The sequence below is a fragment of the Peromyscus californicus genome, unplaced genomic scaffold (genome assembly GCF_007827085.1).
Source record: "Peromyscus californicus insignis strain IS unplaced genomic scaffold, ASM782708v3 Scaffold_7__1_contigs__length_154581171, whole genome shotgun sequence".
Classification (NCBI taxonomy): domain Eukaryota; kingdom Metazoa; phylum Chordata; class Mammalia; order Rodentia; family Cricetidae; genus Peromyscus; species Peromyscus californicus.
In genome coordinates this window covers 3,921,390-3,975,537 of record NW_026294595.1, presented here as the reverse complement: position 1 = coordinate 3,975,537, position 54,148 = coordinate 3,921,390, and the positions used below count along the sequence as shown (strand labels likewise).

General features: G+C 43.2%; 1 protein-coding gene across 1 annotated transcript; it reads right to left on the bottom strand.

Moving 5' to 3' along the window:
• Positions 1 to 4,743: 4,743 nt before the first annotated feature.
• On the bottom strand, positions 4,744 to 27,023 carry Rab14 (RAB14, member RAS oncogene family). The gene is made up of 8 exons (XM_052723775.1): positions 26,756 to 27,023; positions 18,023 to 18,081; positions 16,936 to 16,989; positions 15,268 to 15,445; positions 11,959 to 12,025; positions 8,438 to 8,525; positions 7,900 to 7,930; positions 4,744 to 6,960 (listed from the first exon to the last, which is right to left on the bottom strand). The coding sequence occupies exons 2-8, from the start codon at positions 18,072 to 18,074 to the stop codon at positions 6,783 to 6,785; spliced, it is 648 nt and encodes a 215-aa protein (XP_052579735.1). The 5' UTR covers positions 18,075 to 18,081; positions 26,756 to 27,023; the 3' UTR covers positions 4,744 to 6,782.
• Positions 27,024 to 54,148: the final 27,125 nt, after the last annotated feature.

Sequence of the window (54,148 nt, the reverse complement as noted above, 5' to 3'; positions counted from 1 at the left end):
AAATCAAAGCGATACCACTAAAATCAGGAACAAGACAAGGCTGTCCACTGTCCCCATATTTATTCAATATAGTACTAGAAGTTCTAGCCAGAGCAATGAGACAACAAAAGGAGATCAAAGAGATACAAATTGGAAAGGAAGAAGTCAAACTTTCACTATTTGCAGATGATATGATAGTATACATAAGTGACCCAAAAAATTCTACCAGGGAACTCCTACAGCTGATAAACTCCTTCAGTAAAGTGGCAGGATACAAGATCAACTCAAAAAAATCAGTAGCCTTCCTATACACAAATGATAAAAGGGCTAAGAAAGAAGTCAGAGAAACATCACCCTTTTACAATAGCCACAAATAATATAAAATACCTTGGGATAACACTAACTAAACAAGTGAAGGACCTTTTTGATAAGAACTTTAAATCTCTAAAGAAAAATTGAAGATGATATCAGAAAATGGAAGGATCTCCATGCTCATGGATAGGTAGGATTAACATAGTAAAAATGACAATCTTACCAAAAGCAATCTACAGATTCAATGCAGTCCCCATCAAAATCCCAACACAATTCTTCACAGACTTGGAAAGAAAAATACTCAAGTTCATATGGAAAAACAAAAGACCCAGGATAGCTAAAAGAATCCTGTATGATGAAACAACCTCTGGAGGCATCACCATCCCTGACCTCAAGCTCTACTATAAAGCTATAGTAACAAAAACAGCTTTGTACTGGTATAGAAACCGACATACAGACCAATGGAATTGAATTGAAGACCCTGACATTAATCCACGCACATATGAACACCTAATTTTTGACAAAGAAGCCAAAACTATACAATGGAAAAAAAAGTATCTTCAACAAATGGTGCTGGCATAACTGGATGTCAATATGTAAAAGATTACAAATAGATCCATATCTGTCAGCATGCACAAAACTCAAGTCCAAGTGGATCAAAGACCTCAACATAAATCCAGTTACACTAAACTTAATAGAAGAGAAAGTAGGAAGTACTCTTGAACGCATTGGCACAGGAGACCACTTCCTAAATATAACACCAGCAGCACAGACCCTGAGCACAACAATTAATAAATGGGACCTCTTGAAACTGTGAAGCTTTTGCAGGGCAAAAAACACAGTCAACAAGACAAAAAGACAGCCTATAGAATGGGAAAAGATCTTCACCAACCCCACATCTGACAGAGGACTGATCTCCAAAGTATATAAAGAACTCAAGAAACTAGACATCAAAATACTAAACAATCCAATTAAAAAATGGGCTAAAGAGCTAAACAGAGAATTCTCAAAAGAATCACAAATGGCTGAAAGACAGTTAAAGAAATGCTCAACATCCTTAGTCATGAGAGAAATGCAAATCAAAACGACTCTGAGATACCATTTTACACCTGTCAGAATGGCTATGATCAAAAACACTAATGACAGTTAATGTTGGAGAGGATGTGGAGCAAAGGGAACACTTCTCCACTATTGGTGGGAATGCAAGCTTGTACAACCACTGTGGAAATCAGTGTGGCGGTTTCTCAGAAAATTGGGAATCGAACTACCTCAAGACCCAGCCATACTGCTCTTGGGCATATACCCAAGGAATGCTCAATCATACCACAAAGATACATGCTCAACTATGTTCATAGCAGCACTATTTGTAATAGCCAGAAGCTGGAAACAGCCTAGATGCCCTTCAACTGAAGAATGGATTAAGAAAAAGTGGTACATATACACAATGGAGTACTACTCAGCAGAGAAAAACAATGACAGCATGAAATTTGGAGGCAAATGGATGGAACTAGAAAAAATCATCCTGAGGAGGTAACCCAAACTCAGAAGGACAAACATGGTATGTACTCACTCATAGGTGGATTCTAGATATAAAATAAAGAACAATCAGACTACAACCCACAGAACCATGGAGGCTATATATATAGCATGGAGGACCGACCCCAGGATGACAATGGCTTATAATAAGTTTTGGTTTTACTCAATTACTGAGCAAGCCTCAATGAAATATTTCACAATTAAGATGGGAATACATACTGTATCAAGCTGGTAATAGAAAGGTGGATAAATTGATTAATTTGAAAAAGTGGAAAATGAAAAAAATAAAAAATAAAAGAAAAATTTGAACTGTTTAAAAAGGAGCCAAACATTTCGCTGGAGTAAAAAAAGGGGGAACTGGGGAACTCATCATTCCTCTCCACATTCTATTCTTTCCCTTGTTTTATATATTTTAAATTTTTTATCGGTGGATTCTGCTGGAGTATCCACTGCAGATAAGCACTGGAGGGCTCATGTTGCAAATCACCCTCTGGAGCGATGGAAGGATCTTTCTACTAACACTTGGAGGAGATCCGATCTGGTGTTGGTGTGGGCCCGGGGTTCTGTTTATGTCTTTACTCAGGACAATGAGGTTCCTCTTTGGATTCTTGAGCACTGTGTGCGCCCTCTGGCTGCTGCTGAAACCCAACATGACAAAGACCTATTGGGCCTTAATGAAAAACTCTCCCCTTCTGATACCAATAGGAATGGCCAGCTTTGGCAAACATTAACATAAGCCTAGGAACTGTAGCCATGATTTTGGATTCTCCAGAAGAGCTGCCAGCCTAAGTCGTGCTGGGATCAAGAAAAATGGGCCTTGGCGGTTCGTGTTCCTGGAGTTGTATCCATGCCAGTGGATGTCCACACGCTCCAGAAGAGAATTTGACATTGCTGCTGCTGCTGTTGCTGTTATAGCAGTGGTGGACACCGCTGCTACTGTTTCTGGGATTACTATTTCATAATTGCGTTCTACAGCTAGCACAGTGGAGACCCTGGCAGCAAAAGTAGCTACCACAGTTAGTTAATCTTTCATTCTATTGGGCATGATAAATTTAATTCAATAGTTATATGTAGGAATTGTATAAGTTTGGGGTTTTTTTCTAACTAGGTTTGAGATTTTGTTTTAAAAAATTATAAAGAAAAGGAGTTATGAGTGAATTAAGGTTGAATTATGTTTGCAAAAATTATGTTTAACCTATTGATATTAATGCACCCTGGTTTTGTGGAGTTAAGGAAATATTTAAGTTTGAGAATACATCACAAGTTTTTCCTATGTTCTGTTAGCAAGAAAATTCAAATGATTTTAAGAGTTAAAGATGTAAGATTGAGAGAATTGTAACTATGGATAGCAATATTTATGTTAATAAAGGATTCTTTAAGTTTGCAATTACATTAAGAGTTTTTGGTTTAGAAAGGGCTGGATGCAGCCAAAGACTGCTGTAGTCAACCTTGTAGTCATCCAAAAGAAAAATGCCATCTTTATCTTTCTCTACTCCCATACTGGGAGGTATAACAGCTATGCAGATTGCTGTACGCTATAAATAATGAGTTATTTTTATATATATTAAGAAAGGGGGACCTGTGGGAGCCCGTTTTCAGGTTCCTCGTGGCTTTACCCAGCAGGTCCACAAAGAGAGGATGATTAGGACCACAGGCCTGAGTGCAGGTGTCTGAGATGGTCTGTACTTGGCTGTGCTGGGGAGAGGTCTTTTGCTCCACCCCTTGGCGTCTCTATAAATACCCTGGGGGCAGAGACAGGGCCCATTGGAATAGGTTCCAGGCCCTCTCGAGGCTATCCTTTATTTTCTATCTGTTCATCTCCACAATCTAAATCCTTCTAATATTTCCTGCTGCTCACACTCAAGAAAACTCTGGGGAGCTGTGGGGTTGGTGGGTAAACGCCCCACACAACACAAAACTTGTCTTTTGTATTCCAAGGGTGCTTTCACTTTACATCTTTACAAAATGCTTAAAGGCATGGACTAATACCAATTGTTGACATGGTTTGGGAACACAGTTTTCTGGGCCTGGACCAAATGAAGGTAAAGTACCCTCTCAAACTGCCACGTGAATCCTTCGTCTCTACTCCCACATAAGTAGGAATGGGAATTATCTGGGGGGTTTTGTTTATGGTGAGGGAACTTCACAACCATCTATTTCTTTTAAGGCCACATTTAAAACAGATGCAGGTTAAAAAAAAAAAAAAGTTCCCAAGCTTATTGAGTACAGAAGGTAATGAATGAATGAAACCAAACACCCGATTTCAAAAATTACCTTTCCACAGCTGGATGCTTGCCTTGTATGTGCAAAGTCCTGGGTTTGATCCACCGCACAAACCAAAAACGTGCCTCTAAAGAAACTTTGTACAACCTTTTACTAGTACAATATGACCACCGCCAACAAACTCTCCATGAGTTATTGCATCCAACACTATTACTTGAGAAAAACAGCCCACCGCTGTGCTGGAGTACTGATGCACAGTACTAGTGCATCAGTAGTACTAGATGAGTACTAGTTCCCACCAGAGCGGTTCCTCCCCAGTGAAAGAAGGGACAACATCAGAGAAGCAGACCCGCACAAGCTCTGGTGGGTTAAAAATTAACAAATCCACTCTGCCCAGTGCTAGCACACTGATGTTGCAGGAATGACAATCTGCTCCTCTAACATCAGCTTTATTACATGGCAGTTACACATGTAATTTGGCCCCACGTGCAGTAAAGGGAGAACACTATTAACCACCAATGTGCTGGCCTCAAAGATGCATTATACAGGGATGGGACTGCAGCTCAATTAGTTTTATGAGCTACACAGACCTCACCATACACTAAAGCACAATGCTGCAATAAAACCTTGACAGTTCATACCCAAATATTCATCTGAAGAAAATCTTTACAGCTCAAAAATAATGCAACTACGTTCAGTTTAATCTAGATACAGGTACTTTATTTACAAATATTTAGATAATAGCATTTTGTTACATCAAATGAAGAGTACAGCAGTCTGAATAAATCCTTCTGTCACAGAAACAATCAAGACCCACGGTAACTGAGAGTCAGGGCATTGTACCTAAAGAAGCCAAAGTCTTTAGTTTGTGATTGCTACCACCTTCTATCCCGACGGGTGATTTGTTTTGTTTTTGTAGATATATACACACACCAGCAGGTCATGGTCCCTGGGCAAATCCCTTGTGATACAACAGTTTAAGCAAATGGATCGCTCTAAGTCTTTAACAGAATATACCAATCGACTCCAGGAATCCTTGAAGTTAAACAAAGACAAAAGGTGAATCCACAAAGAAACCAAACCCTATTTTCTGCACATTCCAGTTTTGGCTTTTATTTAACATCGACTATACAAAACTCCGGAACTACCACATGTTTATAGTCCAGAAGATGTACTTTACATTAGTGTCTGGTAAAGGGATTTAAAATGTGAATGTTAAACACAGCATTGAGCTGAGAGCATTTTATGTGACTTGCTTGGGCTTCCCTGCCTGCACTTCCAATGACCTCTTGATTCCTAGCCACTTTCAACTCTGCTAGAAACCAACCAAGAGTGAAGAACTGAGTAAAGCAGATGCCGTCTAAAGGTTGGTTTCTCTTGCAAGGTGTTCTTTTTGTGGCCAGACCACCCAGTGCAGAGCACTAACTTACTTCATGTCAGCATTCCCTCTTACTAAACAGTTTCCACTAACAAGACATAAAATAGCCCCTCATCCTATGAACACAAGGGATTGTATTAAATTATTTCACCATAGTGTTAAAAATGCACAATTTAAAATCCCTTAACAGCAGACCTGTGGTTCTGGCTATCTGGTCCAGAAGTTGACCATTCCAAGATAAAGGTATAAAAGCTTAAAATGTGCAATACTAGACCCAGCCTTCTTCCTTTTTCTATACAGTAAGGCAAGAATGCAGCCTGTAACACAAAATGTTTACAAAAAGAAAAGCAGGTTAGCACATTGTTGATTACACAAGAACAGTTAAGAAAATCGGCAGGTAAGCCACAGTGCAAAGATGGAATAGAATCCGCTAGTGTTTCCGCTGATGCCAGGAGCTCCTTTCAGCATTATGTCTGTCCCCACACACTGCCAGCACCAAGGAGTGGAGCCAGTATTACTTGTGAAACTGCAGTTGTGTCTATTTCCTCGTGTGAAATGGAAGAGAGTAACATGGTCACATATAGATCACACTGTACAAACTGGTATTTTATACTGTTCCAATGCCAGTAATCAATTTATTTTCTTCATTAAAATAATATACACAGAAGGTATTGTTAGTTTAGGTTCCTTCAAATTTTATACATATTTACTTTCTGTTAAAGAGAAAAGGATAAAATGATGTGAAAAAAAGATAAAGCTATTAATTAAGCACAAGAAAAGATAAATGGGTATTTTTTTTCCCTGTGCAAGGCTAAGACAGAAGCAAACCTCATCAAGAAAAATGCCACCCCTACAACAGGGAATTTATCCAACAAAAAACAAAAGCAGTTGCAGACCCCCTTTTCTTTACCACTGGAAGTCATTTCATAGCAATGAACTTTCTGGCTACAACAGACATACTTGAACAGTTTAAAGATGCGAGGGAGAAGGCTGAAGAGATCAAATTTAAACCGTACAGTGAGTGAGACAAAGCCTCGCCAGAGGGAAGGTAAAAATCGAGTCCGCGTCAGTGCTCAGTTGAAATCCTATATTGTAACAAACCTATCACAAGGACAATCAAAGGGGGAAGTCTAGATTTACCATGCAGGAGAGATTATTACTCTACTTGCCTTTGATAACCTGATTACATCTAGTTGTTTAGCAGTTTAGTATTGTTAAACTGTTTTTACAAGAGTTGTTTTTTCTTTTTTCAATTAAACCCAGTAAGATGTACAGAAGACAAGGAGGCAGTAAAAAGTACTGCTTCCAACAGACAGATGTGAAAGGTCAATGAAGGGCCAGAGCAAAGGGGTCACTAGCAGCCACAGCCTTCTCTCTGGGGCTGGGGTTCACTGGTTAGCCGTCCTCCCTGCGGGGCTGAGGGTTTGTGTTGTACACCAGACTCGGCAGCATTCAGATCCAGGCTTCCGTCCTGAATGTTCTGATAGATTTTCTTGGCAGCCTCAAGAAAAGCATCTTCTACATTCTCTCCCCTAAGAGACAATCAACAACTTTATTCACAACCCACAGCTTTCTAGAAAACATAAGGCATTTACACTGACCTTCTGCTAACCTTTAGTGAACCGCCATGAAGTCTTCCACTTAGCCACTGTCATCTAATAAGAGATTACCAAAAACTGAGCTAAGAGAACAGTGTGGAAAATGGCTTTGGTGGTGAGCACACAACACAGTACTGAGCTATTCTAAGCTCATTTGCATATTTAGTCGTCTACTCCTGCAGTGCTATACTAGCATATTACATGACAACTGGGATGGCCACTTAAGATGAGAGCACGTTCTCACCAAACATACTGCTGACAGGATCCCAGGCTTTCCACTCTATAAACAGCCATGTGGAAACAATGCTATTTTTATCATAAAATGGACGGTGACACAGTCGTGCTTAATCATGGTCACACTTCAGTTCTCTTGGGACTGACAGCAGAGGTTAAGTAAACACAAAGAGGTTGGTCTGCCCTTCCTGGTGTGATACAGGAAGAACTATGGCAGTGCTGGGATCAATGCAGGGACTCCAAGGATGATCAGAAATGGTCTCTGGGTCTCATCAGCCACTGAGTATGTCCTTGAATCATTCCTTAAAGTGATCACAAGTGCTGGGTGAGCATGTTGGCCAACCTCAGTTGTGAAAGTCAAACACTTGTGAAATGTAAGCAGTTTCATTTATTAACCCGGGTTACCAACAGGCACAGTAAGGTACAACCCTCTAAGTAAAGAACTTCACATCCTCTCGCAATGTGAAAAACAAGCATCTGCCATCTGCTTACTGCTCTTCCTGCCATGACACTGCATACCCTCGCTGTACGGTACAATTCACATGCATGTCTACAGAGGCCATCCACTTACACAGCACATGGTTCTACTCAGAACCTGCATCTAACTGAAAACATGATCTACATTTTAGCCATACTTACGTTTTTGCACTTGCTTCAAGGAACAATAAGCCTAAAAATAAAATTCAGACTATAATTAGGACATTGCAGACTGCCAAGAGCACTCTTCAGTCACATGTGACAAGGCTCCCCCCGCAACTGTCAGTACTCCTGCCACAGTACTTAGGAAGAAGCACTCGTCTGAGGGGCAGGGGCAGACCTGTACTTGTCATTCAGTAGCTGCACTACTACTAACATGCATCATGGAAACAAACACTGATTTCCTCATTGAGAGTTCTAAACAGTCCACATTAAAAAAAAGAAAAAACGCCGGGCGGTGGTGGCGCACGCCTTTAATCCCAGCACTCGGGAGGCAGAGCCAGGCGGATCTCTGTGAGTTCGAGGCCAGCCTGGGCTACCAAGTGAGTTCCAGGAGAGGCGCAAAGCTACACAGAGAAACCCTGTCTCGAAAAACCAAAAAAAAAAAAAAAAAAAAAGAAAAAACTATCCAGTAACTTGTATGATCAAAATCACCTTTCCTTTAATACTTTCCCAAGGATGAACATTGTCTTAAACCTACCATTTTCTTCAGCAAACTGTTTGGCTTCTTCATAGGTAACATCTCTCTGTGCTTCCAAATCTGCTTTATTTCCTATGAGAATTATTACCTAGTTTGTGAACAAAAGAAAAGATAACTTAGAACAAAAATAACAATTAAAATTCTCAAATACAAAAGTCTTGACTGTAGAAAAAGGCGCCCTAAGTACCCTGGACTGCAGACCCATAAAGGTCTGCACTAGGAAGGACTCTGGCAGCAAACTAGGCCAGGGCTTGACAAACTGCTGTAAAGAGAAAAGGCATATTTTCAGGTTTGTGTTCTCCAACAGCTTTTGTTGAACATTGGTGGAGTGTTTTGTTTTGTTTTGTTTTTTGATTTTTCGAAACAAGAGTTTCTCTGTGTAACAGCCCTGGCTGTCCTGAAACTTGCTCTGTAGACCAAGCTAGCCTCAAACTCACAGAGATCCACCTGCCTCTGCCTCCTGAATACTGGGGTTAAAGGTGTGCGTCACCACCACCCAGCCTTGAATATTGTTTTTATTGTTGTTACAGATCCCTTAAAAATAGAAAAGCAAACCATTCAAAGATAAGCTATTAAGTGAATATGGCCCACAAGTCAGTTTGCTCATACCTGGTCTAGGCCAAAAAATGTTAGTAAGAATGTCCTAGAATTAATTATAAAAGTATCACAAACATGAACATTCCCTGGAGAAGGTTTGTGGCTTTCAGATTCTCAAAAGATTCTGGGACCCAGAGGAAGCTTAAAGACCACTAGTTCAATTCTTTGCAGAGAACAATAATTATCTTCCCTTAAATGCAATTATGGCAAAGAGAGTTGGCAAAAAGGGCATTAGAACCCTAAGAGAAGGCAAGCTGTAACCTAGAGACAATACTGTCCTAGCTGACACTATCCCAGGAGAGGTAGAAACTTCTAGCAACTCATCACCAATGTTTGTGTCTGTGTGTGTAAAAGCTGGGAATGGGGTACATATGCAACAGGTTAAAATGCTGGATAAAATATCACACCCTATTGTCTACTTTGGAGTCACCTATACAAGTAAAATTCTGTTAAAATTAAAGACAATAAAGGTAGCCTTGGGAAACAAAGGGTTCTGGGGTTAGGAATCAATGATTTCAACAAAAGGGGGCTTCTCAACATTTTTTTCTACATAAAATTTGTGCTTGGCTCTTTCTTCCACTTTCAAATGTCTGGGGTCCAGTGAACTAATCTTTCCTGAGTATCAATCATTTCCATACAAGTTAACTTGTACAACAAAGAACATCCTTTAAAGAGCCAGTGACTACTGAAAAGGGAAAATAATGCTCATATACAGTTCATAGTCACTGAACAATAAAAAATCAATTAAAAAAAAAATCAAGCCTCGTATAGGGCCATTATAAGACAGGTACCTGGAGTGTGGGCAGAGCACTGACCTAGAAGGCACAGAGCTCTGGCTCTAATCCCCAGCACTCCACCCCACCAGCACCCTCCTCAAGAAGAAGTGTGTTTTCTTCTTTCCTCTTTCCCAACTACATGTCAACCTGCAGACTTCACTGCCCGTCTGAGAGGCTGTAGTTGGCTAACAACAAAGAGCATAAAAGACTTAACAACCACAAGAAATGCATCATTTTTATTTCAAAACCAAAGGCAATTTCATAGAAAACAATAGTTTGAACTGGGCTTCCAGACATTTTTCTTCTTTTGAAGATATGGTTAGATTTTAAAGGGTATAAATTGAAACGACGTGTCTCACTACATTTCCATGGACCCTCTACAATGAATTTTGTAATGAATTTTGAACAGTTTACTTGGGAAAAAAAACAACTAGACTTGGCAAACTATAATCATGATGTATGATGCACCTTTACCAGTACTCTTCAATGGCTACAACTTATGGAGCCACAGTATACTCGGAAAACTGACAGTGGTGCAATTGCAACCCTCAGACTCTTGTGTGTTGTGGCTGTATCCACGAGTGGTTCTGTGCAGTGTCACCACAGTTACATGGTGTCACCACAATCAGGGCACAGAACTATCACATCATCACCAAGAAACTGTTCTGTGCTGTTTCTTCAGCTATATCACCCACCCACCCCATCACTAACGAATCCCTGGCCACCACTAATTTGTTCTCCATCTATCTACAATGCTGTCACTTTGAAATATGTCAATGGACTCACAGAATATTTAGACTTTTAAGACTTTTTTCTCATATTTTTCTCATACGTCATTAGAGCAGATACTGTTATCACAATTCCTTCCTCTGTGTGCCCAAGGGGTATTCTACAGTGTGGATGCACCAAACTGTTTGCTGTTCACCTGTCTGTGGGCAGTGGGACTGCTTTCAGTTCTTAGTATCACAGAAAATGTTGTACATTTATCCAAAGGTCTGTATACACAGCAAGAGTGAGTTTAGTATGAATGGAAATGAAAGCCTTAGACTCGACACAAATGGGCCTCTTACCACTCGTCTACATATTGATTGGCCCAGGCCTCTGCCAGATGCAGGAGGTACAGAGAGAAGTGAGAGACCTGACCTCTCAAGTTCCTGCAACACCCTCCAGGGACCCTCTGACACCCCTGATGCCTGCAAAGCTGGTTTCTCCAGAAGGTCCTGCCCGACCTGCTCACTGGCAATGCACCAGTCAATGCATTTCTAATTCATCTTTCAGGTGGATTTGAGACTTGTCTGTAAACCTGAAAGTTCTCTCTCTGCTAGACAATAACCCCTTGAGGACCAGAAACAAATGTCTATCTTTGCATGCTGTGGAGTCTAGCATAGTAGCTGTCCTTTAACTTCTCACTGTCTTCTCAGTCTGATTAAGAAGTTATAATTACTTAAAGTAAGTGGAATACTTAACTTTCAATTGACATTTTATTCAGATAATTAAGATTCACATGCAATTATAAAAAAAAAAAACATAAGAGAGCCCTTGCCCAGTTTCTTCCAATGGCAGTATTTCACAAACTTAATGCAAATGCTTCTTAAATTATAATTTCAGATTAAAACATCTCCACCTGAGAGTGCCACTTCATTCGTAGCTTTTTTTTTTCAGATCCAAACATAACAAGTATAATAAAATGGAAAAGTTGGAAACAACCAGAACTGAAAAAAATTTTCTTCAATGAGCTTAAGAATAAAATAAAGGTCTTTAATCCCAGCACTCAGGAGGCAGAGGCAGACAGATCTCTGTGAGTTTGAGGCCAGCCTGGTCTACAGAGTGAGTTCCAGGACAGCCAGGGCTGTTACACAGAGAAACCCTGCCTGCCTCAAATAAATAAATAAATAAACAAACAAACAAACAAGAAAGAAAGAGAGAGAGAAATATACTTGGGGCTCCGGACATGGACATAGTTTCATGGCAGATCATCTGCTTAGCATACATGAGGCCTGGATCTCTAGCACCACATAAAATATGAATGAATGAGGGAATGGTCTCTTATTTATAGTACCCAAATAACAAAAGCTCACCAGTAAAAAAAGGCTTGCTTGTTTGGGTTGACTGATTTTAAATTTCTTATACAGTGAGGTGGTGACTTACAGTGTTTGGATTGGTGAGATTCCTTGCATCTGTCAACCAGCTGCTTAAGTGGTTATATGTACTTCTTCTGTAAAAATTAAAATTAAAATTACAATTGCCATTTATACAGAAAAAAGAAGACAGCCAGATATGATGTGTTGCACACTTGTAATCCCAGCAATTAAAAAGCAGGGGCAAGGCAGAAGTGACCTGAGTTCAAGGCCATCATGGCCATAAATGAATTCCAGATCAGCCTGTACTACAGTGAGACCTTGTCTCAAAAGACATGCAAGCAAACACTCGACTTTAATTGGAAGATCCAACTACAAGTATTTCTACTTTGACCAGATAGTTACTCCAAAGAATGACTGTAAAATAGAACCAACATAATTCTAAAATAATCTAGCCAAACTTTGTTTTGCTTTTTGAAACAAGGTTATATGTAGTCTAAGCCATCTTCCCTCTCCTAGATAGCCAACTTTATCTCAATCCTCTCATGTCCTGGATTACAGGTGTGTGCCATCATACCTGGCCACAAACTCGTTATTTTTAAGTAGTCAATATCCAGCTATACTAACACTAACACAAGTATTTAAAAGCATATACATAAACACACCGATATACAAGCAAGGAACATACAAAATTGAGAATCATGACTTGCAATTTAGTCAAAACTAACATTCCTTGAAATCATCCAGATTTTTCAATCACAAAATGGAAAAAAATACCAAAATGTTTAGCCAAAAATATACTCAGGGAAAAAATATTTCTGTATCTACCTTCAAATTATAATTTTTCAGGCAGAAATAAAAGATAGTCATACTAAATTAGTACATAATTCATCTTTCCCAAATTGTCCTTTTCCTTTCTTTTTTCAGATAGTGTTTCCCAGCTGGCTTCCAACTTGTGATCCACCTGCCTCTACCTCCTAAATGCTAGAATTACAGGCATGTAGGCACCATGCCCAGTATACTAATTGGGAGTAAGCCAATACACAGATCAAAAAACTGCCTTTAAAACGGCATTTAACACATTCATCTAGAAATTCAGGCCCTCAGCCACCAGAATGTTAATTTACACTTCATAACTCTTATTTACATCAGTTAAATAATCTGCAGATTCAGACTGCAACATTCTTCTACTTCATCTGAGCAAGTTTAAAAAGCAGTGTCAGCCAAGCAGTGGTGGCACACACCTTTAATCCCAGCACTCAGGAGGCAGAGGCAGGCAGATCTCTGTGAGTTCAAGGCCAGCCTGATCTACAGAGTGAGTTCCAAAACAGTCAGGGATACACAGTGGAACTGTCTCGAAAAAACAAAAAAAAACAAAAAAAAAAAAAAAAAACAAACAAAAAAAAGGACCGTATCACCTGGACTAGTTCAGTTGGCCCTACCACAGTGAATAAATCCAAACACAGACGGCCTCTGGATTAGGCCGTCAGCACTCTACTTCTTCACTTCAGAATCCATGCACTGAGGTATTAACTGCATCCTGGCTGTTTGGCAAAACAACCAACAGGATAAGCTTCACTGTCAATTTAGGAAAGTGCCTTGTAACAGTCACTGCTAATGCTAAAGCTGAAAGGTATAATTAAAGCAGGAACTTCTAAGTTGCAAAATGTCAAGGATCAATAGAAAAAAATTGGTAGAAAATAGTGTCATGACTCTACTTACCAACCTATGACTATGAATTGTCAAAAGTCACCTATAACCCTAACACTTAAAATTTCACTTTTCAGTAAATTATATTGAGATACAATAAATGACCATAAACCCTTTAAAAATACAATTTACTTTTAGTATCACCACTATCAAATTCTAGAACATTCACAGAACCCCAAAAGAAAACTCTAGTGCTCAATACCTGCCTATGCCCTTACAATCTTCTTCTTGCCTCTGAGTTTGCCTATTCTAGATAAATACAGAATCACAAGGGGCCTTTTACACTTCCATAGAGCATGTACCAGGCATCCTTTATATACAGCTCAGAAGAGCTCACTGTGTGGATACAGCACCTGATGTGTGCCCATTCCTTCAGCTGATGGACAGTTCTGCTGTTCCATATCAAGTGCTTTAGGATCACTTGAATACACATCAATTTTACCATAGTATTACTATACTTAAAAAATACGTTTAAAAGGAGAACAAACTGCATCTTAAGCATAATGTATGGGATTTTTAATCATGTTAAGTCTTCAGGAATGCAGCAATAATTCACAATGAGGCAGTTCTGCACAACAGCAGGTTCTTACAGTCTCCCCACAAGACCATTTATTGATCATGTTACCAACTAACCTGTAGAGTGAAGAGAATTAAGGCTTGTTTTACTGTTTTCTGATAATTTACTGAGGCTTTCTGTACTATAATTACAATTGGTCCCTATCAGTATTCTAAGGTAGCATTTTCAAGAATGTCAAAAGTCAACAAAGTTACACAACAAGGGATTCCTTTACAGTAAAGGTCTCAGAGTCTTCATATGCTCAGGTACTCTTTGACTCTTCAAGATGAAATGGCATAAAACTTTTTCCCAGATGGAACAATCTCCAGCTGTCATTTGGTCCCACTCACTTGTCTCTACCTCCTTAGGAGGGACTCTTCATTCTTAGGGGTGCTTTTGACTGGCACCACGCATCATCATGAAAGGCAACCAGTTCATTTTTAACTTACAGCAGACAACTGTTCAGGTCTAGGAAGTGTCAGTTTCCTATGTGCTCCAGAGTCAAACCTTTATATATATTCCTGTGTTGTGACTTCACGTCAAATGCTCTCAGTTTCCAGAAATAGCCATGGTGTCACAACTGAATCCTGGTACAGTGCTTAGGTCACTTCAACACATGGTAGAAAATGAATGGAGTAAATATCATACATAAACCATTACCTAAAAGTCAGAAAAGTCCTATCTATCAAAAAAGAACACAGGATCTGTGTTCCAGTCTATCATGCTTCCATAACAAAACTAAATATTTCACTCCTCACTTGGCCTCATTGCAGATGGTGTCAATTTTAACACAGAGACTGAATATAGCAATTCCTCCATGCTGACTTGCCTTCCCTGAGGTCAGTTTCATATAAAGCCACCTCTCTGCAGACAGCTGATGCTGCTTCTCAGACTGTGTTCTTCTCTCAGTCCCCCCATTATCTCCATGGTCTTTACTTCAGGTAAAGAAAATCAGCATGTTATTTAAGTTTTTCACAGCTTTAGAGGAGAACCCATAAAACCCAAATAAATTACTTAGTCATCTGATTACAAACTAAAGAAAGCCTAAATCTGTAAGAAAGAAACCATACTGGCCAAAGTGGAGGTCTACTCCCAAGTGTGACATCATCTTACCTGGTGATGTCATACACCATGAGTGCGCCCGCAGCTCCTCTGTAGTAGCTCCGTGTAACAGCTCTGAACCGTTCCTGTCCTGCTGTATCCCAAATCTGCAGTTTGATTTTTTGGCCACTAACTTCAATTATTCTTGTACCAAATTCAACACCAATTGTGTGAGGACAGTCAGCCATAACTATTGGAGAAATGAAAATATCCAAATTTCAGAAAACTTTTGTGGTAAGCGGCACAAAAATGCCATAATCCCAATTATATTTAGCTTATCAATTACAACATATGGCCTCTTTCTCCACCATAAGATAAAAACTGCACTCTAAATCTCAGCCAGTCATAAAAACAGAAAGAATTCTATTAAGTATTCCAAAACTACTAATTACTGTGAGTAAATTATATATACAGTGCAAAAAAAAAGTTTCTTATAATAATACATTTTGAGGGTGGGGAGCTAGAGAGATGTCACAGTGGTTAAGAACATTTGCTGTCCTTTCAGAGGACCGGAGTCTAGTTCCCTGCATCACCTACACTAAACAACTCACAAATGATCCAACACTCTCTTCTGGTCTCTGTGGTTACCAGTTATGGCACACACATACATACATACGAACACGCACACATGCATGCATGTGTATACACCCACATAAATAAAAAAACGTTTAAAGGATACATTTAAAGTAGAATAAAAATGAGGTTATTTAAATTTAACATTCTACACACTTTTAAAAATAAATTCTAGGGCTGGAGAGATGGCTCAGTGGTTAAGAGCACTGGCTGCTCTTCCAGAGGTCCTGGGTTCAATTCCCAGCAACCACATGGTGGCTCACAACCATCTGTAATGAGATCTGGTGCCCTCTTCTGGCCTGCAGGCATACATGCAGGCAGAACACTGTATACATAATAAATAAATCTTTAAAAAATAAATAAATAAAAATAAATTCTATATTTGTACTATCAGGAAATCAAAACAGTCTGCCATGGTGGTGCACATCTTTAATCCCAACACTCAGGAGACAAAGATAGGCAGATCTCTTTGAATTAGAGTACAGTTTGGTCTACAGAGTCTAGTCCAGGCCAGTCAGAGCAGAGCAAAACAATGAGACCCTGTCTTTAAAAATAAATAAAGATCAAAGCAAATCTAATCATACATCATGCATTTAACCAACATATAAACATGCTGGTAGTAATACTGCATTTTAGCTGTACCTATTAAAAAATTTATGGCACTTGGGGCCAGAGAGATGGCTCAGCAGTTAGAAGTTCAAACTGCTCTTGTAGACAAACCAAGTTTGTTTCTCAGCACCCACATCAAGATGGCTCACGACCACCTATAACTCACTCCCGCTCCAGAGGATCTGCTGTCTCTGCCCTCCAAGGCCACCTTCACATGCACATAACCCTACACACACACACACACACTCTCTGTCTCTCTCTCTCTCTCTCTCTCTCTCTCTCTCTCTCTCTCTCTCTCTCTCTCTCTAAATAAATAAATAAATAAATCTTTAAAATCAAACTTTAGAAAAAAAAATCATGGCACTTTCCCAAGTGTAAATATGAAGACAGGTTATTATCAAATACATAAAGTATACTGAAAATAACACATTTTAAAATGTAGAGAATGTGACAATAAAGTAAGCTACTTATCTTTTTTACCTTTTATATTGAACTTACATTTTTTTTCTGTAAATTGATGAAGCAAGCAAGACTTTCCTACTCCCATATCCCCTGTTTAAAAAAAGACAGTGTTTCAGGTGGCAATTTTATTTCTCAATTTTCACTCTTATAACCTATGTAGTAACTGCTGCACTGGACATAGTACACACATCCCAGGTGTCTGACCACTTGAAGCACCCGCATCTCCCTCCTTTATAATCAATTCAAAAGACAAACTGACTATCCTAACTTTTAGAAGGATAGAGTTTGGTTGTAAATTACTGTTTAGTAAATAGCCAACAAGTTGAACATGACTTGTGACAGAAAAATTAATGTAATGGGACTTTTTTAGTTTGAACTGCTTCCAGGTGGGTGCCCCAAGTACACCCCATTGGGCTATACAAATGAACTACCCCAAGGGCAAAGAGAAGGAAGTAAATTAAATTCTGGAAGCTTGGCTCATTATGTCTCCTGTTTTTCCTCTACATTACAGGAGATGCCATCTTACAAGGCTACACAAACTTGACATCAAAGCAAAAGACATGGGCCTTTTATACATGTATGGCTTGTTTAGTCTCTGTTTTCCAAACTGAAGGCCAAGCCAGACCCACAGCCGGGCAGGTTCGTAGTTCTACCACCAGCGCACAACCCACCCAGCACCTGGGCTCTCGCCTCTTATTCCAGAAACATTCATAGATAAACAGCATTAAGCCAATTAGAGCAAAGTCTAGACATGTAAAGGAGACAAAAAACACTCTGATTCTGAATCAAACAGTGTTCTCTACCAACTGGAATACAAGGGGACTTGAAAATTTATGACATTGGGTTATTTCAGCACTAGCAGGAAATTAATTTCACCTCCAACACTAACAAGTTTGGAGGCAGCCCTAAAGAACAATCACCATCATTTCACTAGTGCCCAAAGAGAGACTAGAGAAATACCCAGGGTCATGATACAAAAGGCATATTTATTTTCATTAAAAAGCTTTACTTCTGAAGTCAGAAAATCATATACTTCTGCAGCAGTATGTTTAAGTACTGGTGTGTAAGTGTTTCATGTTTTAACTTTCTTTGGAGGACAAGCATACAAGTTTAATAAACTTACCAATAATAATATACTTAAAGATGTAAGAGTAGTTGTATGGTGCAGTTGCCATGGTGGCACTAAAAACAAAGAAAACTATGTTACTTCAGAAAAAAGTACACCCAAGTTATCTAAACCTATTACTGCTGTCCTTTCAAAAGGCAGATACATTGCAAACATACATTCATCCACACATCTTTTAAATATGTTACACATATTAAGAAAGCACACTGACTACACAAAATTTTGATTCAAGTCAGTAAAATTCCCAAACCGATCACAAATTCTCTCTTGAATAAATGTTACTTAAATATTCTCATGTTATCCACAAAAATATGAAAAAAAAAATGTGTTCCAAAATACTCCAAAAGTTTCACTTTAGAAAATATCCAAAAACATATATTCTGGAAAATTTTCAAAGAAGAGAATCTTTATAAGTCAAACATCACTAAACAGTTCCTTCTCCCTGCTAACTAATCAAATAAGTTATTGCATCAAAAGTAACCACTAACATAAATACAAAATAACTTTCGTCCTCTACTTTAAATCAATACTTAGCAAAGAGTCTAAAGTCTAAAGAAAGAACAAGCATGTAATCCAAATCAAATGGATGCCAAAATTAGATCAAATCCCTTGAAGTTGTTGTTCCTATAGACTTTTAAAAAGGGAACATTACTGGCAATTTCACATAGCTCAACTCAATACATTATTTAATTATTAAAAACACATGAAGTGCCTTCTGTATACCATTCTAGGAGTTGAGAAATAATGCTATAAAACTACATTCACACTTATGAAATGCAAAAGCTTATACATTAAGATAATTCCAAAGATCACAGCTTACTCCTTAGTCCTCAGGTAGACTTAACCTTAAAAATTTAATTTCTTTTCTACTTGTAATAACTTTTAATCTCAAAGGCACAATGGCACGCACATTAGTCCCAGCTGATACTCAGGAGGATTATTTGAATCCAGGCTTTTGAGGTCAATCCTGGACAATAAAGAAACCTATATCTCAAGAACAAAAATCTTCCCAAATAACTCATGTAAGTGCCTTAATGTATCTAACACTATGCTAGGTTCTAGAGAAACACATTCTAATACCAATAATAACATCTAAATTTATTTTTTCAGCCAAGCAAAGACAAAAATCATACTTATGAGACTTATTAACTGTTCAAAATGTTTGCTTTCTAGAGTTTTAATGAATATTTTGTGACTCATTTAAACTTTATCCTGTATTTCAAATAAAATTTCAACATAATCAAATTAAACCTACCGGAAGAACATCTGCAATAGGTAAATAATCAAGGAACAGAAATCCTTAAATGCAGAAAAGTAAAGAGCACCTAACATGATACATGGTCGTCTCTGCTGTCCAGACAACACTCAACACAAGTTCATACCTTGCTCCCAATCCACAAAGCATGTTGGGACACGTTTATAATCAGTCCTCCATATCATAGAAAACTCCCTTAACCAGTTCTTTCAGGAGGAGTTTTTCTAGTTAGATTAGCCGGGAACCTAAACACTAACTTTTACCCCATTTCCAGATGCTACTGGGACTCAAGCTTTAAAATGAACTTGGCCTTAACCCGGGTGGTGGCACAGGCCTTTAATGTCAGCACTCAGAAAGAAGAGGCAGGCAGATACCTCAGTTAAAGGCCAGTCTACTCTACAGAATGATTCCAGGACAGCCAAGGATACATAGAGAAACAAAGCAAAACAAACAAAAAAACGGTTGGCCTCAAGGTTAAACCTTGATCTAAATTATTTACCAGATCTCTGAACCAGCTACTAATTACGAGGGGACCCCAAATGAATGAATTTTCAAGGTTATTAAATTCTTAATTTCTTTTCTGTATGGAAACAGTACATTCTTTCCCTCTAATGTTTTTAATTCCTAACATTCCTTTCCAAAGCAATCATTTGGTCACCTCTGAATTAGCTTCTCTTGCACTCTTCCCCTTGATATTTCTATCTTCTTCCCCTCTTCTGACTAAAATTTTACATTCATACTTGACTTCCTTCTATTTTATTATGTTAAAATCCAGCACTAAGGAGACAGAGGCAGGCAGATCTCTGAGTTTGATGCCAGCCTATTCTACATAGTGAGTTCAGGACAGCTGGGCCTATGCAGAGAAGCTATGTCTCAAATAGATTGATGAAGGGATGGAGACAGATAGATAGATAGATTAAAAAAAATTATAGGGCCTGTGGTATACCTTAGTGTTGAATGCATGATTAGCATGCACAAGGCCCTGGCTTCAAGCCCCAGCACACAACACCCAGGAATTATGGCATTTAAACAGTGCCAAAGCCAACTAACTTCAAGTGTTCTAGGAGCAATCATGAAACTGTAACTCAATTCTAGTTGGGCAATTTGTGTACATGCTGGCTGTCACACATAGCATTCTCTAAATATCAACTGAAATGATGAATTTTGAGAATGTTTGAGAAATAATAAACATTAATATAGTAGTTTTCCAAATAAATAATCACTATTTCAGAATGAACACCAAAGCTTTGTTTCTTCTTCACCACAATCATTTTTCGGCTCAGGTTTCTTTTACAATTACAAATAAAAAGCCTAAAGGCAGAAGCACAGAAACAGTGCTGGGCATGTACCTCAAATGAGAGTGTCTGACTAGCATAAACAAGACCCAGTGGCACAGGCCTATAAATCCACCACTCAGGTAGAAAAGAGAGTCAGGTCAGAAGGTCAAGATCATCCTCAGCTACATAATGAACCTGAGGATAGCCTGAGCTACATGAGACATTGTCTCAAAAAAAAAAAAAAAACAGCAACAACAAATAACACTAACTTTATTCATTTCTGTAGACAAAGGCAGAAAACTTCTTATTCAAAAATCAGAAACTGGTAAACTTTAAATAATCCCATAGTTTGTTTATTCAGTCAAAGTCATGTATTTACAGCAGAGCTACATGCAGGGGGCTACACTGACCACTGCTCAGACAAAGGCTTTCTCAACCTCACCTCTTGAACATAAAACATGCTACTGATTAAGTGAACAAAATATTTTTGTCTAGCTTTGAAAAGAGGAAAAACTTCCTGTTATTTAAGGGCAAGTTTGCTTTAAAAGCTCAAAGGTCAAAGGCAGAGGGGTGAGGATATGAACAAGAACTGTTCTAGTTCACGCTGAAAGCGCAAGTCCACTCAACGCTACAATTTCCACTCATTTAAAAAAGAAAAGCTTGGCAATATTCTAGAACTTGTGTCATTAAAATGCATTTTCTTCCCGTTTTATTTTGTGAAACAGGGTCTCATATCATCCAAGCTTGCCTGGGACTCACTTCAACATCCATTTATAATTCTCCTGCCTCAGTCTTCCAAGTACTATGACTACAGGAAATGCCACCCTTGGTTTCATTTTTTTTTTTTAAATAAAAATTATTTGGATAAAGCTGACATTAAGATCTCCTTTTGATGCCTTTGGTTTTTTTAAAGAAAAACAGAGAATGCTGCCTTTCCAACAACAAGCACCATTAAACATGTGATGACCAATATGTAAACTACACAATTACCAGAGTTTCCATTTATGGGGCACTTAATAATTACCAGGCAATGCTCTTAAGTGTGACTTCATCTTTACTGCTGTCCTTATAAAACAGCTACTAGTATCCTCATTTTACAAATGAGGAAATGATCTCAAGAAGAAAGTAGTATGTCTAGCTCAGGCAGTTTGGGACAAGTCTCTACTGTATCCAGCACTGTTAACAACAGAAATTCCCTTTTAAAAACAGCACCACCCTACCTCCTCCAGGTGATTATGTACCAGGAAGCACGATGCTTTAAGGTACAGACCTTCATTCCTTTGCTTGTAATGTAACACTCTGAATAAGAAATATTAAATAAGTACATTTGGAGTATGCACAGATTTAAGAAACTACAACTACAGATAATCAGTAATATTGATTTATTATTTATCTACTGTTAACACTGAGAAGGAAGACTTCAGAATAAATTATACAATGATCTGTTACATTTCCATATACTAATTCTTTTTCTTTTTCTTTCTTTCTTTTTTTTTTTTTTTTGGTTTTTTGAGACAGGGTTTCTCTGTGTAGCTTTGTGCCTTTCCTGGAACTCGCTTTGGAGACCAGGCTGGCCTCGAACTCACAGAGATCCGCCTGCCTCTGCCTCCCGAGTGCTGGGATTAAAGGCGTGCGCCACCACCGCCCGGCCTCCATATACTAATTCTTAATTCCCACAACTCTGTAAAGCTATTATTTTCTTGGAGAAATTGAAGAACTTGAGATTTGGAGAAATTCACTACTTTGGCCAATGTTCTAAAGTTAGTAAATAGCAGACCAAGAACTTGAGCCCAGAGGTATGACTCCAAAGAGCATGATGTTCTCTACTAACGTATTGAAGATGTGCAAAAGTGGACACATAACTGTCCTTGGCTATCAAAAGAAATCTTCACAAAATGCCCCATAAGCACTGGTAATTGTTGCACTTACATATTCAAGTAGCCACTTTTAAATATTAAGCATGCTTAATGTTGCATTAACAAAGGATTTCTCAATTTTATCTCAATATAAAACATAACTATATTAAGGAGATATGGAAGCTTTATTTGAAAATGGAATATACTGCCAGGCAGTGGTGGCACACACCTTTAATCCCAGTACTCAGGAAGCAAAGGCAAGTGGATCTCTGAGTTTGAGGCCAGTCTGGTCTACATAGTGAGTTCCAGGACAGCCAGGACTATAGAGAAACCTTGTCTTGAGAAAATAAAAACAAAACAAAAAAACACCCAGATGAAATATACCAATGCATTAAAACATGCAACATAGTTGGATGGTGGTGGCAACTACCTGTCTGGACAAACAAAAAACAAACATGCAGCATGTTCTTTTCACTTAATGAAATCATATATATTCCCGAGTCAATACATTTATAGCTAAATGGTTACCAAACATGTATTACATGTTAGTCATTGTTGTGCCAAACAAAATCAGATCCCTTCCCAAGTTATATAAATGACTAATTTTTTAAAAATTTATTCTATGAATATGAACATTTTGCCTGCATGTATAGTATGTGCACCACCCGAATGTCTGGTGGGCACAGAGATCGAGAAGGGTGTCAGATTCCTTAAAAATGGAGTTATGGATGGTTGTGAGCCGCCATGTGGGTGCTGGGACTGGAACCTGGCTCATCTGCAAGAGCAGCAAGTGCTTTTATCTACTGAGATGTCTCTCTTCGCCCCCAAATGACTAGTTTTAAAGGTGCTGGGATAGACCTCAGAGTAAAAAAACAAAGCACCCAATAATAAAGGGCATTTGTCGGGCTTCTATTTGAACTCCTTATGTCATTCACTGTTCTATAGCTATTGTAGTCTATCCCTCAGGTCACTACACAATCTTCACACAACTAATTCTACAGCAGGGGAAAAGCAGTCCACTAAATATGCTGGTGATCTAAAGTCTTTACTATCACTCTCTGGTTTTAGGTTTTTATTTATGCATTTTGTTACTGGAGACAAGACTACTTTTGTGATTCCAACACCAACAATATGAAAACACCTAGTATCTACTAAGCACAAACCACTACAAAAGGTTTTAACAATAATCAAAAAAAGGAGTAACATTGTTTCTGCCTTCAAGGAACTCAAGAATGGATGCATTCTTGCTAGAAGCCCCTAAAGTGGAATGTTACTCAACTTGTCAGCCAGGTGGACATAAAACTTCCATAGTTAATCTAATAATCTAATCAAATGGTCCATTTCCTTTCCATAATAGTATTACAACCTCTGAAAACAACCTGTCCATTTCTAAGACTAACTTTTCACAAGTCATTTAAGGATACACTTTTGTGTGAATTAATGTAAATAAATTTTTAAAAATACCTGATTGCTTAAAAATGTCCAAAAAGACAAAACTTTCCCACTAATGATAGTATGCTATGAATAAGAAATAAAGTACTCCAATTCTGCACCCTCTTTTCCCTAAAAGTACTTAACCAAAAACCTATGAAACCTGCATTTGAAAGGATTATAAGAGTAAAAATGTGGGCTGGAGAGATGGCTCAATGGTTAAGAGCACTGGCTGCTCTTCCAGAGGTCCTGAGTTCAATTCCCAGCAACCACATGGTGGCTCACAATCATCTGTAATGAGATCTGGCACCCCCTTCTGGCATGCAGGCAGAACACTGTATACATAATAAATAAATCTTTAAAAAAAAAAAAAAAAGTAAAAAATGTTACTGATGATGTGTCTGAGAATCAGCTGAGTATGGGAGGAGCTGTGTATAGCTAGAATAAAACTATTTACTGCAGACACTGGGTAATATGATATTAATGCTCATTAAACTGATATTCAATATACTGCTTTACTTCATAAACTTTAAAAAGTTTGAAAAACAGTATCTCAAGCAGGCAGTGGTGGCACACGCCTTTAGTCCCAGCACTCGGGAGGCAGAGCCAGGTGGATCTCTGTGAGATCCAGGACAGGCATCAAAACTATACAGAGAAACCCTGTCTCGGAAAAAAAGGAAAAAGAAAAGAAAATGAAGTACAGCATCTCTTATATATGATCTAGTACTATGGATTGTCTCCAGCCACAGCTTTTTTCACAGCTATTTGTTTTGTGTGTATGTGTGTGCACATGTGCACACATGTGGATGTCAGAGGATAACAAGCAGGGATCCATTCTCTCCTTCCACTACATGGGTTCTGGAATCCACCTCAGGTTGTCAAGCTTGGCAGCAAGAGCCTTTACCTGCTGAGCCATCTTACCAGCCCCATGTTGCTAACATTTTTAATAACATAAACATCTCAATAGCTTAGTTTTAACATTTTTATCTTACGTGTCTTGCTAAGAGTATGCAAATACAGTACCTATAAAACTGGCAAGAAATTTCCAAGCTCTTTTGCAAAGTTGAAGTTTACAAGTATAAAATTTAACATGAAAAATAGAAAGCAAATTTAAAAAAAAAAAATAGCCTTAATTCCAAGAAATTTTCAGTAGCTTTAGAATCTAAGGTTTTTACATTTTTACAATAAATCCACTTACTGAGTGCCTAATATAAATCAGCTACTTCATAAAACAAATCTCTAATCCTACAAATTCACTTTACAAATAAGGAAACCAGGTCAGAAGTGACATAGTGATGGTTATATACTACTAAATGGACAGGTAGTATTAAACCCAGGGTCCACTCCAAAGCATACTCCTTTCATTCAACAGATCATTAAACACTCATTATATGCCTAGCAATATCAGAGGCACTGAGGCACTTACATGCCAAACAAGGTATTAAGAGCTTTCTTTAAATCCTATTTAATCCTTGAAATAACTCTGAATTGTGGGCATGATTATTCCCTTTACAGATAAGGACACTGAATCTGGGGGGTTAGCCTATCTGGTTAGGGTCAATTAAATAACTAGGAACTGGCAGTTTGGTTTGGGCGATTTTACATGGTCATGCCTGAGGACGCGTAAGTTAAGGTTTTGGAGTCTCGATGCCTTGGGTTCCTATTCCGGTCTGCCACTTCCTAGTTACAGCGAATTCCCGAGAAAAACTGTTGAAAGGAAGGGAGAAAAGGGAGCTTGGATTATCGTGGGGTCAAACTTGTCCTCAGTGATCACATTTACATAAAGGGCAGTTAGAACAACATGCCATGAACAGTAAACTTTCCAAGTTTCTAACCCTTGGCTGTGCAGCCACCAAGAACACAGCCTTCTTCACAAATGAAGAGGAAATCCAACTCCACCTCTCCTCCAATGAGCATCTGCCAGTGTAACAGCTGACACGATAGATTTTGGGTGTTATCTGATATCACCGGGAGCAAATTAGAGGAAAAACAGAATTGAGTTGCCACTACTCTGAAACGGTCACGTCTTGTATGTTCAACCCTCGTTGAACGTAGTGTAGTACAAAATATACCAGCCAGTGTGGGGAGAAGCCAGTTTGTGTGTGCTGTCATTACTCAGCTACATGACAACTTCTGGCCTCAGTCCGTCCCCCGCCCCTTATAAAAAATGCGGAAAACTCTCAAAAGGCACTCGAAGCAAGGTATGTGTGAAGACACCTAAACCCGTGCCTGGCACACAGAGCAGTGCAAACTCTCGAAGCAACCCCATTCCACCTGCTTTTCTCAAATGCTCAAGATGCCCAAAACTTTTTTCCTTCCCTTTTTCTCGATGCTGTGGAGGCCCTACCCCGTGCCGGCTGGCCAGGGACTTTACAGGGGCTCACAGGACCTCGCCACCAGTCCCACGACCCTATCCCCGCCGGGGCTCCAGACCCGTGCCCACAAGGACACGGGAGCCAGTCCGAGGTGCCGAAGCGCTGCTCTTTGTACGGAGGGTGAGATGAGGCCTGTGGGGTGGGACTGCCACCACGGGCTCGTGGGTGGCAGGACGGCGACACGCGTGGGGAAACACTGCGGGAGTGGTCTGAAGCCGCGGGCAAAGGCGGCGAGCCCCGGGCCTGCGGAGGCCGCGGCTGTGTCCCGCAGGCCGGGCAGCGGTGGGCACACACCCTTCCCGCACGCCTCGGAGCGGGACTGCAGCCGGGGCGCACGAGCCGGCCTGGGTGGCGCGGGGACAGCTCGCCCCAGAGAGCGCTGTCAGGCCGGCGCCCTCCGCCGACCCACGGGCCGGCCGCGGCCTGCGGGGCCTGTCCGGGACGCCGCCCGCCTACCTCCCGGCTCGCCTCCGCCCCTCGGAAGGGCCGGGCCCGGAGGCCGGCGCCGGGCGGCCGCTGCGGAAGGCCTCGGTTACCTGGGGGGTTGCTGGTGGCTGGGCAGCTTTCCGGACGGGAGGGGGACGTCAGGACGAGGAAGCGGAGTGCGGACGCGGCGGGAGAGCGGCCGGGGTCGGTCGGCCGAGGCCCCAGCAGGAAGGCGGGCTGGCCTGGGGTTGCAGACGCTCGGGCGGCAGTCGCGGCGGCGGCGGCGGCGGCTCCTGCGGCTCCCTCAGGATCTTCCTCGGGCTGGCCCAAGATGGCGGCGCTCCCTGCACAGGGTTTCCTGTCACCCTCGCAATGGGCCGGACCACAAAAGAAGGGGGGTGGATGCGCGCGCAGCCGGCGGAGCCCGGAAGAGGATGGCGGAGACCGACCCGACGGCCACGCCCCTTCCTCAGGCCGCCCCTCTGGAGTCGACCCGCCCCGGCCGAGCCCCGCCCCACTGGCCCTCACGCCAGAAGCGGGCGGGGGAAGCGGTCTACGCAGGCGCAGTCGCGTGCCCTCGCCTCCCGGGGAAGTTACTGCGCAGGTTGGCGTGCTGTTTTCTAAGGGGTGCCAAGGTCCAGAAATGTCGCGTTTGGAGACCTAACTGTTTTTAATCCCCGTATCTGTTTCTCACTGGGCCGCTTCTGTACACTGGCTTCTGGGACACACACGTATTTGCTGCATTTATTCAACATTTACCAACCAGTTCGAGACCGGCGGGAGCGAGGCTGGCCAACACCCAGAGAGGCTTCTCCTTGTGCTATCAGAGGCTGACCAACCCACTTGTATTAATTAGGAGGTTTCTGCCTTGTTTCATCTTGGTCTCTCCTAACCTTGCTTGCAGACTCCTTGGACAGGAAGAGGGAAACACCACTCCCACCCTGCCAGACACCTCAGTGAAAGCAACAGTTTTACTTTCTTGGTGTTGTCTTTTTCACCTTGTAGATTTTTCACCTTGTAGAATGAACCCCGGGTCGAGGTTTATTACATTTACGTTTAATTTGTATTTTACCCTGCCCAATAATATATATTGAAACCCGTCCCAGCCCCCAAGAAAAAAACAGGAGGAAAAAATCAACTTCTTTGCCGAAGGCTTTGCTCTATGGTATTAATGTATCCATCCTTGTGTCTTGTGCTTAATGGGCCATTCTGGTAAGAGCATGGAAAACAGTGCTGAGGGCGATTTGAACTGTGGAGGCCCAGCTTAAGAAGTATCAGAGGGGAAGAATATTAGTAAGTGGCCTAGAGATCATTTTTGTGATATTTTGACAAAGAATATGGCTGCTTTCTGCCATTGTTGTAAAAATGTGCTGGAGGGTAAACTGAAGAGTTTTGGATTAATGACATTGGTAGAGGAGATTTCAAGACTGTCACTTGGTTACTAGCGGTCACTCTTATGTAAATCTACAGTGAAAAGGAGAAAGTGGGCAAAAAGAAATTCAGAATGAACAGTTTGAGGAGAAAAGGATCACCAGGAAACATAATGGAGCCAAGTCAAGGAGATAAAAAGTTTAAAGAAAAGCCTGATGCTAAATGGAATAAAGGGAATGGTCACCTCAGGGCAAGACTCCACTCACCTAGGCTTCCAACTTGTGAAAAGAAATTAAAAACTTAAGCAGTAAAGGAGACCATCAACAACGTTAGCTGATGCTAATGTGATTGAAAGAGAGGACCATGTTCCAGCCCCAGCAAGCAGCAGAACTTGGCAGTTTCAGCCACATAGTTCTGGCTTTAGAGTCAAGGATACAAGAAAGGGGCTGTGGAATCTCCCTCCACAGCTAAGGAAAGCAAGCCATTGAGGCCAGGCATGTGCCGGGGTGTTCCTGAATGGAGGCCAAGAGAGGCCATTGTGTGAAGCTGTAAAGGTGAAGCCTGGATTGTGTTGGAGACCCCAAGATGTTGAACATAACAGGGTTGTGGGATACCTGCCAAGGAGATCTACAGACATGTGGTGAGCCACTGTGTGCATTCTGGGAATGGAAACTGGTCCTCTGTAAGAACAACTAGTGCTCTTATCCTCTGAGCCATCTCTCTAGTCCCATTCTTATTTCTAAAACATCTCCATGAGTTCATTACTGTATCCACCACCTACTTTACAAATGAAAGGGTGTAATGTCATAAAGGGCTAAAGTCATGTAGGTGAAACTTTGCAGTGTTGAGACAGGAGCCTGGCAGGACATGACTTGAGAGTTCCTACTCTGAGCTCTACCCTGTACTTCCTCCTTGGTTGCCCTTGGAGATCCTGGACATTACTGGATCATTTTGAAGTAGCATTGAACAGAAACGTTGTGAATGAAGAATTCCAAGGTCACATGCTAAGCAAAGAAACTGCAGACCATTAAATAGTTATTTCTTGTAACAGACCCTAGAATTTCTAAAGTTAAGGCCCAATGTAACTGATTGCTGTATAATCGAGGGCTGTCTTGCCAAACATCTGTCTATGTAATGAAAGGTATACACACAATATTCATAGGGACATTGTAATGGCAAAGGACTAGAGACAAAAACAGAGAGCCATTACAGTAAATTATAGTACATCCATATTGTGGTATATTATGTAGCTCTTTAAAAGGCGACTCACTTATGTAATAGACACTGGGAGGCATCTTTTCTGTTGTCCTGGCACTACTGCCATGGCCAAACCTGAAAACAAAAGTCCTCAAAGAGTCTATAGTTTACATCCAAAGAGCCACCAGTGGCTGGAACATGAACCTTCTAGCAAAGGATTAAATATTCTTCAAGGTGTAGATCTTGTTCCGGGAACCTCCCATCCCCACTCCACTGCTTCTCAACCTATTCCCTTCTTCACAGATGCTACCCACAGACACATGCCATCGGCACTACTCAGTGAAAAGATGGACTGGAGAGATGAGGGGGACATCAGTCTCCATGGAAAACGCAGTGGTGAGGGGCCCCCCTTCCATTCTCTCCACATGGGACTCCTCTTCCCTTCTAGCATTAAGGAAGGGCTCCAAGTCATCAATGAAGACTAAGTGTGCCTTCATCAAGGGGGGTACTGACCATCCCAGGGCATCTGTTCAGGCAGCAGACTTAACTGATCTAGTCTGCCCAATTGCTGCTTGCACTAGAGGAGGGAGGGAGCCTAGCAGGGTCTTGTGGAATGGAGTGTAAGTGTAGAGAGAGAGCAACTTAAACTGTACCCCACTTCCCACTCCAGCAATGGGATGTCATCCGAGGGCTGAAGCATAAACAATGGAGCCTCCGGTCAGCTGGACAATACAGCAGATACATGAGGGTCACCAGCTCCCAGGGGAGGCATCTAGGACCCTTGGTACTTAATCATTGCCATACCCACATGGTCTTGTTTTACTTTTGTTTATGTATTCTTATTTTTCTTTTGTAAGGAAAAAGATATTTTTTTACTCTGTATCCCATTCCAGAACATAAACAATTAGAGTCATTTTCAGATCTATTGTGCTTATTAAACCAAATGAATGCATCTCCTTGTTATTAGTTTTATAGTCCTAATTTTGTTAGTTAATTTCCTGTGTTTTCAATTTTTGGTTCATAAGCTTATATTGAATTGCAGATTTTTTCTCCTCTCTCCCTTCTCCCTTCCCTCTCTCTCTTCTCCTCTCTCCCAGTCTTTCTCCCCCTTGTCTTTCACTCTTCTTTGGCTGATAGTGTTGGAGTTGGCACCAATCCAGAATCAGATATTAAAGTATCGCTGTCCCAATGCCTTAGAAGATACTGAAGATAATACCAGAATTAGTACAATTTGTAATCTGCATTGTATACCATATGCCAGTGCTACCTGATTAAAAACAAATACATTTTTAATGTGGTTCATTAACTCTCAGGGATACCAAATTAAGTAAAAACAAATAGCAAAAAAGAATAAAACAACAATAACAAAAATAACAATGAACACACACACACACACACACACACACACACACACACACACACACAAACCTAGTTCATCTAAAGAAGAAGTAAGTGGTGTGCTTCAAAATTTAGCCGACTGACAAGCAAGTTAAAATCAAATTCAGGGGACCCTTTAGTCTTTAACTGAATTGAAAAGAGATTCAGTTCAGTCAATGATCATAACTAATGGTGTGCTACATAAATACAACTGCTTTAAAAGTTGAAAAAGAAACATTCTATCCATTACCAAAGTGCTTTCCCATCTCCACATACTTTACGATGACTCTCAAAAATAAGATCCTCTGCAGCCATCGTATATGATAATGTGACATCTGAAAGATGTCCCATAACAAACAAGAGCACCACAGAAGATTAAAGATCACACTGAACATTTCTAAGAAAAACTCAAGCACTACAGCCTTAGTTTTTCTCTGACATCGATCGGGTCTGGACTTGGGACTGACAGCTGTTTTCTGGCTGACGACAGAAGTGGGTGATTTCAATGTAGAGTCATGTTCTGGGGGGAAAAACAAACAAACAGAGCTAACTTTAGACTAAGAGTTCACTCCGTGTGGCCAAATGAGCCACCTGTGACAGTCAGTGGAAACACATCTGCAGAAAAACAGACCCAGTTCTTTCATTGCACCTCACTCCGGAGAGGCACCACCTAGAAACAAGGAGAACAGATTGGCAGTTGAGGGTTTCTCTATTGCCTTGCACATTTAACTGAAAGTTTAAATGAAGATAAGGATGTAACTCACGGGCCAAGTGCTTGCCTAGCATGGATGAAGCTCTGAGTTCTATCTCCAGAATTGCAAAACAAGAAGAAAAAGAAGTTAGAAGTGTGTGTAGCATGGCACAAGCACCCCCTCTTCGCCCCCCTGATAACCCTGATGGAGCAAAGGTAGAAGCTGTGGAATATTCCTGTACACTGTGTGAATATGTCACTGTGGTTGGTTTAATAAAGAAGCAGACTGGCCAATAGCTGAACAGGATAAAGTTAGCAGGAGAGCCAAACTGAGAGAGACTGCTGGAAGGAGAAGGGCGGAGTCAGAGGAGTACCAGCAGATGCAGGAGAAGCAAGATGGGCATGCCCTACTGAGAAAAGGTACCAAGCCACGTGGCAAAGCATAGATAAGAGTTACGAGTTAATATAAAAAAAAAAAAAAAACTCTTATGTTTAAATGTAAGAGTTAGCTAGTAAGAAGCCTGAGCTATTGGCCGAGTATTTTTAATTAATATTAAGTCTCTGTGTTGGTTATTTGGGAACTGGTGGTCAAGAAACAAAAGTCTGCCTACAGGAAGTGTTGCCAGGAACACAGACAAATCTGCTTGAACATACAGTTAGCCAGCCGGTTTTGCTCACAGACAGACGCTGGTTCTGAGACAGCAGGCCTTGTTCCTAGCAGCCAAGCAAGCAGACTGAGCACCAGAATGCTAGAATTATTTTCCCCTGTCACTGGTACCCAGGATGCTGATGTGAGTGGGCGCCAGGTCACGTGGTGGGCTGTGGAAGGTAAGAGCCTTGAGCTTAGCCTGGCAGTGGTGGCACACACCTTTGATCTCAGGCAGAGGTAGGCAGATCTCTGGGAGTTTGAGGTCAGCCTGGTCAACTAGTGAGTTCCAGGACAGCCAGGGCTACACACAGAAACTCTATCATGAAAAACAAACAAAAACAACAACAAAAAAAGAGCTTTAAGCTTAGAAAAATCTATCTATTATTGTTGTTGTTATTATTATTATTGTAATTAACACTACACTTCTCTGAGCCTCTACTATAAAATAGAATAACAGTTCCATTGGCCCAGAACTATTGTTTAGAGAAGTGAGGAAGAAGAGTATTCTGACAGTATCTGGAACTCTGAGCATTCAGCAAGTCCTCACCCTTTTATTTGTCCTTCACTGATTTCCTCAGACAATGAGTTAAGTGAATTTTTAAAGATTTGTTCTTATTGTTTTTAATTACGAGTGTGTGTGTGTGTGTGTGTGTGTGTGTGTGTGTGTGTATGTGCTTGCACTCACCCAAAGAGATTAGAGATGTTGGATTTTCCCAGAGCTGGAATTACAGGTGATTGTGAGCTGCCCAGCGTGGGTGCTGGAATCTGAACCTGGGTCCTCTGCAGGAACAGTATGTGCTCTTAACCACCAAGCCATCTCTCCAGCCCCGAGTGTGTTTGTTTCTTGTTTTATATGTATGAGGACTAGAGAGATGGCTCAGCAGTTAAGGACATGAGTTTGGTTGTCAGATGACTCACAACTGCCTCTAACTTCAGCTCCAGTAGATTGTGCTACTTCTGGCCTCCAAGTGCCTGCACTCATGTGTACATGCTCACACACATACACAATATTAAAAAATAAAGGTATGTGTATGTGTCTGTGCATGAGCATGTATATGAGTGCAGGCGCACACAGAGGCCAGAAGAAGGCATTGGAGCACCAGAACTGCACCCAACATGGCTGCTGGCAACCAAACGTGTTCTGTAGAAGAGCAGCAAGTGGGTTTAGCCCCAAGACATCTTGCTTGTGCCCTCCAATGCATATTTGGGCCTCTACCAGAGCCCTGTGCCCCTCCCCCTTCTCTCATGTTGGGAAGCAGCTCCTAGGATCCCATTTGTGTTAGATAGGAAATTTGGGTTCAGATGCTACACCCAAGAGCCCCCAAGATGACAGTGACTTGCAAGAGGTAGAAATGTATTCTCTCCCTCGACACTGGGCAGGAAGACCAGATTGACATGGCAGGTGGAAGGTGCCTTGGTTGTTTTGTTGCTTCTTCCCAACTCTCCCAAGGAAAAAATGCTCTGTCTGTGCTTCAAAATACTTAGTGTGTCTTCCCCAAAAGTTGTACAGGCCACTTCTGCTCACATCCCACGGATGAGTCACCTGATCACAAGGCATGATAACTTGCAAGGCTGGCTGGGGACTTAGTCTTTAGTCCATGAGACACACCCATATCTGCCATTCTGCACTTCTTTGCCTAAGAGGGCATTGAGAGTAAAATAACTTAAGGGAGTTGAAGTTTAAGCCCAGAGACCATTGAGCTGGGGTAGGGGGTAGGGGGTGCAAGGTGGTCATTGGAATGAGCTGGGGGTGGTGAGACCATCCTAATGAACTGGGTGGGGGTGCAGTCATTAGAATGAGCTGGGGGTGGTGGTAAACAGTAGGACTTGAAGCCTTTCCCACCAGGGTAATTCCCTCTGCCTACCCCTTTGTGTGCAGAAGTCGGTGGCTTCTCTTCGAGTTGCCTGAGTCCCTTTGAGGAAATGAAACATCAAGAAGCAGAGAGGCCAGGATGCCCCTCTCATTACTGATACAGCTTGGTTAAAGAAGAGGACATTAGATCTAGGAGCAGAAATGCACGGCAGGCGAACCCCAGACCTGGGGCTGCAGAGACCGAGGCCAGGTCCCAAAATGGTGAGAGAATCCGGGACCACGCTGAGCTGAGTATGGCCAGGAATTATCACATTTACCAGACAGATCATCTTTTATCTCCCTAGGAGGAGATGAAGGGGAAGAGGGCCATCCTCAGAAAAAAATTCTTCCCAACAGAAAGAAGAACTAGAGAATAGGAGTTCCCCTCGCCATCCTGGTGAACAGAGTAGGACCTAGAAATCGCAGACCAAGCAAGTCTGTAGGAAAAAACACACAAAGAGCAAAGGCCGAGTCAGGAGCACAGCCTCCGGCTTTGCAGCGCTGCAGCTCTAGATGAGGGGCTTCATGCCCTTCTGCAAAAAGCATGGCGGCATCAGGCCCCCTCAGAGGTGGCGACGCTGGGATGAGGTAAAGCGTGAAAAGCTCTTAGCGTGGGACCTGTAGGGAAAGAACGTTTACCTGCTCTCGTGGAACTCGATAGAGATCAGAAGGGTGTTCAGAGAGAAGCCTAAATGGGGGAAGAGGGAAGTTGGGGAGATTGGGAGGTAGATATCTGTAGGCTCGGCTGTCTGAGAAGTTGGCTGACATTTGGGACAATTTCGGCAGAATCTTCCATATCCCATGGCATGCACACACATGCAAGCAAGCACACACACACACACACACACACACACACACACACACACACACACACACACACAAAGAGTCAAGATTAGTTCTGAATCTGTCACAGCTCCCTGTCTCAGGAATGCATTTTACTTTTACAGATATGTTAGGAGAGGCTAGGTTTTGCTGCATGACAAGTGAAACCACACCCCAAACTCAGTGTTCATAACAACTACAAACATTTCTTGCTCACCCTTGCACCCATAATGTGTCAACTGCTCCCCAGTGCCATGCCATGTTTACTCCAGGCCACAGATGGCGCACCCGGCTTCTGCACTGTGGCCGACATATGGAAAGGAGACCAGCGAACACACTGAGCCATCAGAGTCTCCTCTCCAAAGCAGCACAGATCACATTGTGGGGCCTCAGGTTGGGAGCGCGGCCGTATGATTCTGTAGAAGGATGAATGGAGGAGACAGTATTCCAGTCTACCACAGTAGACTCCATCCCCATCCCATCACATTCATGAGCCAAAAAACCAGGTGGTTGCTAAGAGCTGCCCTCTGCAAATGACAGAAAATGGTGAGAATCCATGGGAAGTACAGATGTGTGGGGCGTTTGTAAACTAACATTCCAAACTCCTAAGAGTACTGGGAGAGATAATAGTGTTAGTTCTTGTTCTCTCTCTCTCTCTCTCTCCCTCCCTCCCTCCCTCCCTCCCTCCCTCCCTCCCTCCCTCCCTCCCTCCCTCCCTGTTTTCAAGACAGGGTCTCTCTACATAGCCCTGGATGTCCTGGAACTCACTATGTAGACCAGGCTGGCCTTGAACTCACAGATTTCTGCCTCTGCCTCCTGAGTGCTAGGATTAAAGGCGTGCGCCACTAGGTCCGATGTAGTGTTGTTTTACTACCTCATCCTCTCTCTGTACCCAGGAAAGGTCTCTACTGTGTTGGTGCCATACTTTGTTATGGGCTTTGCCCTACTCAGTCCTCAGATGTATGTCACTAAGGCCACTCACAGGTAGATAGATACACAAACTAGGGTGGCATGTTATTTAGTCTCAGAGGGGAAGGAAATTGAGATTCAAGCCACATAAAGCTGAACCTTGAACATGGTGTGAAAACAGCCAGCCACCGAAGGACTGGCGCTGTATGGTTATGCTTACGTAAAGTCCCTACGATAGTGGACACGTAGACACTGGAGATAGAGAGGCTTAGCAGGAATCGGGAGCTGAAACACAGAGCGATCGCCTTGTGGGTGCAGAGTTTCCGTCTTCCATGACGAACAACCTCTGGAGTTGAGCAGTGTGACACAACAGTGTGTAGCTACAAAACGTCACTAAACACCTAGAGGGGTTTAAATGCGCCCGAGGGAGACGGCTCAGCCTACGCTGACCGTGTGTCCTGGTTGGCTTTCTGTTGCTGTCACGAACACCGTGACCAAAAGCAACTTAGACAGGAACAGGCGATTCAGCTTATACTTCCAGGTTGTGGTCCATCACGGAGGGAACTCCAGCAGGAACTGGAATAGAAACCATGAAGTAGCTGTTTACTGGATCACTCACTCCCTAGTTCATGCTCAGCTAGCTTTTGTCTACAGCCAAGACGCACCTACCCACGGATAATGCTGCCCACTGTGGGCTGGGCCCTCCCACATCCATCATCAGTCGACAACCTCTCAGAGACAGGACCACGGGCAAGTGTGATCTGAACAATTGCTCATCTGAGGTTCCCTCTTTCCGGGAGTGCCCAGTTGACAGTAAAAACTAGCCAGCACATTGTGTAAACATGAGGGCCTGGGTTCCATCCCCAGCACCCTCATAAAAGGCTGGCTGGGTGGCATACACTTGTAATCCCAGCACTGGGGACGTGGAGACAAGGGTCCCTGGGGCTCACTGGCCAGCCAGCCTCACCTATCCAGTGAATCCCAGGCTAGTAAAAGATCCTGTCTCAAAGACCAAAGCAGATGGTACCAGAGGGATGACAAAGGTTGCCCTCTGAATTCCATATGCATTTGCACATATATACCCCTGCACATATATACCCCTGCACCTATATACCCCTGCACATATATACCCCTGCACATATACAGCCCTGCACATATATACCCCTGCACATATATAGCCCTGCGCACATATACCCCTGCACATATATACCCCTGCGCACATATACCCCTGCACACATACCTATACATACACCTATGCACAAACACATACACAGACTCATATATATGTACATGTATATATGTATACTCACAGTGATTAAAATGGCAAATATTATAATGTTCTACCCCCTAGCAAAAAATAATTTAATTTTGAAAAATACCCCCAAATCTTCAAGCTTTAGGTAGTTCAACTCACATAACCGACCCTGTAGCCACTATGTAATTCATTGTGGCTTTTGTAGCCTGGAAATACTGATAAACAGTAGCTTCTGAGTGTACATGCTGCTAGTTAGCTAGGGACTGGGGGTGAGGAGATGACCTGGATCAACCATGATATATATGAAACTGGGGCTTTGAGGGTCCTCTGAAGCCAGCTGAGCCCCTGGGGACGCTGTTTCCTTCTCAACCTCATTTTCCTTATCTGGAATATGGAGAGATTACGGAGGCCAGACAGCAATCCATTCTGTGTGTCTCAGCCCTGGGGCCACAAGGTTTTCCACAGGTTCAGGTTGATGACACCCCCCCACCCCCGCTTCCCACTCTCAACAACTCTTTAATGGAAAAAAATAATAATACACAGCAACCATTTTGAAGGATTTATGGCTTGGTGGTTTTGTTTTAAAACTTTAAAAACAGAGAGAAATCTCCGTGGGCCCTGGTGTTCTCTGCTCTCTGTTGACAAGGCTGTGCAGTGCAGCAGGAGAGGCCCTGGGCTGACGGAGCCTTCCCTCTGCTGTGAAGAACGACTGGCCTCAGACTTGGGCCCTGGTCTCTTCAGGTCCGCTGAAGCCCCTCTGTGCCCATGTTGTGTTTTTCTGCTCAGGCCCTTTGTAGTAACTGGCAGACCCAGAAGAGACTGTGGACACCTTTTTTTTTAAATCCATTTCTGCATGCTGATAATAAAAAGAAATCTGGGTAGCTGCACAGCAAGCCCTTTCCAAGTTGAGACTAGACAACGGATTTTGGACTTTTTACTTACTGCTTCCTCAAACTCTAACTGGGCAGCTCATCAGTTCTAAGGCTCCAGCAAGCTTCTTAGCTTCTCTAGGCCTCACCTAGTTTCCTCACCTCTAGTTCCCTTGCCTGTGGAATAAAGGTGGGGGTGCCTAGTTGATTGAGTTGGTGGTAAAGGCTCCTGCTCTAACACCTAGGCTTAGGTTCCACACTCTGCTCTCCTTTCCAGAAGCCAGCTGCACCTGGTGAGGAGGCCCACAAAGCAGCCTCCAAGGCTGATTCAGGCCATGCCTCAGTCCAGTCAGGCCCCAGCAGTGTTGCTACTCTGACAAATGAACTCTTGCGGAGAAAACTGATTGTAATGCATTGTTGCATATCCACCCTTTTCTCATCGCTGCAGCCTAGCAGGAGTCATTCACAGGAGCAGAGATTTTCTTGGCTCGCAGTTTTAAGGAAACCCAACCCATTATGGGGGAGGCATGTGAGAAAGCTTGCCTCACTGCCTGCCTCCCAGCAATCTACTTCCTCCAGCCAGACCCCAGAAGCTCCCCCTCTCTCCCCAAAGGGCAACACCAGCTGAGAGCTGAGTTCAGACACATACAAACTGTTGGGTCCAGGGGGACACACAAAATAATGGGGTACAAACCACAGTCTAAAACCAGAAGCAAAACTTTATTCCAAAACATCACTGCAGATCACAAAAAGCTTATCATCAGCTAGCTGAGACCACAGCCAGAGTTTGGGATTCTGTAACTGTGGCAATTGGAGGGGGGTTATGAGTCCCTTTTTATAGTAAAGAGAAAGCATTAGGCATGGACAAAAGAATTTTTACGATTTCTTAGTTAAACTTTAAGAGACAAATTGCTTTTTAGGTTTTACAATTTTCCATTAACAAGGTTTTAGCTAAACAGTATTTGTATATCCCTGCAGTCTGTCTTTACACAGCTAATTGATGTTTGTCCAAACCTGCAGCTTCTCCTGACATAGCTGGGTTCCCGTAGCGGGGATACAAAACAAGGCAAGGCAGGTTGTCACGTGGAATTCATTAAAAGTGAACTTTGGTTTCGGTAGTGAGTGGGAGGGGGTTATCGAGAATAGCTAACCCCAGGGCTGCAGAGAGCAATCTTTAGTAAAAAACTAACATTGGGTTGCTGACAGAGCTGCCCACTGTAAAACGAGGATGGGTCCAGCTTCCATCTCTTGAGCTTACAACGTTTTATTCCTATAATCCTATCTTATTCCTATATTTCTTTCTTGTTCCTGTATCCCTGGACCCTTCACAAACCACAGTATTCCCTCGTGCCTTGGGCTTGCCGGAGATGTTTTCCCACTCTAGAGACGAGAGCAAAGGAAAGGAGAAAGGAAACATGAGGAAGCTGCATTTCTTCCTGCCGACATGTTTATTCCTGGTTTTGCGTATTTTATGTTTGATTTCTTCTGACGAAAGGCCAGTTCAGTAGGTGCGCTGCGCTCATCTGGTGGACGTGGTGGAAAACCAAAACATAAAACAAAATCTCTGTTTAGTCAATAGCTGAACCCGGCGCAGCTGGCTTTCACAGAACAGGTACCTAGTCTTCGTGGAGTCGCAGGTGTGGGACAGTAGCTGAGGCCACTGCTTTCCACTGCTGAGAAAAACACCCTACGCCTCTGCTGTCCTCAAGTCAAAATGGAAAACCCAGGGGAGCCGGGCATTTCAGGCCTTCTCCACAAGGGGGCGTAGAGTGTCCGTGCCAGGCCGCTCTGCCGCCAGCCAGCCCTGCCTGTGGCCACCGGCCCGCTCGCCTTGCTGACGCGCACCTTGTTTGGTAGCTGTGTTTCCCTTCGTTACTCCAGCCCAGGAGTAAGTGGAAGTTTCGGAGTCAGGTGGACTTGGATTAAAACCCTGGCTCTGCCATTTGCTAAAATCTTGGCAAGTTAGCTGTCATTCTGATTAATAATTAGTGACTTCCCAAGCCTGGGAAGCGTTGAATTATAGACGCGCGGCTCGCAAAGGAACCTGCCTTCCAGCTCACTCAGTGAAGCCCCTACATTTCATGGATCGGGACCCAGAGCTCCAGGCTTGAGTCGAGCCCATGTCTTACTCTCTGGACATGAGAGCACCCATGAAAGGCAAGGATCATTCGTCAACGAATGAGAAGCGATGGCGGCGCACGCCTTTAATCCCAGCACTCGGGAGGCAGAGCCAGGCGGATCTGTGTGAGTTCGAGGCCAGCCTGGTCTCCAGAGCGAGTTCCAGGAAAGGCGCAAATCTACACAGAGAAACCCTGTCTCGAAAAACCAAAAAAAAAAAAAAAAAAAAAAGAAAAAAGAAAAGAAAAAGAAAAGCTAGGCTTTCCGCTGGAGCAAAGACTGAAGCCTCATTCATCATCCCGCTTCCTTCCGCAGTGACACACTTGGCTCTCGGTTTCCTCACGGCAGTGGTGGAAAGCATAGGGTAGAGATTAAAATACTACCTACCCCATAGCGTCTTGTGCACTCACACAGAGCCTGGCGCCTCACAGGCATGGGATAAGTTTTAGTTCTGGTTTGTTTAACTCCCAGTGGCCAGCTCCTTAAAGAAAACTGAGCCCTTCCCTACCCCCACCCCCACCAGAAACCATCAACTGTGAAGAGCTACACTTCAGCATCCCTGTCACAATTTTGAAGAGTTCTCTCCAGTGGCTTCCTGTCTAGAGTGTTTTTTTTAGGGGTGGGGGAGAGGTTGTCACAGAAGTCTTCTATGTCCCTCATCCTCAACTGTGACTCTGCAGTCATCAACACCACTGCAAAAGAAGCTTCCTTGCCCTTCACAATCAGCGGAGCAGCACAGATCATGGACTGCCCCATGGGTTCTGGTAACAGCATGGTCTTCAGTGGCAGTACAGACCATAGACATCAACACGGCCCTTGGTTCTCTTTCTGAGTATGTTCTCATCCATAAAGTGAAGACTGACCATAGGGTTGTGGCAGTGCATGAAATATAACATTTATCCATTTTGGTGGAGCAAGGAATGACTGTTTCTAAGAGCAAAGAGGACTAAGACTGTATTCTAACCTGTTCTGAAGACTGTTCCTTAGAGTTAATTGCCAACTTGACAGGACCTGGAATCACCTGGGAGATTGTTCTTTCAGGTAGGAAGACCCATCTTAATTACTGGTGGACACTTCCCCTCATTAGGGAATCCTAGGATATTAAAATGGGGAAAGCAAGCCATTTCCATTTGCCCTTCTGTTTCCTGACTGTGGATGTGATGGGACCAGCTGCTTCCGGCTCCTGGATTTCCCTGGCCTGATGACTTGTCTTCTGAATTGTGGGTGAAAAGAAACCCTTGTCTCCTTTAAGGTGCTTTATTGGAGTATGTTACCACGGAAACAGGGAAGACACTAAGACAATTTCCTTAATTGTGCTACATCTTCCCATTCTTACTGACACCACCAGCAGCTAGTTCAAGATTAAGTCCCCGGTGACTCTTGGGTTCCCTCTCTGATAGCTACTGCATTAAGAAGATGTTTTCTTTTCTCCCTGGACCTTGGCTACAGCATCAGCATCTCAGGAGGGAGAAGCAATGTCGTGTGGCTAGAGGCTCACCCCTCAAAGTGTCCTGGGCTCCAGCCAGCCATCACCGGGAGAAATGTAGATTCCTCCTGGAATGTAGATTCCTCCTGGTATTCACTTCCTAGAGTTTCTATACTACAACTGGGCAGGTTAAAACCACAGAAATGGCTTCTCCTGAAGCCCTACAAGCTGAGGTCTGAAAACAAAGTCATCAAAGCGGGCCTCTGTCCGGCACTGACCAGGACATCTAGCTCCTGGTGGCTGGCCATCAGTCTCGGCTGTTCCTTGCAGAGATCTAGTCTGCTTCTGTTGTCCCCGGGCCATCTTTTTCCTTGCTCATTTCTGAGCTGGGACAGTAGCCACACTGGATGAATGGTCCAGCCTCCTCCTATATGACAGTACTTTCTCTCTCAGTTACATCTGCAGAAGAGATCACAGAATGGGTGGCTGAGAACAGAAGCCATTTTCTCACAACTCTGGTGCTAGAAGTCCAGATCAGTCTCCAAGGTTGGTTTCTTCTAAGGATTGGCCTTAACCCTTAGCTGCTAGATGGAAATCTGCCTGTGTTTCACATGCTCTTCCCTGTGTGCCTCTGTCCTGGTTTCCTCTTCTTAGATTAGGATGCACCCTTATAATGCCATTTCAACTTATCTCTTTGAAGACTCTGTGATGGTTACTGTTCTCTTTGAGACAGAATCTCACTTTGTAGCCCCAGCTGTTCTGGAACTCTCTATGTGGATCAGGCTGGCCTCGAACTCACAGAGATCCCTCTGTCTCTCCCTCAGCCTCCTCAGTGCTGGGTTAGTTTTTAATTATCAGCTCACCACAACCTAGAATCATCTGGGAAGAGTCTCAGCGAGGAATTACATAGATTGGTTTGGCTTCTAGGAACATCTGTGGGAAAGACCAACCCAGGCCAAGGTGGGCAGCACCATTCCCTAGACAAGAGGTCTTGAGCAGGGCAAGAGGAGAAGGCCAGGAGAAAACAAGCAAGGATGCATTTATCCTCTTTTCTCTTGGCTGTGGGTGTGAGGCGACTGTTTGACTTTCCCCAAACGACGGACTGTAACTTGGATTTGTAAGCCACATAAACCTTTCCCTCCTGAGTTGATTTTCTTTGCCAAACTCTTTACCACAGCAGCATAAATGACAACAACAACATAACCTTCCACAAAATACAGTTACATTCTAAGGTACTAGGGGTGTGGACTCCAGTTCATCTTGGGAGGGGGGTGAGGTGACATGATTTTAACTATAACAGTTATTTCTTTACATTTTTAATAAACTCAAATAATATATAAATACATTATTATTATTGTTATCACTACAACTTCAAACAGAATGCTGAAGTCCCCACCCCCATCCCACTCCATCTAGTTCTGTTCCTAAGTCTTTGTGTGGATGGGCACTTTACAAGGATGTAGCTTTGGTATGTTTCCTCCCTCCCCCCCCCCCCCCGTGTAAATATTTCATATTATGCACACTCCTGTGTAAATCCCTGTCTTCTCCATTCTTCCCATGTATGTGCCACTCTCCTCTGTACCTTGACCTAAAGATTCGTTGTGACTAACACGTTCAGAGTAGCTGTTGGAATGTTAAAAGGTGGAAGCATGAAGCATGTAAGTCTGCTATGCAATTTCTAGCAGTTACCCAATATTTCAGTGTCTCCTTGTCCTTACACGTAAAATAGAGGACAGCAATTGTGCTGGCTAGTTTCATATCAACTTGGCACAACCTGGAGTCATCTGAGACTTACTGGGATAAAATACCCTGGAAATGTAACTTAGCATTCAGGGAGTCTGTTTCAGCCCTCAGTTCCAAGTTATGATCCATCATAGTGGAGAAGTCACAGTGGCCAGCCCTTGAGGGAACTGGTCGTATCACATCCATAATCAGAAACAGATCGATGAAGGCATGCTTGTGTCCAGCATTCTTTCTCTGCTCCTGTGGTTCAGGATCCCCTGCCCAGGGAATGGTGCCACCCATAGTGGGTCTTCCCACATCAATTAATGTAATTAAGATAACTGAGTTCTAATTCATTTTTACCCCCTCACTCCTGGGACTCTAGCCAGGGCTTGTGGATGTTAGGCAAGTGACCTACCACTGAGCTACATCCCTGTCACCCCCACTTTACTTCTTTGATGTTTCTGAGAATCCCAAAGAATGCTTTCATTTTCCACAAATGCACAGGTGAGAACAAGCTCTTCTTGGTCATGAGTTCCTCTGTTGGCTTCTATCTGTTGCTCCCTCTATGTCTCTTCATAAAGACTGGATTCTTGCCCCTTTTCTCAAAGTGCATCATCCAATAGGTTCAGACAGGAATTTTCGCCAAAGCCTTTCTGATAACATCACTATTCCTTAGAGTCCTCCCCTCAGAGATCACAATGGATAAGGCATTTCATTTGCTTTAGTAATCAGAGGTCAGGGAAGTTAGTCAGCCAATGGATGGGAAAATGTAAGAGCTAAAGCTATGTTTTAAGTTTTAATTACTGTGCCTAAGAGACCCATAAAACATAAATGCCTCTAACCTGCAAGCCTCTCGCCCCAGGACAGGTACTTCCTGAGATGCTGGTAGCTGTTGTTCACGTAAGATAACAAACCACGTGGTTTCACTCCCCTAAACAGTTTGGTTGACTCCCCTGCACCAGATCTAGATGTGCCTGATCACACGTAGAGGGGAAGTGTTGTTAATCCCACCAGTCAAGAATAAGACCACTATTACAGTTTAAAGTCAAATTGGAAACAAGCGTTAATTAAATACTGGCCAGGTTGATGGACTCTCTGGCCAGGTCCATCTCTGGTTTCCCAGAAAATGGTCCTGAGTCACATTTTGCAGGGGCTTACGAAGGTAAACCCATAACCACATTTCCTACAAGTTCTAATCAGGGGTAAGCATACATCATGGTGTACTTCCTGCCTGCATGCCTCCTACCTACATTGGATAATCATGACGTATTTCCTGCCCACATGTGATCAAGCACATCTGGTGTGGATAGGTCAGACAAACTTGTTTAGGGGAGTGAAAACATGTAGTTTGTTATCTCCCATAAACAGTAGCCTCCAGCATTTTAGGAACTACCTGTCCTTGGGCAAGGGGCTTGCAGATCAGAGGCATTTTTGTCTCATGGATCTGTTAGGCACAGTAATTAAAACTTAAAGTGTAACTTTGGCTCTCACTGTTGGTTTTTAGCGGTGCTCTTACCCTCCGAGGAAAAGCTGCTCCACACATGCGCATAGATCACATGGTCACACCACGCGCAATTTACGTGACCACACAGCACATGGGTTACGTAGGATGTATGATTCAATGACTAGGTGGAAATGACTAAGTGTCCCGGGGGGGCGGGGGGGCATGCATGATCATGGGGGTGTGGCTGGAATTCCTATCACTTACATTATGTTGGAAGGAAGTACTTCAGCATGTATGCTTTCTCCTGAATGTTAGGACCTGCCCAGTGTCCTGACCTCATCTACGTAAAGCCCCCTTTAAGAGGAGAGATCCCTCCTTCTTCCTCTCTCTCTCTCTCTCTCTCTCTCTCTCTCTCTCTCTCTCTCTCTCTCCTTTTCTCTCTCTCTTTCCCTCTCTCTCTCTCCCTCCCTCTTCCTCTCTATTCCTTCTCCCCTCCCCCTTTAATAAAACTTTCCATGTGGATGCCGTGCCTGCATGGTGTGAGTAACTTTCCCCACACCATGCCCCCTTGGCCACTGCCCGCATGGCATATCTCCTGGGCTCAAACCTGCCAGGGCCTTGCCGTTCCATAACACTGATTGGACAAAGATGGGAAATACATAGCCTTATGGGCTTGCTTTTTTAAGCCTCTGATTCCTCACCATTTTCTGGGAACCCTGGAATATCCTGGCCGGAGTCCATCATCTTGTCTAGTATTTAATTAAAGCCTGCTTCAAATTTGGCTCAATAATTGTAGTAGTGGCCTAATCCCCGACCTGTGTGATTAACATGGCAAAAGAGTTTTCTGAAGTTTGACTGCTGTCATTGGGGAACCCTGTCTAATTTTAGCTACTCCACACAAAGCGTAAGTAACTGAACCACCAGCGAGGTAGTAATCCCATTTTCACTTGCTTTCAAAGTTTCTGATTAGATCAATGAGAGCATCAGGTTATTTCTAACAGACTTTAAACATTCCCTAACACCATGCCCAATCACATTTCCCAACAATGATGGAGCCTGGCAACAACATCCAGGTAGAATTTAATCACCTCGTTTGGTTGTTTGGTTTTCTTTAGATTTATTTTCATGGAAATGATGCTGATTATCATAAAAATTGAGGTGGCTTTTTTTCAGTTGAGAAATTTGACATAGCTATATAAATGTTAATAAAAATAGCTATGTTATTAAAGTGAATAAATTTCTACAGAAAAATGCTGAGTAAGCAGTAGTGTGACTAGCTCACTGAAATGGTAAAAATTGAGCTGGGGCCTTTAAGGCTAAAGAAAAACAGCACATAATAAAGGCGAGGCGACCTGGTCTCTTCAGTGCTCAGCAGTGGCTTCTTGTTTGGGGTATTCTAAGAGGCTCCTTGGCCCAGCCCAACTCCAGTGCCAAAGCCAGGTAATAAGTTCAGCCCTACCCTTTAGCTGCTCCTTTGTTTGAGACTTCTCTATTTCAAGTGGAATTTCCATATCCCTTCTCATAACAATTGCCCTCCTATCAAGTTTTTCCCCAAAACAAACAACAAAAAAGCAGCCAGTTTCCCTCAACAAGGAGTTAAATGTCAGGCTGCTTTGCAAGAGTAGGGTACTAAAGGCCTGGAGGAAAATTAGGTAGTGAGGGTGGTCCCCCTTTCAGACCCAACCCCATACACTCCACTCTCCTCACCTCTAAAGAGCTTCCCAAATCTCAGCCTTGGCCTTCTTATGCAAGTGTGCAGTATTCCTGAGACCCATTTCCTTAGTGGTCTGACTATTACAGTGGAGTAGAAAAGCTGGCCGGACTCTGGATGCTGGAGTTGTACTGCTATAGTGACTTTCAGTTGTTTGTCCTTGGTAAGGGGTGGGTTCCCCTTCTGCTTGAAATTCTCCCCTCAATAGAGTCAATGTAAAATTATGATTCTGCTGTAAAGTTTACTCCAACCTGAATATGAATGTCTAAGGCCCTGGACCGTGTCACTCAGCGATGTAGCTTGAAAGTCCTGGTGGCAGGAGGGTTGTGTTCCAGCCACAGTGAGGAAACAAGTCTTTTCTTTCCTCCAGCCAGCTCCCAAATAATGAACAGAGACTTATTAATTATGAAAGCTCGGCCTTAGGTTGTTTCTAACTAGCTCTTACAACTTAAATTAACCCATTTCTATCCGTCTTCATGCTGCCACGTGGCTCGTGGCTTTACCTCTCCTCCTGCATGTCCCACTCCCTCAGCATCCAGCTGACAACTCCTGCATGCCTTGGTCCTCTCTTCTTCCTTTCTCTCTGCCCAGAGGAACCGCCTAGCTCTCCTGCCTAGCTATTGGCTATTTAGCTTTTTATTACACCAATCACAGCAACACATCTTCACACAGTGTACAAATATCCCCCACCAGATGGATGCTGGTGCTCAGTTTGCATCCTCTTTTCTTTCATTTGGCCCAGGATCCCAGCTACCCACATTCAGGTGTGTCTTTCCTCCTAGGTTACATGCATGTTTCCCAGGTGACTCCGAATTTGTCAAGGAGATCATAAAGCTTAACCATCACACAGGACAAAAATGAATTCAGGACATACTGTGTCTTTCTAATGTGTCACATCAGAAAGCACACAATGTCTACTTCTCAAGGGGGACCCTAACTGAATCAGTAGTGTCCACTTGATGTCCTTATTGTTCATGCCCTTCTCCTTGTAATTAACAAGTAAATTTAGAAAGAAATGCTTTGAGACTGTCTGATTGTTATGTCCCTAAACGGCTTCTTGTGCAGTGATCTTTACATTCATACATGATCTTACCTGAATCAATTGTCACTACGGTAGTTGTAAGATGGATTTTTAATTTCTTCTCTTCTTGCTCTCATTAGAATAGTAACACTATCAAATGGTGAGTTCCTTTTTTTATTCAGTGTATAGTAATCTTTTGTGGTCTGTCTTAGTCACCATTCTATTGCTGTGAAGATACACCATAGCCATGGCAACTCTTATAAAAGAAGGCATTTAATTGAGGGCTGGCTTACAGTTTCAGACGCTTAGTCCATTATCATCATGGCAGGAAAAATGATGGCAGGACGGTGTGGTGCTGGAGAAGTAGCTGAGAGAGAAGTAAAGATCAGAGAAGGTGGTCAAACTTCAAAGCCCACTCCCAGTGACACACCTCCTCCAACAAGGCCACACCTCCTAATCCTTCTGATCCCTCTCCAATGGTGACTAAGCATTCAAATATATGATCCTATGGGGGCCATTCTTACTCAAACCACCGCAATTTTTGTGTTTGAATCACCTCAAGTTTGACTTGTAGAAGTTGGCATCTGTGCGCTTTCACCTGGCTCCGACAGCCCTGAGCACTTCCTTCCTTTCTGTTACAAGATATTCCAGACTCATCTTTACTCTTCTAAAGGAGAAACAGAGGGGGATCAGAGAGGAGATGTGTAGCGTGATCTTAAAGGGTCTTATTAATAAAGTCAAACTTGAGGCCAGTTATTGGGGTGAATGCTGGAAGATCAGAGAAGCAGAACAAGCCACAGCTACCTCACCTTGCCAATTCCTCAGCTGATCCTGTTTCCTCAGACTGGAAGCCTCTGAGTCCTCATCTGATGGATCTCAGCTGAACTGCTTCTCAGAAGCCTGAATGCTTAGCCAGCCTAGTTCCTGGTTCTCACGCCTTATATACCTTTCTGCTTTCTGCCTTCACTTCCTGGGATTAAAGGTTCACTTTCCGGGATTAAAGGCATGTGTCTCCATGCCTGGCTGTTTCCAATGTGGCCTTGAACTCACAGAGATCCAGAGGGATTTCTGCCTCTGGAATGCTAGTATTAAAGGCATGAGTGCCACCATTTTCTAGCCTCTGTATCTAGTGGCTGTTCTGTTCTTTGACCCCAGATAAGTTTATTAGGGTGCACAATATTTTGGGGAGTACAATACCACCACAGAGATGTTGTGTCTCTTCACAATATTGGGGGGTGAGGAGCTCAAATATTATGCTTTTAAAAGTCACATGTTCTCAGGAAAGTGACTTGTGGTGCAGAAGGATCATTGTCAAGACATGTAGGACTGATCCCAAAGCCAGACAAAGTCTGGGCCAACCGACTGCACACGAAGCTTGTCTGTTAATGGAATATCTGAATAATAACTTTGAATTTAGGTAATTAGCAACACATCAAGAGGATATTATGTTCACTGAAGAAGCTGTCATGTGTGAATAAGAATGAGTTTTAGAAGTAGGAAGAACCTTGCTTTCCTTACACACAGGGGCAGATTCGTGCCTGTGTCTCTGCATAAGTCACTTTTCCTTGATGAGCCCCAGCCTTTCAACCATGAAACGGAGTAATCATACCCACCTCATAGATTTAAATGGAGTCATTCAAAGGAAGTGCTTAGTGTAGCCATTGTCACATATGAAACACCCAATAAATGAAAGCTACCTTTACCAAGAGTGCTTCTGTCAACTATGAAATCCTAGAGGGCGGAATGCAGCTTCATGACAGAGACTCACCAAGTTTCAGGGGAGGTCTGATGGTCTCAAGTCTAATCATTATAGTAGTGCACATGTGCAGGTGTGTGGGCCGTGCTGGTGTGCTGGTGTGCTGGTGCGCTGGTGTGCTGGTGCGCTGGTGTGCTGGTGTGCTGGTGTGCTGGTGTGCTGGTGTGCTGGTGTGCTGGTGCGCTGGTGCGCTGGTGTGCTGGTGTGTGGGCCCCTGCTGGTGTGCTGGTGTGCTGGTGTGCTGGTGTGCTGGTGTGCTGGCGTGCTGGTGCGCTGGTGCGCTAGTGCACTGGTGTGCTGGTGCGCTGGTGTGCTGGTGTGCGGGCCCCTGCTGGTGTGCTGGTGTGCTGGTGTGCTGGTGTGCTGGTGTGCTGGTGTGCTGGTGTGCTGGTGTGCTGGTGTGCTGGTGTGCGGGCCCGTGCTGGTGTGCTGGTGTGCTGGTGTGCTGGTGTGCTTGGAGGCCAAGATCTAGTCTTGAGGAGATCTTGCCAATGCTGCACACAAGACCCACACCCAATGGGAACTTGAAGATCATTTGCATTTGAGGGGCTGAGGGGAGGAGTGCTGTGGAATATTCACGTGTCTCTACCTAAGGCTCCTTCTGATTGGTTTAATAAAGAGCTGAGTGGCCAATAGCTAGGCAGAGGAGGATAGGTGAAATTTCCAGGGAGAGAGAGGAAGAGGAGGAATTTAGGTGCATGAATTTTGCCAGAGACTCTGAAGAAGACTATGGTACAGAACAGAGGTAGCCGAGCCACGTGGCAGAATGTGGATTAATAGAGACAGGTTAATTGGAGTTATAAGAGATAGTTGGAAAAAAGCCTAAGCTAAAGCCAAGCTTTCATAATTAACATCAAGTCTCCATATCCTTATTGGGGAGCTGGCGGTCCCACAAAAGATAGTCTGACAAGAAAGTTTGCTACAGAGAAGTGCCAATGAAAACCTCAACCTCTCGGGGTTTTTGCTATGATTAGCATGTGCAAGACCCGGGTTCGAGTCCTAAAACCACAAAGTAAAATAAAAACTGAGAAAATCCTGTGATTCAGAGACAGGTGCAAAGGGCGAGAGATTTGGACTTGGAAGGCTGTTGTCAGCTTCAGGGATTTCAAGCAAGTCCTGTTCCCACAGTCATGAACTTCTGGATTTCATAGAACAGTGACCAGTGACCAAACACTCAAATCCAGGAGCTATCTATCACTTTTGCTTTTCCTTTTTTCCTTTCAATTTTGTAATTTATTATTATTGTGTATATGACTTGGGGTGAGAGGCATGTATGTGCCACAGAGTATGTGTAAAGGTCAATGTTGCGGCATCACATGAAGGAACTCTTCACATGAGTTCCTGGGAATGAGCTCGAGTCGTCAGGTCTTGAGGCAAGCAGGTTACCAGCTGAAGCCATCTCACTAGCCCCTATTTTTTGTTTTTTGAGATGGTCTCACCATGTAGCCCAGACTGGCCTGAACTCGTGACCCTCTTTCAAGTGCTCGGATTATAATTGTGCCACCACCTTGGCCTCTGTGGTGCTTTGTGTAACAAATGCTATAGTCTCAGGTGTTTGAACACTTGCTCACAGGTTGGTGAAGCTGTCTGGGGAGGTTTGGGGTGCAGCTTTGCTGGAGGAAGTAAGTCGCTAGGGGAGGGCTTTGGGGTTTAAAAGCCTTCACCCCTTCCAGTTTGTTCTCTCTGACATGGGCTCTTGGCTCCCTGCTTCGGCAGCTGTATCCCTTGCTGCCGTGGCCGCCGTCCCGGTGGACTCCTAGCCCTCTGGAACTGCAAGTTAAAAGTAACTCTATAAATTGCTTTGGTCGTGGTGTCTTGGTCACAGCAACAGAAAAGCCTCCTGTAAGTGCTTTATGACCCTAGGAGAGAAACTAGCCAGATGGCACCTCAAACATGGCTGCATCCCTAGGTAGCAGCTTTCCTCTCAAGGGCTTTGTGGTGGATTTAAGGTGGTTGTAACTTTCTTATCTCTTCATGTTCAGCGATTAGCTTTGTTTCCTCTTGCCTGGCTGTGAGTTCACCTGAGACTTCGTAACCAATACTCTGTGGTGGAAAAGGAGTTTTGTTGGCTCTGAGTTGACAAAGCAGACAACTTCCTCTTCCTCTCAGAAACCTGAACAACCCCCCACCCCCACCCCAAAGAACTCTAAGGTCCTGCTGAGGACACAGGCCACAAGAAAAGTCCCGAGGAACTGGAGGCACACGTGTAGAAGTCACCTTTGATGTCCAGCTCAGCCAAACCTCCGAACCCAGCTGACACCAGACTGCAGCCTCATCAGAGACTCAAAGCCAGAGTCACCCAGTGACCCCAGAAAACCCACCAAGCGGAGAGAAACCAAGATGAAGCACAGTAAACCATCAACTCAGGGGGAGCTTGTTACACCGTAGTAGGTTAACACAAGAAGCCCCGAACCCAGAGGCTACCAGAGCCCAGAGTCTCAGGCTCGCACGCCCTTCAACAGGTAGGTTATCTGGTGTCATTCTGGGCAATTCTATTTCTTGGTTCCTGAACCAATTGCATTGCCAAAGATTCAGCTTGGTTAAATCGAACAACAGGAAACCCCAGACAGTGGAGTTTTAAATAAGCCAGAAGTTTCTTTCTCTCAAAAAAGGTTGGAACACTGATCTAGCATGCCAAAGACACTGGTCTTCTTTTCACTCTGCTCTACATGACATCAGCCTTGTGGATTAAAAAACGACACTCCAGGCCGCAGGGTGGAGGAAGGGGTGAGGAGAACAAAAGGAACTTTCTCCTGAGGGAGGCTGTTTAAAGCTGCCCTAAGTCACTTCTACTGCATGCCATCAGCCTGAGCGAGCGTCTCTCCTCACCATGCCTACTTGCCATGCACCAAGCTCTAAATCCTGTCACTTTGGATAAGAAGGCTGCAGGGCGGCTCTTGGCAGTATCTGCCACCCTGCTGTGTCTGGAAAAAAGAGAAAAACGGAGTTTTGCATATGGAGTGTTGACCTGGGGAAGAGCACAGGCAGTTGCCCCCCATCCCCAGGGTGAAAGAGGGTGGGACTAGAGCAAGCCATAACATGTGAAAAAAGCCAGTTGGGAACCAGGAAGAGCACATGAAAAGCCTCCAGATGTGGTGGCTCACATCTGTAATCCCAGCACTCCAGATGAGGGACAAGGCAGAAAAAATGGCTGGAAGCTTGCTTAAACTGTGCTGTAGTGGGTAGCTGTTCCAGCTTTGACCCGGAAGTACTACCCCCATTGAGGCTTCTGGTAACTGTCCCACCTACAAGGCGGGGCCGAGAGAGGAGCCCTTAAGACCCGAGATCCAGTTGTGCCTGTTCTCTTGGTTCCTAGATCCTGGACGCTGGAGGTAGACCGAGCAGAGTTCTCCAGAGAACACCGCTGGACTGCACTACACCTTTCTCGGACCCTGTAACTTATCCCTTTACTTCTAAGTTACCCCACAAAATAAACCTCCCTTTTAACTACATGGAGTTGCCTTAATACTTCCACCAATACTGTGCAGCAACAGAAACATGAAAAACCTCTGACCTTCTGTGTGCAGAGGCACTTACATACCCACACTCACCCACACATACCGGAAATAAATAAGAGAGGGAGAGAGAAGAAAGGAAGGAAGGAAGAAAACCAGCCAGCTCACAGGAGACACTGGACATGCTTCTCTACTTGGGCTACATGCAACAGAGCGTCTGCAAGAAGAGCCTGTGGTACGAAAACCCATGCGGCAGATGCAGACCAAAAAACCCATGTGACAAGGGTCCTGAGCCTTACGGCCTGATGCTTTTCCCATTCTTGAGTGTGCTGTATCTTTCTTAATAAATGTCTATTTTTTGTTATTGTTGCTTGAGATAGGGTCTTACTGTGAAGCTGTGGCCTGCCTGCAACTCCTTATGTAGACCAGGCTAGCCTTGAACTCACATCGATCCTCCTGCCTCTGCCTCCTGAACAAGAGGATGAAAGCCAAGTGCTGTCACACCCAGCCCAGCTGTCTCTAATTGCACAACCTCACCGCATGGCCTTGGTGCAATACTTTGTCTGGGCACACATGGACCTGGACAGTGCAGTGGGTGCCCTCAGAACTCAGATCTGTACCTGGAACACCGAGATCAAAGGAAACTTGAAACAAGTCCTTGGACTTGACAGGCAGCCGCAGGCAAAAGTTCCGAGTGTCTCCTAGAAGACTGTGCTACTGTGTCTCCTGGTCGGCCATGGTGTCTCTCAAGGCACACATTCTTTTTTCTTTTTTTAAATTACATTTATTTATTTTGTGTGTGTATTTGTGTGCCACAGTACATGTGTGGAAGTCAAGGAAAAACTTAAAGGAGTCAGTTCTCTCCTTCTATGTGGATTCAGGGATTGAATCCAGGTCACCAGGCTTGGCAGCAAGTACCTTCTGACCGTTGTTGACCCTCAAGACACACATCCTTACACAAGACAGTCTGGCTGGCCTTTGGTGGAACCAGGGCCTCTGGGAGAATGGGAGTGGTATCAGTAGCAATCTTCCTAGGACCTGATGGAGTGTGTGTGTGTGGGGGGGGGGCAGTTTCTTCCACAGAAGGAGATTGGGATCTGTACCCCCAAACAATGCTATTGAGTCGGGGGTGGGGTGGGGGTTGGAGAAAGTACCGATGTTGGCTGCACGTAAGAATCCATTTGCAAAAGCCTTCCAAATCAGGCAGCTGTGCCTCTAAATATGGCTCTCACTAAGGAATCCTTTAGTCATCTGGAAAATGCAGAGCTGGGGGAAAACTGAGCTGCGTGTGGAAGTAGGAACGTGGGCTCCTCTTCACTGCTCAGCACTCCCAGATGGTTTTCCTTCTACCCCAAAACTGAAAAGCTCATGGAAACCAGAAGGTTCTACCACATATCAAATCACTGGCTGCAGATAATAATACAAAATCAACCAGAGAAAAAGCAAACAGAACCGAAAACACTATTCAACTTAGCTACCAAATGGATTTGGAGAGGGATACACTATCAGGAAATGGGAAGAACCAGGCTGGGTGGGGCTCAGTGTGACCGTGTGTGTTTAGCATGCAAGGTCCTGGGTTTGATCCCCAAACAAATAAATATACAGAAAAGAGTCTTTTTGAAGATTAAAAAAATCTAATTCTACTGGGAGACGTTAAAGATGAAGAATGGAAAATCTTGAGAGGATGAAGGTGACATTTCTTCCTAAAAGAGCTTTCAGAAGAGGGGGAGTCCTTCCCATGTAAACAAACTAGATAAACTCTTAGTTGAGCGGCTTGCTTTGCACAGCCTCTTTCCCCTGGTTTTCAGAGCCCATCAGGAAGGCATGATAATGGCATGCACTCAGTGAGAAGGCT

Excerpts from the sequence above, each read along its gene's own strand:
- Rab14 (XM_052723775.1), bottom strand. The coding sequence starts at position 18,074 with ATGGCAACTGCACCATACAACTACTCTTACATCTTTAAGTATATTATT. Across the intron at positions 12,026-15,267 it reads ATGGTGTATGACATCACCAG|AAGAAGTACATATAACCACT; the intron begins GTAAGATGATGT and ends TAATTTTTACAG. Across the intron at positions 6,961-7,899 it reads CTTGAAGCAAGTGCAAAAAC|GGGAGAGAATGTAGAAGATG; the intron begins GTAAGTATGGCT and ends ATTGTCTCTTAG.